The sequence below is a fragment of the Lolium rigidum genome, chromosome 5 (genome assembly GCF_022539505.1).
Source record: "Lolium rigidum isolate FL_2022 chromosome 5, APGP_CSIRO_Lrig_0.1, whole genome shotgun sequence".
Lineage (NCBI taxonomy): Eukaryota > Viridiplantae > Streptophyta > Magnoliopsida > Poales > Poaceae > Lolium > Lolium rigidum.
The window spans coordinates 59,950,235-60,022,323 of NC_061512.1; the positions used below are offsets into that span (position 1 = coordinate 59,950,235).

General features: G+C 43.7%; 3 protein-coding genes and 1 non-coding gene across 4 annotated transcripts; 1 reads left to right on the forward strand and 3 right to left on the reverse strand.

Moving 5' to 3' along the window:
- Positions 1–10,531: 10,531 nt before the first annotated feature.
- On the reverse strand, positions 10,532–13,618 carry LOC124656009 (disease resistance protein RGA5-like). Its single transcript, XM_047194824.1, has 2 exons — positions 12,735–13,618; positions 10,532–12,128 (listed from the first exon to the last, which is right to left on the reverse strand). The coding sequence occupies exons 1-2, from the start codon at positions 13,559–13,561 to the stop codon at positions 10,532–10,534; spliced, it is 2,424 nt and encodes an 807-aa protein (XP_047050780.1). The 5' UTR covers positions 13,562–13,618.
- Positions 13,619–23,733: 10,115 nt separating this feature from the next.
- LOC124658597 lies at positions 23,734–23,952 on the forward strand. The gene has a single exon (XR_006989310.1). It is a non-coding gene; the product is annotated as a small nucleolar RNA U3 (small nucleolar RNA).
- A 611-nt stretch (positions 23,953–24,563) lies between these two features.
- On the reverse strand, positions 24,564–28,730 carry LOC124653819 (ATP-citrate synthase alpha chain protein 3). Its single transcript, XM_047192885.1, has 11 exons — positions 28,576–28,730; positions 26,678–26,854; positions 26,339–26,581; positions 26,069–26,120; positions 25,869–25,983; positions 25,701–25,782; positions 25,436–25,531; positions 25,256–25,357; positions 25,058–25,174; positions 24,832–24,948; positions 24,564–24,635 (listed from the first exon to the last, which is right to left on the reverse strand). Exons 1-11 carry the CDS (start codon positions 28,672–28,674, stop codon positions 24,564–24,566), a joined length of 1,272 nt encoding a protein of 423 aa, XP_047048841.1. The 5' UTR covers positions 28,675–28,730.
- A 4,712-nt stretch (positions 28,731–33,442) lies between these two features.
- LOC124652115 (protein MODIFIER OF SNC1 1) lies at positions 33,443–41,334 on the reverse strand. Its single transcript, XM_047191139.1, has 8 exons — positions 41,218–41,334; positions 40,076–40,153; positions 39,954–39,998; positions 39,464–39,827; positions 39,288–39,378; positions 38,980–39,060; positions 37,316–38,883; positions 33,443–36,309 (listed from the first exon to the last, which is right to left on the reverse strand). The coding sequence occupies exons 1-8, from the start codon at positions 41,247–41,249 to the stop codon at positions 34,033–34,035; spliced, it is 4,536 nt and encodes a 1,511-aa protein (XP_047047095.1). The 5' UTR covers positions 41,250–41,334; the 3' UTR covers positions 33,443–34,032.
- Positions 41,335–72,089: the final 30,755 nt, after the last annotated feature.

Here is a 72,089-nt window from a genome sequence, read left to right on the forward strand (position 1 = left end):
CTAGAAAGGCCATACCTTTGCCTTGCGCATCCCGCTTGATCTTGATGACAACGCTTCAAGCTTCACTCAAGCCGGAACGCCTCACTTGATGGTTGTTGCTTCGTGAAGACTCACAAATGCCCCCTATACACCATGATGGGATAGCATCATCGAGGCACATCTTCACATGTCCATTATCACCAAATGGACCGCAAGCTTCAAGCATGATATCTTCGATATGCTCATCTTGAACTTGCCCTTCTCAACCTTGATGACATCTATACTTGATGCCATCCTCACATGGGCTATATGAGATCATACTCTTGATGCATGCCCATGGAAAAATACCTAACCCACATAGACAACACAAATGCACATATATAGTGGGTTAGCTCATGAAGCATAACTGACAAGGCTTACCATACCACAAGATCACATGATCAAAAAATGGTACACTCTTTATGCTTCATGTGTTGACTAACTTGAATTCAATTCTTCACTCTTAGTCTTGGTCAACATTGTATCTCTTCATGCTCTTCATTTCTTCTTCTTGATCATATCGTATTCTTCTCTTCAAATTGATGATCTTAATGCCAATACCAAAGGTATATCATTATATTCATGGCATCCACACTTGAATCCAGCACATGGAATACAATCAAGACCTATGGAACATTCCTTCATATAAACAACAATGAAAATATTAGTCCATAGTGGATTACCATTAATTACCAAAAACACACTTAGGACCAATGTGCCCTTACAGGGGTACAATTTTTCATCATTTCAAAAATGGCCAGACATACCAGTGGCGCGCGCCACTACTATCTCACATAGCAATGTCGCACCAAAAAGTGGTGCACCACTGGTAAGCCTGGGGAGGGGGTGGACCAAGTAGAAAGTTAGTAGTAGCACACTACTAGATAGATACGTAAATACTAACATGCGTACCAGTGGAGCACCACTTTTTGGTGCGTCACTGCTAGCAATCCCACGGCTAGGCCTTTTTATAGTAGTGGGTGGGCGGATACTTGGAACTTCCACCCCCCATCTATGAGGTTGCCACTTCCCTGGTGTGTGTGGGCAGGGGGATAGAAATACCATCCGGGGAATTTTACATCCGCCCCACCATCTACAAGTCTGACATCTCCCTAGAGAAGGTCCGGATGGAAATACCATCCGGGGGATGAAAGGAACATCCACCCCTATTTCTCTGTGCATGTGTCAGCTCCTTGGCGCGTCCCTATGGCGTAGGATAAGGGTGACCGGATGGTCCAACCAATGCTGGGCCGAATGATCCCCCCGTTGTAATGTACCAGCCTTTTCCTTTTGATCTCTTATTTCTTCATATCTCCTCAACTTGTTGCATCCCACCATAAACAAAGGCCAAACATCTAGTGCTAGAACCAGATGGTGAACTTTGGAAAATGGTGGGTCATCAACCATAGTGCTAGACTTAAATCCTACGTACTTAAGTAAACATGGTAAAACTTTATCCATGTGTTGTTATCAAACACATAAAACATAGAGGGAAAGATTTTTCTCTTTCACCTACTGTCGCATCTGTCATTACATGCCAAAGAACGGGATGAGGAAGACGATGGAGGCGCGAAGGTTCTAGAAGGAGGAAATCACATATGTACTGTACATGCTAGGGTTCAAAGAGATTCCCGCAGTGTTGTAGGATGGCAGAGGTGGAGGAGGAGGAGGAAATGGACAAAAATAACCTAAAGGCAAAAGGAATTCCAAAAGTAAACTTTTGGCAAAACAAGTTCACAAATCTAACCCTTTTTAGTCGCGCCTGTCACTAGAACGTCGCATCCCGCCTTGTCACGCCATGGTGCAAGGCGCCGCACACGCTGCCAGCATGGACGAGTGGCTCCTACCGGCGCAAGTGTGGCACCCTTCATTAGGGCGCTGCATTGTGATGTGTCACGCCCTTGTGAAGGGCGCAACACATTTACAATGATTTGGTCGCGCGTCCAGCCTAGCCCTAACCAGCCATCCATTTCCCCAAGTAAAGAACAGAGGTTCTAGAAGGAGGTAGACGCATATGTGTCGTAAATGCTAGGGTTCAGCGAGATTCCCGCGTTGAGGCGGGGCGGCAGAGGTGGAGGAGAAGGGCAAAATGGACAAAAATAACCCAAAGGCAAAAGGAATTCGGAAAATAAACTTTCGGCGAAACAAATTCACAAATCTAACACTTTTTATCTGCCCGTCACTAGAGTGCCGCACCCCACCTTGTCACGCCATGGTGCAAGGCGCCGCACACGCTGCCAGCATGGACGAGTGGCTCCTAGCTACGCAAGTGTGGCGCCCTTCATTAGGACGCTGCATTATGATGTGTCACGCCCTTGTGAAGGGCGCAACACATTTACATTGATTTGGCCGTGCGTTGAGCCTAGCCCTAACCAACCATTCATTCCCCCAAGTAAAGAAGAACAGAGGTTCGAGGCCCTTTCCCGAATTCCTCAAATCCAAAGCTTTTCTCCATGGAGTTCGACCATCTCAAGTTCCTAGAGATACTATCCCTCATTTCCCTTCTTTTTGACCCATTAAACAAAGTGGTGATAGTTCTAGTTATGGGTTCTAGCCCCTATTATCCAGCTTCTAAAAATATATAAGAAAAGAAGATCCATACTTCTAGGTATTTTCAGTATCACACAAACAAAAGCGAGTACTCCATCTGTGCCCAAACTTACAATCTTTGACCGCTGATGTACACAAAGTACTTCAGATTTGACACATGTAAATACAACTATAGTAGCTTTGCTATCAGAAGTACAGCAAAGCCATTGTATATTCGTAACTAGTACTGAAGACTAATGGTCAGTTGTGCATACTGAAGACTATTAATCAGTTATTGTCATATTGATGGCAAATGTCTTGGCAGATCTAATGATGATGGAAATAAAATATTATCCTCATCTCAAGTGTTAATTTAAGGCCCAACAAAAATCAGAGATATTAATGGACAGAAAAGGGTGTGGCAAGTCATGAGTGTTATTAAGTTCTTTCGATGCCAAGCCTTGTCTAAGCAGTGACTAGAATATTATTACATAAGACTTCAACAAAAACAGGCCAAGTGAGGTTGAAATGTACCACTCGTGGACCTCGAACCGTTGTTTTTTACCTTGAGGAAATTGATGGCTGGCTAGGGTTGGGACGGACGCGCGGCCAAATCAATGTAAATATGCCACATCCTTGTGAAGGGTGTGGCACATCACAGTGCAACACCCCAGTGAAGGGTGCCACACTTGCGCAATTGGAACCCACTCGTCCACGCAGTGACAAGGCTGGGTGCGGCGCCCTAGTGATAGGTGCGGCTGAAAGGGTTAGATTTGTGAATTTGTTTCTCCAAAAGTTCTTTTTTTTCAAATTTTTCTTTCGCTTTTGAAATATTGTTATCTATTCTGCTGAGGAGGAGGAGTGGGTGATGGCTCTCTCTCTTCTTACGAACTTACAAGGGCTACAACAACACCCTTATAAACCATTTTACATCTCCTCAACTAGCAACGTGAGACTAAATTTTAGTCCCACACCATGCCATACATGAATGAACCAAAAAGAATTTCAGAATTTGTATTGGCCATGTGCCTAGGGCCCAACACCAAATTCCAACAATGCACACCATGGTATAATCAAACTGCCCACGACAGATTAGTACGGTACTCTGCTCATTTCTTCTTCTTTCTTCTTTCTACTAGAACATTGTTGTGAATTTAGTTTATGATAGCCTGCAAGTGAAAAGATAACAATCTTTGCACTGAATCACAAGTGAAGTCAGTGGCATCACCGGAACAGAAACTCCAGCGACGGTCATCTCATCCGCGCGTGCAGAGCCGAAGCACAATGTAAATTGGCATTTATCGAGTTGATCGATGAAATGGGATCTGTAAGATGTACTAGTAGTGCTACACTGACTGTAATTTGAGAAGAAGGCAACAGCGGTACCAGAAGTTTCTTCCACAGCGTCTCGCGCGCGGACGGCCGCTCTTTTGCCTTGCCGAGCGTGGAGAAGAGCATAGCCATAGGCCATAGCATACCAGATTACCAGGTCGGATGGTAGAACAGACGCTGGCCGACTTGGAGCGCTCCTTATGCTGGAAGTAGTCGATGAAGCCCTGGCGCTGGTAGATGACGTCCCTCTCCTACGTGCACGTGCACGCGCAGGACTCGAGCAACTAGCCTTGACGAAGTCGCAAACGGAACCGGAACCGGAATGGACAGTCTGTTGAAGTCTTGAAGACACTGAACTGTGAAAGGAAAAAAGACTGTTTAGCTTGGTGAATGGTGAAAGAAAAGGTAACTTCGTTATACCATTAATACAAGTTAAACTTGTTTTCCTATTTTGGAATGGATAATGGAGGTAGTACATGTTTGCATGTTGTACGAAGGACGAGCAGGAGTATGCATACCTTAATCTACACTACTTAAAAAGGAGGAATGTGTTCCCTATTCTGCCACTACAACCGTTTTCGTCGTACTCCTCTCCCCTCCCACGCGCGTCTAACTGGGCCAAGCCCAATTAAACTTTTTGGCGGTCGTAACTCCCTTTGGCTTTCTTCACCAGCGAGATCTCACCCGTACGGTCGTGGATTCCGTCCGCCAGCACATCCACCCGTCGGCGGTCGCCTCGCATGTAGCTCCGCCCGCCAGCCTACCGATCCCGTGCCGGCCTCCCGCCTCCCGCCTCCACCACTCCTGCCGGCGAGCCCCAACCTGCTCCTCCTAGGGTTTTGTACCGTCCTCCGCGCCCCGGTCCCGCCGCCCGCCGCCCGCCGCCCCGATCCCGCTGCCCACCGCCCCAATTTGCGTCGCCGTCATGTCGTTGCTGCTCGGATCTTCGCGGAGATTCTTCACCTGCACGAGCCGCCGCGACCAGCTCTGCTCGCCGTCCGATGGGTCGCCGCGACCAGCTCCACGTCCGTGCGGAGGGGCCGCCACGACCAGCTCCACCTTCGGCCGCCGCTCCACTCGCCGTCGCAGGGGCCGCCGAGACCAGCTCCACCTCCGGTGGAGGGGCCGCCTCTCCGCTCATCGTTGCAGGGGCCGCCGCGACCAGCTCCAGCTCCGGCCGCCGTCCGCCCCTCCGCTCGCCGTCGCGGGGGCCGCCCAGACCAGCTCCACCTTCGGCCGCAACTATGCTCGCCGTTGCGGGGGCCGCGGCTAGCAGTTCCACCTCCGGCCGACGCTCTTCTCGCTGTCAGTTCAACGACGGAGGTGACGCGCAGGAGATCGCTAGCATTCGCGAACACACGCAGGGGCTCCGTGCCTTGTGCTCACCGTCGCTGCAACGATGAAGGCGACGCCCAGGAGCTCCGCCCCCGCCATCGTCTCCGGCTCACTGACGCAGGTCTGTATGATCTATTGCTCAAGTTCCCATTGTCTAGCAACCTGCAAATTTAAGATCAACAATGGGTATGGTGATATAAGGTCAATGCAATGTAAGATCAACAAGGCAATGCATGGTTACAAGGAAATCCATATGATCTTTATCAAATTTTCTATGTTGAGCATATGATTAATTTTCATGACTGCTGCCTCTTGACAAGGCTCTAAATACTTGTTGGTTGAGAGAAGTCACCTAAATTACTCCCAGGCATTAGCGAATTATTATGTAACATCATAAGAACATTGTTCGATCATTGCATTAGAGAATTATGGCATACCTCGACAAGATACTAAAGACGGGAGTCAGAGGCTACAAACAATGAGAATACACTTTGAACGAAATGTCTGTCCCAGGTTTGACAGTAGCTACATTACAGTCTAAAAAGTCAGTATTTCCATTTTTTGATAGGTTTGCCGCTTCATATTTGGGCTTAGGGCAGGGGCTCCGTGCCTTGTGCTCACCGTCGCTGCAACGACGAAGTATACCTCAACAAGATACTAAATAGGATTTAGTTCAAATATGGGAGTTAAAGGCTACAAACAATGACATAAGAACATTGTTCGAGCATTGTATTAGAGAATTATGGCATGCCTCGACAAGATACTAAATAGGATTTAGTTCAAAGACGGGAGGCTACAAACAATGAGAATACACTTTGAACGAAATGTATGTCCCAGGTTTGACAGTAGCTACATTACAGTCTAGAAAGTCAGTATTCCCGTTTTTTGATAGGTTTGCCGCTTCATATTTTGGTTTAGAGCAGGGACTCCGTGCCTTGTGCTCGCCGTCGCTGCAACAACGAAGGTATACCTCAACAAGATACTAAATAGGATTTAGTTCAAAGACGGGAGTTAGAGGCTACAAACAATGACATAAGAACATTGTTTGAGCATTGCATTAGAGAATTATGGCATGCCTCGACAAGATACAAAATAGGATTTAGTTCGAAGATGGAAGTCAGAGGCTACAAACAATGAGAATACACTTTGAATGAAATGTCTGTCCCAGGTTTGACAGTAGCTACATTACAGTCTAGAAAGTCAGTATTTCCCTTTTTGGATAGGTTTGCCGCTTCATATTTGGGTTTAGGGTAGGGGCTCCGTGCCTTGTGCTCGCCGTCGCTGCAACGACGAAGGTATACCTCAACAAGATACTAAATAAGATTTAGTTCAAAGACGGGAGTTAGAGGCTACAAACAATGACATAAGAACATTGTTTGAGCATTGCATTAGAGAATTTTTCATGCCTCGACAAGATACAAAATAGGATTTAGTTCGAAGATGGAAGTCAGAGGCTACAAACAATGAGAATACACTTTGAACGAAATGTCTGTCCCAGGTTTGACAGTAGCTACATTACAGTCTAGAAAGTCAGTATTTCCCTTTTTGGATAGGTTTGCCGCTTCATATTTGGGTTTAGGGCAGGGGCTCCGTGCCTTGTGCTCGCCGCCGCTGCAACGGCGAAGGTATACCTTGACAAGATACTAAATAGAATTTAGTGGACAGGAGTCAGAGGCTACAAAAAATGACATAAGAACAATGTTCGAGCATTGCATTAGAGAATTATGGCATACCTTGACAAGATACTAAATAGGATTTAGTTCAAAGACGGGAGTCAGAGGCTACAAACAATGAGAATACACTGCGAACAAAATCAAATACATTTTGAATGAAATGTCTGTCCCAGGTTTGACAGTAGCTACATTACAAGTCTAGAAAGTCATTATTTCCCTTTTTGGATAGGTTTTACCGCTTCATATTTGGGTTTAACACTACTCTAAAGATATGTGCCTATTTCAAAGAGAATATAAAATTACAGGAATCTTGTTCCTCGTGTGATCTATCATTCCTAACTACCTTTTCCAGGTCTTCTGGCAAACACAGAAATCTTTTTGGGTTACCCCTTAACTCCTGGGAATCATCTTAATATTCCTGATACCAAACTCCAACCTTAATTCAACTTGGTACTCCTAAGTTCTGAATGTTAATTTCCTTGTATGGTTGTCAACTGGGCAGTAATGTAGCAGGCATTAGAGAATTATGGAGTACACTTTGAACGAAATGTCTGTCCCAGGTTTGGAAGTCATGTGATATCCATGTTAACTTAACAATGCATTGAACATTCACAGTTCTAGAGGGGGAATAGAAGTGGGACTTGCTCAGTTGTATAACATTGCATACACTCAGAACAAACTTCGTTGTTAACACATAAGTGCTATTGAAGAATATAGAACATCATTATACCAGTGCTTCAGGTGTACATAGCCAGTTCATGGCTTCAGTAATCGTCGTTTTCTAACATTGTCTTACAACTTCCAACCTCTTGACATCTAGCCAGTACATCCCAACATGTTTGTATGTTGCAGTGGATGCCATCTTAATTAACAGGTCTTTTAATTTTCAAAAGTTTAACATTGCAACCAATGATGAGGTGACAATCTGGATTGCAGAAAATTTTAATTCGAGTAAATGGGCACCTGACTTGAAGGAGGCGGTCGAAGAGCTGCAGGGAGTAGACGCCCTCCTATAGGCGAGGTAGACGATGCCGTATGAATTTTTATGCATTTGTGTCTTCAAAGTAACAAATAAGCGGATATAGGTGAATCCTGCAGTTTTTTCCTTTCACACAGTCCAGTATGCAAATAAAAGCAATATGAATATGTTCAGTTAATTAATTTTCCATATATAAGTAGAACTGCCACTTTGGAGTAATAATCTTTTGAAACTTGAATATAGCTCTGTACAGATTTTCACTTCACGTGCTGGATTCAGCTGTTCATCTAAACCTGAATTTATGCGTGTCTGAAGTGACTCGTTCTCAATTCAGCCATGTCTTTCCCTATATTTATTCCTCACATCTTATTTGTTGTATATCTTTGATTGGTCCGAAGTACTTCCTAATCTGATCTGTTGTGTGATAGCTTATACAGAATTGCAAATGACTAACTCAGCTATAAGCCAAAACAAAACCCATCAAATAGAAAAGTCGCATTTCCTGAATTTATTATTTTCTCACTGAACTGTTGTATGTTTGGGTTCTCGTGGATACATTGTTGTTCTTCAATGATCTTTGCTTTATTTTTTTCATGTGCCTCTGGAATTTAGAGGTTAATTCTTGGATGATGTTTTTGCCGAATAGCAACGTTTCCCGACAAGAGCCTGAAGGCATACTGATAGTTTCCCTTTTGTTTTATAGGCTTAACTAATTTTCCTGGCATTTAGAGTGTCGAGGCTTGCTTTGGCCTGCCAAATTTCTGCGGCAGGTATGACATGGATTCTTGACATCGCCAACCTTAGTGTATGATATTGTCTCTGTCTTTGTCTGAAATTTCGGGTTTGTATTTTGCTCTCTCTTACCTGCAGGCTATCTTCATGCTGGAGCTTGCCGCGCCGAGTGGTTGTGGCTTGGATAGGGGTTTGCCTGTGCTATACGTAAGTTTGACCCCTCTGAATACAACTCGACATTTATGTTTCTGCTTGCATAGCCTTGTTTCTGTGGTTACTTTTGCTTCTTTGCCGGCTGACATTCTTATTAGTACAAGGGTATTATTTGTTGTGTAGCAAGGTACTGAGGTGATGTTTGCTTTGCGGTGCAAATGATAACTTGGTTGCTTAAAATGCAGATGTTGTTTCCTGTTTAGCTTCCTTGCTTGAAAATTAGAAGTTAACTGCAAGGTACTGAGGTGATGTTTGCTTTGCGGTGCAAATGCTTTGGAATGCACTTAGTTGTTTTACATATACTTAGTTATTTTACATATGTTTAATTTTTATTTGGTGGTTAGGGTCAATTTCAATTCATTGACTGAAACAATTACAAATGCTTTGGAAGGGAACTGGCATCCAGTTCATAAGCGATTACACTTCTAGCTATATTAGTCTTTCCAACAAGTTTTCTTCTATTTATTTCAGTTCTGAATAATGTTCTTTCTACATTCCTATATGTAAAACTAGAAGGCAACTATTCATTAACCTCTTGGAAAATAAAATTCATGTTATCTCACAAGTGAAGTGTTTCTCTTTCATATCATAGATTAAGCAGTCCATCTGCACGGGTGAACAATATCATCTCCGGGGATGAGGGTGGCCGGAGCTCTTTCTAAGGGGCCAGTCACCTCCTGGAGCCGATTGACATGGACCTCATGAAGACGGTCTACGACGCGATCGATGAGGAGAAGCCCGAGCCACCGGTGTGCCTGGTGCGAGGGCTGTCGGTGCAAGGTACATTCCTGGATGATCTTTTGCTCCGTGTTACGGGCATGAAGGCGAGTGCAGTGGTATGTGATGGCGGTGCTGAAGTCTTGGCTGAAGTGGCCAAAATTAGGTGCATGTGTTTGATCTCATGTCGATAATGATTTTTAATTAAACCGCAGCAGTATCTCGGTGTGAAGAGGGGTGCGACGGAGATAAAACAACATCCATTCTCCGAGGGCGTGAACTGGGATCTCATCCATTGCAGCACGCCTCCTGAGGTACCAAGGCCCGTGGAAGCAGAGCTGCCCATGAAGTACATGATGCCAGTAGCCATCGCCAACAACAGCAAGAGGGCGGTAGGGGCAGGAACACGAAGTTCCGGAGGGAAGTACCTTGACTTTTGAGTTCTTTTAGAGTTGTGCCTAGCGATAGAGCTATTGCTTGCATGCTGTTTGAGTTAGGTCAGTGTGGTGTTGTGATTTGATGCGATTTTGTTTGTGTCACCACTGTTACTTACAAACTTCTTGCATCTAAAGTGGCCAAAATTAGGTAGATGTGTTTGATCTCATGTTGATGATGATTGCCTTTCTTCAAAGAGGTTTGATTGTGTCAGTTGTGCCTTTGGATTTAGAAAGGAACATGCTAAATTTATCATCATTCGAGTTACAATGGTATCTTGTTATTACGTTCGGTATTATCATTCTTGGTATTATCATGTTGTAGTACATTATGATATCCCTGATTGTTGAATTTTCATAGTGAGTTGTAAATTATATATGTGCATTGAGAAATGAAATTTGAGGACCCGTGGCAACGCACGGGCATTTGTACTAGTTAGTATAAAATGCAGGATTGTTGGGATGGGCCACCATCAGTGCGTCGATCAACGCTACTCTCACCTCCTGCTCGTCCCTCGCGGTGGCATACTCCAAAGAAACATTGATTTTCTCAAGACATGGAAGGTTCTTTATGCTATCAAAGTCACCGTCAAATCTTTCCCAGACCACATACTCAAGATACTCGAGGCAGGGCATAGCTCCACGAATAAATGAACAAGGTGCGGGAAGTGTGAGGGATTCATCCACTCCGGCAGCCTAGAAAATTTGACCGGCAGATGCAGATCACGGAGGTGCCGAGAGAGCACATAGCCCCAGTCTTCGCAACTGTTGCCAGGAAAATCGCACCAAAACATAGTTACTTGTATGACCTGCAGCTTCTGCAGATTGCCCAGAGATACCATCAGATCAATGAAATTCTCATCGCTCGCTTCTGTACACTCAATCTTGAGCTCCCTCAGCTCTGTCAGCTTGCCTATCTCTTTCGCAAAGGTTGGGATGATACAATACAACCATAGATGTTCCAAGGAAGTTAGGTTCCCGATCCAATCCTCCAACCCTTCAAAATCCTTCCCAAGGCGCAGACACTTCAGCCTGCTTAGCAGACCAACACTCCGTGGCAATTCTTGTATGCCGGTCTCCCACAGGTCCAATATCTGCAAAAACCTTAACTTCCCAATATCTTTTGGAAGCTCAGTAATATGAGAGCTCAACCCCCCGAGGTACCTCAGCTTTTTCGAAAATGCGAGGTACCTCAGCTGAAGCAAGCTCCCAAGATTCTCAAGGTGAAAAGAAGAATCCTCCCTGAAGGTGCATCCTTCTATAGCTAGGACTCGTAAGACTTGAAACCTCGAGAGCGATGGTATTGCATTGATACGACAGCAGATTGTACTAAAAGACCTAACTTGATGCATTGGTATGCTAATTAGTGGGTCGTCATGCTCTACGGCTCTATATTGGATGGCTAACCGACGAGCATTGATTTGTGGAGGTTTCAATGACTCGTTACTTCCCAACAGGGTAACAAAATTCTCTTCCTTTGACACGGCATATATCATATCAAGGACTAAGTCATGGATACGGCATCCAGTCACAATGCCTTGATGCTCAACCTCTGTAGGTTGGATCATGTTTCTGTTAACAAGTTCGTTAAAGTATCTCTCACCTATCTCATATAACCCCGCACCTTGCTTATCATGTATAAAACCTTCGGCAACCCACTTCCATATCAATAGGTATTTCGAGATTTCATGGTCTTCAGGGTATATGCTTAGGTACAATAAACAAGTTCTCAGGTGACAAGGTAGATCATAATAGCTGTATAGCAATATCTTTCTTGTGTTATCTACCTGTATGTTATCTCCATCCCCAAAACCAATCGAGTTGTATACCTCAGACCAAGCCTCCCTTGGTTTATCAGCCAACAAGCTTGCCACAGTGATGATAGCTAATGGTACACCACCACATTTATGTAAAATCTTTTCAGATAGATCAATCGATTGAGCGCAGGTGTTTTTTCCTTTACCGATTGATAACCGTTTATAGAATAATTCCTTGGATCTATTAAAACCAAGTGGTTCTAGCTTGTAAGCATAACCGGCTGTGCTGGCGACTTCAAAAATACGAGTAGTTGCAATTATTATACTTCCACAACAATTATTCTTCAAAGCACAAGTGATTATTTCCCATGACCTTATATCCCATATATCATCAATAACAATGAAGTACCTGTTGACATAGTGGTGCAACACATGAATTAGTATTTCTAAGAGGTATGTAGATCTACGAGTAATAAAACCATGGGAACCACCACTATCAGTGTTCCAAAATTAAGATCATCAAATCTACCCCAATCTACAATAAGGCGATACACCAAACAACTGCCATATGAATGAATATATTAAAGCAGGAAAAAAGGATGAGCGTACAAGAATTTGTTTCATTTTATTTCTGTGATGAAATTTTACCGCCATAGGGTAACTTATTTTCAATAATTTTAGCAGCTTATGACATAGTGTGAGCATGCTTACCAATCGCTCATCTCACCAGTGATAGCAACGAGATAAAACTCTGAAAAAGCATATGATTAATGTAGTTGGCCACACTAAACTGAACCACACGTGTTCTGTGCACTAGGTAACAAGCTAGTTGACGAAAGACAGGAAAAAGATGGTACATACATACTGTACGTGGATTTAGCATCTATTATGAGTTTGACTCCGCACGCCGAATATTAGTATGATGTTGATGACGAAAGTGATAAGTCGTTAGAGCATATCTACATGAACTTCAGTATGTAACGGCATAGGGATTTATTGATCGAGTGATGTGTACCTCTTCTTCTGAAGCAATCTACTGATTTGCTTGATGAGTTGTGTTTCATCCAGTGTTGCCGCCTGAATAGCCCCATACTCATTCATGTCTATTTCATATATGATTTCCTTCAAGACTTTCTTCACGTTAGGAGCGCGACCAACCGAGACAAAAGCCCCCGAATGAAACTGCGGCCTAAGCACATCATACACGGCTTTGGCCAGAGTCGTCTTGCCAAGTCCTCCAAATCCACAGATGGAGAGTATCTTGAGCGGGTGCTCGGATGCAACATCGTCTCCATCCGTGAGCCTCTTGATGAGGTCTTCCCTTGGCCCCTCGATGCCAACGAGATCCCTCTGGTCTTTGAATAGAGCTAGCATACGAGGGTCAACTGCAGATGTAGTTTCTTGATTAGCAGCAACACTATCTACCTTGTACCTGTCACGCCGGGAAGCCACCTCTTGGACCTGATCTTTGATGTGTTTGACAGCGTCGGCGATCTTGTGGCGAGTCTTGCCTTTTTTCAGCAAGTTAGCCATCTTCTTCATTAGCCCCTTGAAGGTATCTTGATCTGCCGCGGGTGACTCGACGCGCACCAGGAAGCTATCGACGAGATCCTCCATCTCGTATGACAGCTCCCTGACATCGTTGGCCCAGATCTTGACCTGCTCGTCGAGCTGGTCACGGGGCACAATGGCCACTTTGCGGAGGGCGGCCTCCATGCTCTTCATCTCCCTCTGAAGAAACTCGACGTCCTTCTTCACGCGGGTCTGAATCCTGTACTCCTCCTTGAGAAGCTCCAGTAGCTTAGGGATGAGGGAGCCCATGGCCCCCGTTGCGGCGTCCATGGGGATCGACCTCACTCTCGCTCTCTTGCTTCACTTGTGTTGCTAGTTTGGTTTGACAAGCACTCCTGGTACCGGTACTAGCTGCTGGCCAGCTTATGGGGACGGGAGGCAGCTTCTTTATTTAATTTAGACCGGACAGACCTCAACCCACGTTACCCACGCATCGAGAGTAAGAGCATCTCCAGTCACGTCCCCCAAACCGTCCCCCAAAGCGCGCCGGATTGAGCGTTTGGGGGACGTGTTTTGTTCGTGCCGTGTTTGGGGGACGTCGCTCCCCAGCCGCGTCCCCCAAACGCCGCCCCCAAACATTCAAAATAATTTTTTTAACACATAAACCATTTATATCAAATGTAGCATATGAAAAAAAATGTTTTCGAGGATTGTTTTCAAATTAAATTACAACAAACAATAAAACAAGTAATCAAATATAATAAAAAGGGCTAGATGATACATCAAGGTGTCACGGTATTTCCTTTGATCCTCCACAAATGCTCAACGAGATCAGCTTGAAGTTGCTCATGCACATTGCTGTCACGGATCTCTGCGTGCATGACCACAAAATCAGCAAAATCTGCAGGCACCTCATGATCAACCTCCGCGAGAGGTCCTTGACACTCATAGGGACCAACATGTGACCTAACATGATTCTTGCGGTCATCCTCGATGATCATGTTGTGCATGATCACACAAGCCTGCATCACCTCCCACATTTGGTCGTGAGACCAGCTTAGAGCAGGGTACCGGACAATGGCAAATTGTGCTTGAAGCACACCAAATGCCCGCTCGACATCCTTCCCGTAAGCCTCCTGTCGTGTAGCAAAGTGAGAATTCTTCGGACCTGATGGATTCGAGATTGTTTTGACAAAAGTGGCCCATTTTGGATATATACCATCGGCTAGATAATAGCCTTTGGTATATTGGTGGCCATTGATCTCATAGTTGCATGGTGGAGCATGCCCTTCCACTAGTCTGCTGAACACCGGAGACCGCTGCAACACGTTGATGTCATTGTGTGATCCCGCCATGCCAAAGAAAGAATGCCAAATCCACAGGTCATAATCTGCCACAGCTTCAAGCACCACACTGCAATATCCATGACACCCTTTGTATATACCTTGCCAAGAAAACGGGCAGTTCTTCCATGCCCAGTGCATGCAATCGATGCTTCCAAGCATTCCAGGAAATCCTCTGGCAGCATTTTGTGCCATGATCCTTGCAGTCTCTTCCTCAGTTGGCCCTCTCAAGTAGTATTTGCCAAACTTTCCCACCACAGCTCGGCAAAACTTGTACATGCACTCAATGGCAGTAGACTCACTCATGCGAAGGTAGTCGTCCCGTGTATCGGCAGGTGCTCCGTATGCAAGCATCCTCATGGCGGCGGTGCACTTCTGAATGGATGAGAACCCGAGAACGCCTACGGCGTCGAGCTTGAGCTTGAAGTAGGGGTCGAACTCTCGAACGCCGTGGAGGATATTCATGAACAGGCCCTTGCTCATCCTGTACCGGCGCCGAAAATTGTCGGCATGTGTTGCCCCGTCGGCGAAGTAGTCGTTGTGCAGCATGGCATGCCCCTCCATCCTCTGCCGGGGCTTCGACTTCCTTCTTCCCGGCCTTGATCCTCCGCGGCGCGGCCTCTTCCTCTTCTCCGCCTCGGCGTCAAGCATGTCCTGGAGGGACGCGATGATCAGCAAATGCTCCCGCAGGTCGTCGTCGAACGCTTGCTCGTCCTCCGGCAGCAGGGCAACCATCTCATCGTCGCTGTCCATGGCTAAAGCAAAATCAATGGTTAAAATTGCGCCGAGGCGGACGACGCAACAAACAGCGACCAATCGCGCCTACCCGGCAAGTCGTCGAGCACCTTCCGTGCGCGGAGGTGGGGCGGATTTGACGGCGCGTTCGGGAGGCGCCGGCGACGCGGCGGCGGCGGCACGACCGGCGGGAGCCCCGGCCGCGACAACGGTGCCGACTCGCAGCACGGATCGGACGCCCAAACGGCCGGGAAATCCAGCGGCGGCGGTGGGGTGGGAGGCGCGGGAAGGAAGGAGCGACGAGAAAAGAGGCGCGAACCAACGGTTTATGCAAATAGTCGCCGACATGTGGGAGCCCGCCTCGCTTTTCGTTGTGTCCGGCGTCCCCGGTGCGTCCCCGTGGGACGGGGACGGGCTCGGGGCGCCGGACACCGTATCGGGGCGCGCCGGACAAAAAAGGGCTTTGGGGGACGCGGCTGGAACGCTTTTTTTGTCCGGCGCGCCCCAAATCGCTTTGGGAGACGGTTTGGGGGACGCGACTGGAGATGCTCTAAAGCATCTTTAGAACGACCACCTGCTTTGCCGAATGTCGCGCACTCGCGCTCAAGGCATCTCCACTTGCCTCTGAACACTGTGCTTATCATCTCTGCATTTTGAGTTTATCTGGGACCATTCCAAATGAGCTCCGAGCATAGTTTTAAAAACCGAACCGGTTTGGTGGTTCCATCGGGAAATACCTGAATCGATTGCCTCACATGTTGCCTCTCTGCTTTGCAGGTTGACAGGTTGGAGAGGAAAACTCCTGTCCTCTGCTGCAAAAAGGAAACTAGTTAATAAGTTCTAGCTAGTATTCACATATACATATTGTCCTTTCTTAAATTCCCAAAATGAGCTGTGAAACTTATTGATACTCAACTAGCTAATTGTTTGTGGAATGATGAGGAGGGTAACCATAAGATACACCGGGCTAACTGGGGTTCTTTTTGTATGGAAAAGGAGTTTGGTGGAATGGGAATTCCTAATCTGCAACACCTCAATTTAATACTTTAAATTCCTATGAAGTTGCTTTTTTCATCATATTGTAGCTTTTTTTTTGAAATGGGGGGAATATCGTCCCAGCTTCTGCATCCAAAGGATGCACACGGCTTTTTTTATTAGAATATTCATAAAACCTTACAACAACAATACAAAAGATCAATCTCGAAGCCACCTCACTAAACCTACAGTGGGATAAAGAGGGTGACAATACACCAACTCACATCATCCAAAAAACCAAATGTCTTCCCAAACCATCCAATAGCAGGTGAGAAGCACATCCAGTCAAGCAGACTCTCAACGCACACCAACGCACACGCCACAGAAGTTGCTACCACCGTCTTCCTCGACTCCATCTTCAAGAGAGATCACCGCATTAACCTTGCAAGACCTGCCGTCGATGCCACCATGACGCCAGACGGCTACACCATCATGCACGCATACATCATCCCGCATCTGTCGACGATACCCTGCAGCACCATGCCACCGAGACTCAGCGCCAACAATGTGGTAGATGAATACCACTCCACCGACAACCGCCGACATCCGGCAGCTGCTCCAAAAACGATGCCCCAAGAGGTAGAATGACGCAGGGCGTGTCGCCATCGTCCGATCCGGGAGACCCAGATCTAGGGTTTCCCGCGGAGCAGCGCGAGAGTGTAGATGCATGTTGCGACAACGATGCCTTCAAGAAGGTTACGATGTGTGTCGCCGCCATCGCCCGCCAAGACCGGAGTCGGAGCACGGTTTTCACCGGCAGCCGCGCATCCCCAACTCGCCGAGCGTAGTGCCGAGGCAAGCAAGATGGCACCTCCTTGAGCCACCACCGCCGTTCCTCAGTTGCCGTCCACAGAGGACACCGTCGTGCCGCCGCCGGCAGATCCAGGCCCGGTAGCCTAGATCCAGCCCGCAGCGAGCCGCCGTCGGCCCCTCACGCAGCCGTCGTCGAGCGACCTTCCTCGCAGAAGTCGGCCGAGCAACCACCACCGCCCTTGCCGCCACTGCCCGCGCCGCCCGGAGACGCGCCGCCACCACCGTCATCCGTCGCATCGCCGCTGCAGGCCATGCCCACGCCGGCGCGCCATGGCCCCCGACGAAACGCCACACCCTATCCCGAAGGAGACTTCCTGCGCCCCTCGATTCGAGCAGAGGACGAGAGGACCTCGCCGCCGCCGACACCAACCGGGAGGAGAGAGGAGGGGGGAGGGGGCCTGGCGGTGGCACGATCTAGGGTTCCCCCTGGTCGCCGCGCGGGGGCGACGCAGGAGGGAGTTACTCAGCTCTGGAAAATCCCAACTCTTCTTCTTAGCTTGGTGTGTCCTTGGAGAAGACTTTGCATTGCACACTTTCCAATAGACACATGTGATAATTGTTTCATTGTAGGCACTTGAACTTGCTTTACATGTAGTTGCACTAGATGTGTATAGCATCTTGTTTCCCATCAATTCGTACAATCTCATTTGTCATGTTGCTTTCGAGGATTAATGCTATCCAAGGATGGCATAATATTCAAACATCTCACGGACTACATGGTCACAAAAATTAGAGATACCAGTTGATTAGTTTCTTTCGTTCACAAAATTTCCATAAAGTTACAACAAGGAAAACATAAGCATTTTACATCTTGGAGTAATATTTATCGTCTGGTTGCAAACGGGAAGCTGGGATCTTTGTAAGACTAGTTGAATGCCCGTGCGTTGCTACGGTCTAAAAAATTTAGACTTCATATAATGAATCAAAATATCTATAATTCACAGTATATGCATCGAACACAACACTCTTTAAAAGTTTTCCTCTCTGCATATTTAAAAGTAATGCACTTGAAAATTGAATACTCATGCACCTGCTAGCAATTGTTGATAGCGAGGAGACAAGGCCATACCGCATGTTCCTTATGTTTTAGTACATCAATTAACTTCTGGGCCTTTTGCTTGTAAATGTGGATATAATACTGATATAGCTTAACGTCGGTGCTACGATGTCTAAATGATTGATTATTTGGGTTTCCTATTTAATGGATGACGTGCATGTGATGTTCAACAACATCAAAGCCTTTCTCTCCGGGTTTCTCTCTATGCGATAGAGAACATGCAGTCCTCCCCATGTTGGCTCTCATCTGACATTTCTCAAACATTTTCACCTTCCAAGATACTCTCTTCATTCTTCATTTTCTCCTCTTTGAATCTCCACTGTCAACTGCACTTTGCCTCAAAGTTGAAAGGCTTCCCGCTTATTTTTGGATAATAAACACTATATATATTTATAGTACCAAATAGCACATGGTAGAGAACCAGCGATTATAAAATAAAATATAAAAGAAACAAGCAAATAGTACATGGTAGAGACTTCGAAGATTTGAAAGTGTCCTTGCTTAATATGAATGTGAAAGGATGGCAGGCTACATTGATGATTTTCGGACTCCGGAGTAGGACCCAAATGGTACCAGCAAATTGCTTCTTCAATAAATAAATTTCTAGCATTATCACTAAGAAATATTTGTTCAATGATACTCCAAAATCTTTTCTGTTTGAAAACAATAGCACCATATCCAGTATAACAACGGAAATTTCTTTCATCGTGCAAGATGACTCTTACTAAATCACTTGACAAAAATCCACCATCGTCCCTAAGGATTCTAACTTCTATACCTCTTACACTGCTCCATATACTGTACTAACCAATCCAATGTTTCCTGGCAAATTTTACTTCCCAACAAGTTGTTAATAGGTAGTTGACAATCAACATTTGCTATATCATAGTACATTGGAATGCATAACACCATAGCGGAATCGCTACAAATCAAAAAAAAAATATGGAAAATAAACATTCATTTAATTATGCACATTAAAATATGGATAGGAAAATTGCGAGCAACTTTGACCAGTGATATTATTATTTTCGTAAGGGTAAGGATAATTTTTTTATCTAACACACCTGAATAGTTTATTCTTTAATAAATCGGTTGCACGCTTTCTAGGTCGTCGTTTATTTTTGTCTGGAGGTATTGATTACAACTAATTAGATAATGATCACATTGAAAATTTTAAATATATACCGTGAGATAGTGCAGCTAAGTCGTAGTTAAGCAGGGTGGGCAGTAATGGAGCAGCAACAAAAGAATTATCGAGTTACCTACCATGATGCAAACCAATTAATGACTCGATTAAATATATTGAGATACTAAGCCAAAAAACAAAAAATGAGAAAAAATGGATACTTGTATATCGTCGTCCCTTCCAATGTGAAAGGATGACAGGAACATATCCAATGTTGCAACTCTGAAATCATGTACATCGTCGTCCCTTCCATTGGCACACTGCATGGAAACGAACCATTAGCAGAGTTCAAGCGGCCACATATGAAAATACTGCATGCAAGAACCTTGTTTTAATTCATTAGGTAATTATAATATGAGAAAGTTTTGACCTTCTATATTCATCTGAATTTCAATTCAATACACATTCAGGGTTAAGGTGGACACTCTAACTAAGAAACTGAAAGTTCTACCACTCAGTATGTTACTCCTCTGTTTTTTTCAACAACATAATTGAGAGAATATCCCGTCTTTGTTTCCTGCATGCCTTTTCACCTGCAGCCATAACTTAATTAATAGATTCATACTATTGGACCTGACAGAAAGTCAAGAAGACAACATGTTGACTCATACATTCTAAGCGCGACCTAAACAACAAAAAGCCCAATTCATCCACCATGCAACCAGTGTGCTCAAGTGTTGTAAGTATCAATCAGAGAGCGTACCTAAGACCCACCTTCCATCCTCAGTAGAATGACCAGCGATACTTTCATGCTTGCGGTCAACCTGGGCACACCTTGCCATGGATGGACACAACTATCATAGAAAGAGTGATATCCTGAAAATGGATATCCTGAAAATGCCACCTCTTCAAGATATGATTCAGATTATTACTGTTAAGAAACAACAGACCTGCACATATATTATGCAAATCGTTGTTAGATCACATAGTTACATGCATTACACAAGTAAGTTGAGACATGGTCAATTAAATCTAAACTTTATACAGACCATCGGAAGAAAAAAAGTATCGCTCTTGGGTTCTCCTTAGTTGACATGTTGATTCATTTATATTCACTCTGATATAATGATCTGATAAATTCTTTGGCCATCAATTAGCCATGAAATCTCTCAGAGATTCTGTTGGTAAAGGGAATTTTTGTATGCTGCTGCTCACGCCATTGCTTGAGCTCTACCCATATCTACTATCATTAACCTAATGGAGAGCCACACCTGAGTGAAGATTGACTGAGCATCTCCTATATGCGCATCGGAGAACTACTATTTAATTTGTAATTTACTATGGCAGTTAATCGTACAAAATCGCAACCATTGTAGTCAAAGGAGCGATCTGAATAATTAATTAAAACATCCAGAGAAGTGTATCTAGCATCATTATTCGAATAAAAATTGTAGTCTTGTATATCTTTCAATTTTGTTGCTTAAATTGACAAGATCGATCTATATCTCATAGAAGCTAGCATAAAATTATTTACAAACACAGATATATGATAGACATACCAAGAGTGCTCGCGTCTTCTGTCTCATCAATTTTCCGCTTGCTGGTGAACAGATGGAGCCTGATTTGATTACCTAGTAGATGAAAGCATGACTTGTGAAAGGAAAACAAATACCTTAGAGTCTCATTGATAAAATTAAACTATGGAGCCTCAAAGGAGTGGGGCGTACTCTGCCATTGGTCAAGCTACAGATGCATAACAATGGAAGTTTAGAATACAGTGAGATGCTCCACAAAATCATTAATTGACATACATAGTATATGCAGAACAAAAACATACATGTGCTTTCTAAATATCATCCTCGCCACATAAGCTTGAATCAGATGCAGCACGTACATTGTAATGAAGAATTGTGTAATAAATCCGTGTACAGTATCATCATAGATTCATTAAACATTTGGAGAACATGTTTCGCAAAAATAAAACATTTGGAAAACACGCACACATTTATAAACAGAGTCGTTGCCTGATGTATAAATACCTCCATACAGATTAAATGCCCTACGCTGATCTGAGTGGCAGGGGCGGGAGCTCCCGTGAGGAGGAGGAATATCGAAGAGCGCCCCTTGCTTCGGGGAGCAGGACATCGGGGAGCGCCCCTTGCTTGTGGCGCAGTGGCAGGGTGAGCTAGCGCTATCATGGAGGCACCGCCAGGGGATGTGGCGACAGGGCATCAACGACCAGAGGACTGCGGTGGCGGGAGGGTTAGGCAGGCGATGGTGATGGATATGTTGTTGCAGATAAATCGCTAGGGGGGAGAAGAAATGATTACGGCTCACGTGATTTGTAGCAAGATCAAGGCTAACAAGAGAAGGATAGGAAAGATTTGGTAGCAAAGATCAGAGCCAACAAGGAAGGGGAGCAATGATTTTGTAGCAATATTAGAGGAAAAGTATCGTGGGGAGAGAGGATAGCACGGACCAGAGAGAGAGGATTCCTTTTTTAATTATTTTGTACTGATTACCGGGATTGATGATTGATAGGTTACCATGATTAGCGAACACCGGAAGGAGGGGACTTACTGCGAAAATAGACCAGACCATTGTATGTTGAGTGGAGCCTGTTAGATTAGATCGAACGGTTCGGATGCTTTCAATCTCCTTCACCAAACGCGTTGTATGACGTACGACCAACTACAATATAATAGTAAAGATTATGTATATGCTATAGTAGTCACAAAAATAAAGAAAATTTTCTATGAGATTGGACATCATGATTTTTTTCTTCTGCATTTCATGAAGTAGATCAAAGGAAAAAAAACACATTGCTTCTAAGCATAGAAACGAAAAACATATAGAGAAAATTCAAAAAACAATAGTGCCCTTTTTTTGGGGAATTTTATGAAACACAAGAATAGTTAAATAAAACAAAGAGAACACTGTTTGACTCCCGAGCTCCGGCGAGCACTTATTTTAATGAAAATGAAGGTCGTGTTTAAATTTTAAAAAAAATCAGAAATAAATCTTACTTTATTTAATGATGTACCCTACAAGTATGCAAAATTGCAACGGTAAATTATTTTGTACTTTGAGGTCAACAAAAATAAAAAAGAACTCATATATGTTGTGTGTTGGTTGTGCCATGCGTTTCATTTCATTAGAGAAAAAGATACCATGTTGTTTTCAGAATTAGAAAAGGATACCATGTTAGTTTGGCCTTGTGCTTCGAGAGGCAAAGCTCAAAGAAATGATTCGTGAAAGGAAATCCAGTCTTAAAAGATCGAAAACTCTAAAAAAAAGACCGGTCTTCACGAATGTCTAAAATTCTTTTCGCACGTGACACGTGGCGCGTAGTGGTGCCAAAATTTTGTTGGGAAGTGATCTCTCTGCTCCCCAAGTGGCGTAAGGGGAAGTAAGGTGTGGGCTAGGAGAGGAGAGAGAATGACAGGCGAACCGTAAGTCTAAATTACGAACCGTTTTCATTTTTGAGATCCTCGCGTCAAGATTTTTAAAACTAGATCCCATGTTGATAGGTTTCGAGATACTTTTTTTCGTACTTCTAATACTAGTGTGATTATACTCGTGGTGTGTACCTAACTGTACTCGTGCTTCAACTGATAAGTACTTTTGTGTTTAGTGTATTTGATGCAGTTTTTTCCTTTACTCAGCTGTACTTACTCGTGTGCGCGACTGTACCTGTACTCGCTCGTGTACGCGACTATACTTACTCGTGTGCGTGATTATACCTGTCCTGTCTGCGCAACGGTACCTATACTCACTGGTGTACACGACTGTATTTACTCGTGTGCGCGAATGTACGTGTCTCATCTATGCAACTGTACCTGTACTCGCACGTTTCAAAAGGGAGTGATTCTGATGAAGTACTAATTAACGAAAATAGCAAGGGTCTTTTGGTTTGTTCACGAGCATGCATTGCTAGCTTAAGATTCACGTAAACCATGCGGTTCCAGGCTTTGAGATGTACCTACGAATCGTACGCGCAGGACGCGGACAGCCTCATTGCGTACGCGGGAGGCGGCCGGGCGGGGACGCTGTACTCGTTGCGTATGGGGAAGGGCGGCCAGGTGCCGAGGTGCGGACGCTACGTACGGACGCGGTACTTGTTGCCACGTGTCGCTCGCTGGCTAGTCTACTTACCTTTGAAGAGGTCGGTCTTTTTATAGTGGTACACTGGTACCCCTTGAAAGATAGGTCAGGAGAAAGAAAAGATTGGGCTTCATATTCAGCGTGAAGGGGGCCGGCCCAATACAAGGCCGTAGCTCTTGAACCAGAGAGCAGCGCTAGCGGGACTCGCTAATCAGCGAAAGATAGTACCACCTCGGAAGATTAGAGACAACACGACCAGCTTAAATAGGAGAATCCACAGCAGCCCATCACGACCTTACTTGAACAGGATCTGTTCTATAGGATCGTACCGCTGTATCCTTGACTAATAAGGAGGCAAGCACTTAAACCTGGTTGATGAAGTCTGACCTGTGGGCCAGAGCGTGATTAATGGTTCAGATTACACCGGTTGGTGCTGATCTATGGCTGTAGATGATCGTTCCTGCTCAGCTATGCTGACCAGGGTGGCTCACAGGTTGTCTGACAGGCAACAAATTCCTTTTTGCCCTTTTCAATATACCAGCTGTAGAAACGCAGGAGTACGTCTCATTTTTGTTCACTTTGGTTCGGTCAGATGTCATTTCGGTCACATAGAATTCAAAATACCATGAAATTGCACTATACTGTATTTTCTAGTACGTCTCATGTTGGTTCACTTTGGTTCGGTCAGATATCATTTCAGTCACATAGAATTCAAAATACCATGAAATTGCACTATACTGTGTTTTCTAATACACTCGTTTTTTTTTACAGTACGTATCAAAGACGTCCGTGAGATAAGTAGCTACATCACGGAGAGATGACAAATACATGTAAAGCTGCAATTTGTGCAAATGGTTTGTATGCATGTCATGACACGACGCTTCAACAGCATGTTGGGCACACAGCAGAATCAGAAACACTTTAGAAGGTTACCGCAGAATGCATTGTACCCCAGTACACAGGAATCAAAACTGCAAAGCAAGATACATATATTATTGTGTTGCGACAGTAGTTCCTTCCCCCCACAAAACCTATGCTTCTCCGTTTGTTTCACTCGAACAGTTCTTCATATTTATATGGAACAGAATGGACACAACAGCGGAACTATACAATCATGAATTATGCTTCAGCCATGACGTAATCAATGGCTTGCTTGCAGATTCCGGTCATCGTGGCCTCTGGTCCATAGACCTGCATTGAATTGTTGGCAAAATCAGCTCGTCTGTTCTGGGGATGTGAATGCCCAACAATCTACTTTAATATATACTTAATTCTTAGCTAACATACTCCAAAATCAAGTACGGAATAGAAGCTAAGATCATTCGGGTATTAATAAAGATAGAGATGGTTGATCTGTGTTCACAAACAAGAACTTATTGGATCATACCTCAATCGGAAGACCAAGCTCTGAACCTAGGGCACGCATTTTGGCGAGTCCAGTTTGGTAGTTCGGACCACCTCTCCGAACATAAATGTTCACCCTTGCTGCCTTCAACTTGGATTCCTGGTACCAGATTTGAAGGCAATGTGATAAGATGGGTGAGGATTTCAATGTAGACAGCTTAAGTTGGTTGGGGCATATAACAGCAATCCAACCAAATGGTACAGCTTACCTTCTCTCTTAAAGCCCGAATGATGCCACTAAATGTAGCAGCAACATCAGTGAAGTTTGCTATACCCCCTCCAATGAGAAGAGCTCTCTTCCGGCCATCAGGATCAGCGGTGACACACTACGCAGTATCAAACTGATATTCAGAAGGGAGAAAACGAATATGTAGAAACAGCGAGCTACAAGATTCCAGGTTTCTTACATCCAAAACCACTCTAGCATACTGCAAAACTTCTTCCTCTTTGGGAGCTCCACTGTACTCTGCATAATTTCCTAGCTCTGCAGCATACCCCAAGTCTCCAACCTGGAAATAAGATTATCTGTTATCATCTTGATTAACATTTAAAACCCATCTAAACATCTGGAACAAAGTTAAGTATACCGTGTCAGCGTATATGACACTCGCACCACCACCTGCAACCATTGTCCAAATGCGTCCTTTCGGGTTCAGAACAGTGAATTTCAGTGATGCGCTCGTCTGAAAGAATGAAAAATGTTACCTTACATTATCTACATCCAGTACTAAATCAAACAGCCATATTATGTTGGTATAATTTAACTTTTAGGCGAACTGTAGACTCTAAATATTTATATTTATAGGAAGAGAACTTGAGAGAAAAAATGAAACGAACGAAATATCAGTATACCTTCTCATCCAGTTCATGGATATAACTTTCTGAGGGGCTCATGACTCTTCCGAAAGGTAGAGGGAACTCAAGGTTACCCCACCTGTAAATTGAATACAATGGTCAGAATGATATGTTCAGAAAAAGTTGCACTACACCATAAGCTAGATTTGGAAGACTAAATCGTACTTCTTAAAGTTCTTGAAAGCAGCGGTGTCATCCAGTTCACCTCTCATGTCCAGAGGGTATGGTTCCCCGTTTACCAGAGTGAATGGATTCATCTCCATAAATGAGAAATCCAAGTCTGCCAAAAGAATTAATGGTTATAAGATGATTTTGAGGGCAACACGATAACTTCAGTTTTAAGTGCACTTGCAAGTGCCAGCTACCTTGGAAAACTGAAAATGACCCTCTAATAAAATCTCCTATTTTCGTGCGGACCTGAAATTTAGACAGAAATTGTGAATGATGGTTAATGGAGAACTAGGTAATTATTATCGGCAGCAGACAAGTACTTCCTAAATATAAGTAATTAGAACATTACAGATGGCATGAGTAGAATGCAAAAGCTTACTTCCAATGGAAGGGTGGCAATCAATGGAGCGCATGATAAGTAATTAGAACATTACAGATGTCATGAGTAGAATGCAAAAGCTTACTTCCAATGGAAGGGTGGCAATCAGTGGAGCGCATGCATCAAGTGTCATTGTCTTCTCTGTGGGAAGAGTGATCGTCTTAACCTTATCCCAGTTTTCCTCAATCTCGATACCTCCACACTCTGAGAAGCTAATGGTGCAACCAAGCCTGTCTGATACAATTGAGAGATAATACTCTTGCTCGTGCGGCACAAATGGCTCGACTATGAATGTTGTAATTGGAGCCTTACAGCCACCCATCTCGACCTAGAAATATAAGCATACCAAGATAGATTAGAAACAGTTCTCATTCCCAAGATTGATCAGGGAAGTATGACATGGTATTAGTTCAGTTCTAGGTACCTCAACTCCTAACCGCTCCTTGACAAATTGGCGGACTTGAGCAAGATCAAGGTTGAGTGCCACAAGGCCGCTCTTCCCACGCTTACCGAACAGCATGTCGGGTTTAACAACCAGCTTCATAGATGAGAGCCATGGCTCCTGGTTCGCAAGCTCCGTGAAATCCGTCGATTCTGTAACCTGACAAAAAGCGAGTTGCAAATTCAGAAACTAACCATCGAACATAACAGCAAACATTGGGATTATTTTACTAAACAAACAAACAGAAGACCCCAATTTTTTTTTTGAATTATGAGCTTTGCAATTCAAACAATTTAGGAAACTAGTAAATAAGGTAATGTGACAGTGAACAAAGGCACGTATCTGTAGAACGAAAATCACTGTAAAACTGTTGCTACTCTCTGTTTAACTCAGACAAAAGAAAGTAGCTAATTCCTGAATGAAGAACTGATTTTTGTAGTGGACGACACCGCCGAATAAACATTCTTTTGAAATAAATATAGCAATATAGGTAGTTGGAAGCTAGATCCCACAAACGTTGCAGGCAGCACCCTAACACACATTCAGGATACGAAATGACCATACCTACCGACAGGGCCGGCTCTGGCCCAGGGCAAGAAGTGCGATGGCCCGGGGCCCAACCAAAACGGGGCCCATTATTTCTGGCACAGTGCATATAGGAAAAAGGTAGAAGAATAAAAATTAGGCCCATCTAGCCAGCACGCAACCTAAATTGGGCCCATTTATAGAATTCGCCCTGGGGCCCTCCAAATTCTAGAGCCGGCCCTGCCTACCGACCACATGCATAAAATTCCCAGCAGATTAACAGATCTGATAAGGGGTAGGGATGTAAACGGATCGGATCGGATCGGATATTGCTCTTACCATATCCTTTACCATTTTTTTGTAACGGATTCGGATCGGAGCGGATAATGGTCGGATGCGAATTCGGATGCGGATTATATCGGATTACGGATATGGAGCGGATTCGGACCGGACTCGGATCGGATGCGGATCATTAAGAAAATATACATATAAAAAAATAGAAGTATGTTTTTTATGTAAAATATGTTTGTAATTATATACTATAGCTAAATGTACACACTTGTTCGTACAACAAAGCAAATTACGTGCTATATGAATACATAGTTTGGCCGATGAACTAAATATATTATCTAAATATTTAGGGTTGGGCTAGTTTTTTCGGATTATCCTCTTTGTGGACCTCGGATAATCCGCAAAAAATGGCGGATAATCCGTATCCGTCGGATAGTATCAATACCATATCCTCTACCGTATCCGTCGGATATCCGCTTGATCACTATCCGCATCCGTATCCATATCCGGCAGATTTCTAAAAATACATACCATATCCTCAAAAACGGATACGGATACGGATTCGGAGCGGAAATTATCCGTACCATTTACATCCCTAATAAGGGGTGTCGCTTGCCTCGGCCTATGAAAGCTAGAGAGGTGGCATAGTTAGGCAACACCACCGGTGAAACCCGTAGGCCGCATCACAGATATAGCTAGCACTTGCATTTCTGCCTCGTGGGCAGCAAGTCAGCAGCTCATGTGAGTTGGTGTCTGATGCGTGATTGTTACTACAGAGCGGAGAGCCTGGGTCTCACTGACATGCTTTGGTCGAAGCCAATTATCATCTAAATTCAAGACACACTGACCATATCCTACGTTTCGGCAATCCCAAAGCACAACAGCAAGTAAGTACGGCAGGAATAGAAACACGCGTCATCCAAAATTCTCTAGCGCCACGGCCGTGCGGGCGGCGGGCTATGGGCGCCGAGATCCACCGGCCGCCCCGCGGGATCCAAGCCGGATCGGACACAGGCGCGCGAACGAGTTAGGGGGAGACGGAGAGGCGGGGGTCAGGCCATCACCTGGGCGGAGAGGATGTGGAGGTCGATGGCGGCGAGGCGCTTGAGGTGCTCCCGGAGGAGGCGCTTGGAGTCGAACTCCCGGATCTTCTTCCGCGCCATGGCCGAGGTGGGTGGTTAGGTGGAAGCTGCGGCAGCGCGCGGTGGTTTCAGCAGCTCGATCGGGGCGCGGGTCGGACCGAGGACGGGGTATATATGCCCGTGGTTTGGGTAGTGCCGAATTTGGTGCTGGGTAGATGGGATCTGGGACTCTGGGTAGCTGGCGATGGAAACCCACGGGACGGTACACAATGTTAGGTGCCTGCTGCTGTGAGACTCTGACTCGCTACTCATACGTGGTTCAAAACTTCAAATACAGGGTTCCGCAGCGTTATATATGCTGGAATTTGAATGGAAATCGTCTAGCGAGCTAGCTCGACGATGAAGGAGGAAGGGAATTTGTCTTGCCTGAAGAACATGTCTTTACAATTTCCTTTTCTGAATATACACTGCTACGGGTCTTAAGTCTTGACCACTAATGCCTTGGGCTTCACTCTTTGGGCTGGTCTTGGGCCGCCAGGTGGGCCTTGCGGATACGTTGTCTCCCTTCTTTTTTCGCCTTCAGCAGGCATGCATCGTGTTGTGATAATACCCCCTCCTCAGGTTCCAGCTTGTCCCCATGTGCAGCCAGGGCCGGCTCGGCCGAGCAGCGAAAGTGCGACGGCCGGCGGCCCAGCCAAAGCGGGCATTATTTTTGTCACAGTACATATAGGAAAAGGTAGAAGAAAAAAATTTAAACCCATCTAGCATGCACGCAGCTTAAAAGGGGTCCATTTATAAAATTTGCCCTAGGGCCCTCCAAATCGTAGAGCCGGCCCTGTGTGCAGCAAGTACTATATGGCAATCATTTCCATTGTAACAGCAGATGTGGCACCATCTTGCTTCCACGTCGGGTCACCCTCGACCCGCACATCTTGAGTGCTCGTCTTGTCCGTTGGCTTCAATCCTTTTTTCATTTGGACTGTGCACACTGAGTTATGTGAGTAGTTGTTTGGTTTTTTTGCTAGTCAGATGATCTTCCGTGACAATGTCATCAGCCATGTTGGAGGAGCCCTTTTCTATTGTATCTTATATTGCCAGCCCATCAACTTAAAAACTGCTTTCTTTTGGATCAATGTATTGAACTTGTGATCGCTCCGCATCAAGAGTTCGGGGGAGGAGATCCCTCCGTATCAAGAATTCGAGGGAGGAGATCCGACAAGGATGGACATGTGGCGGAGGATTGGGCGAGGACGGAGTGCAGAGACCAAGGGCAACGATGGAGGTGCTGCAGTCATAAGAGCATCTCTAGCAGAGCCCGTAAAAATGTAAACTGAAAAACTCGAGTTCAGTCTTCCGAAAACATGTTTACGGGTCGCAAAACGGCTGGCGCAGAACAGACCTGTAAACTAAAACCGAAAAGGGGAATATTCGAAAATCATCATCTTCCTCACAAGATCTGTTATCATCTTCTTCACAAGAACCATCCGTGCCGCGCCGCGCGATCCATGGCTGGAGACGAGGCTGAGCGATTCCTTGACAGATATTGGTGATTATTTCCCAGCTAGCCACCCGCTCTTCATATGCTAGCCATCCGCCCTTCAGATGCTAGCAATCCGCCCTGCATAAGCTAGACAAGGCTAAGCAATTCCTTCATATACGCACGCACGCGTACGCAGCGCACAACGCAGATTTTGATTCCCGCCTCACTTCACGCAAGAGAGGAAATAAGAGCGGCCGACCGCACACGCGTCCGCGATGCTGCTGCTTGCCTGCACTGCGTCGCTCGCCGGAATTAGTTTGTATCGAGAAGATTCGCCGAAAATTGATATAGACATGATTGGAATTGGAGCAGGCTATCAAGATGTTTAACCGGCGGTTCACGATTTTAGGAAACCAGCGAGAAATCGGCGGCTGGAGGCGGTCGTACGGACGGCGCTAGAGGAGTAGTGAAAAATACGTTCAGTTTTGGACCTGTAACCCGTCTTTCAGTCTGTATTAATAGGGGCCGAGTCTGAAACTTTTCAGGCTCCTGAAAAAGTTTTTCGGGCCGAACAGCGAGTTCGGTCTCTGTTCTGCGCCACTTTCAACCCGAATCCGTAAATCGGCCGGAAAAATACGATTCCGGCGTATTTTACGGGCTCTGTTAGAGATGCTCTAAGAAGGAGGAGATCGGGCATACGCTGCCAGAAGAGAGAGGGGTGGGGAAGGGAACTTGGGATAATTAGGGAGCGTGACAATCGACAGGTGGGGGTTTGCGGAATTAGGGCACCATCCACACTGGGCTCAGTCTGTTGGGATGAATCTGGTAAAGTGGGGGCAGAGATGTAGATAGAGAAGTGGAGGTCGGGCTAGGCCGAGCAAAATTTCAGTCCAAAACTGAATCCCTAGCCCGGCCCGAGATGCTCTTTGAGCTAAATTTCAAGGCCTAGGCCCATCCCGGTGGTCAGGCATTGTTGGGCCTAACCCGGCATTTTTGGGCCGGGTTGGGCTTTCCATGGCTAGATATGCATGTAAGTAACACTGTGGGACAATGATATTGGAAAGACCCTAATTTGAATATAGTGAAACACATTGTCAATACAAGTTATCGGTAGTTCATCAAAGATAATGTATTACCGTTTCTAAGATCGTTAGACCACGACAATGTTATGAGCTATCATATGATATGGATGTGATAGGATCGTCAAACGTGACTTCGTAACCGGGAGATTACAAAGATGATCTTCGTTATTCCGGATAATATGACATCACAAGAACATCGATCATGTGTGATGAGCAAAGAGAACATGCCGGGTAACGAGGATAACCTAAATGTTTCACCTCGGGCTTTGTAAAGTATCATAAATCAATGCGACGTGTATAGAATAGTAATACGAAAGGTTCCACGACAAAAGAACTTCATGTTATATGTAGGGATCGTTGCGGTTATCAAGCGCTCAACATCAATCATTGTAGCGGAAGGACATTCTAGACATGTCTACATATATCTGAACCCATATGGTCACACACTTAAGGTTTATCGACATTTAGAACGTGAATGATTATACACTCGATATGGAAAAGCACCTAGAATTACACCTACGAGCATCTCCACTCGTCCTCTCCAAAAGCTAGAAAAGCTAAAATGGGAGACGTCGGCGAAAAAAAAAGACGCACAGTCGGTCCCCTATAGCATCCCCAATAACAAATTTTAGCCGGCGGTCCCAATCAAAACCCAACCCATAGAGGTTGATGCGGCACCGGCGCGCATGCGGCGTACATGCAAATGATATTTTATTCTCTATCCCACATGGTTGGTGCAACGACTGAACGGTGGCATCAATTTTTAGCCTCCTAAAGATTAAATAGCCCTCCAAAAGCCGGATGTGAAATGGGAGGGATCGAGCGGAGATGCTCTACCACTAGACTTAGAGCATCTCTAGCAGAGCCCGTAAACTGGGCAAAACTGAAAAATAACCGCCAGTTTACGGGTTTGGTTCGAAAATCGGCGCAGATCTGTTACTGTAAACGGGACGAAACCTAAAAAAATTTACAGGCCGAGACTGAAAACCAAACTATGGCCCCTATTTGTAGGGGTCGGAAGGTTGAACTGAACGCTGAACTATACTCCTAATGGTGTTTTGGCGGGCTGAAACTTCAGCTCGAAACAGTGCACTTCCGCCGGAGGACTACCGGAATAGGACCAAATTCGACAAAATCCGGCCGAATGTCAACCAAATTTCGGCGGAGCCATGCGTTGTGAGCTCGGGGAAGGGAGAGTGGGTAGCCGGCTGGCTACGAATTCGCCGGGCGCGAGCGGGGCGGCCCTGGAGGCGTCTGTAACATGGCGGGGTGGAGTCGAGCTCGTTGGGCGGCGCGGGGCTGGGGCAGCTTGTGGCGGAGCGAGGCAAGGTCGGGCCGGCGCGGGGCGGCGCGGCGCAGGACGGGGCGGGGCGAGGTCGGGGCGGCGTGCGGCGGCTCGTGGCTGGACGTCGTCGGGGAGGCGCGGGGCGGCGCGGGCGTCTCGTGGCGGGACGACGCCGGGCGGCGGGCGAGGCCGGGCGGCCGCCGGGCTAGACGGGGCGGCGCCGGGCGGGACGGGGGCGGGGCGAGGCCGGGAGGGGCGGCGCGGGGCGAGCGTGACAGAGGAAGAAGAAAAATTGGGCCAGGAAAAAAACCTGTGTCATATTAAAGGAATATTCTCTTTTACAGTTTTATTTTAGGGGCTCTAATCTGCGCCGCCACTTTTTTGACCCGTAAAACGAGTTTAGTGGCCTAAACTCGGTTTTTACAGTTCGCATGTTTACAAGCTCTGTTAGAGATGCTTTTATCTATACAAGGAGGACGGCCGCCCCTTCCCTACCCACTCTAGCTGGCGAGGCCAATGGAGGAGAGGAGCCCCTTGTTTGGTACTAGTGTTTCAGTGGGGATTAGTGGGGATAATACTCTAGAATATTTGGTGAATCATTGCTGTCACCCAATCCTCACAAAACCTCATCTTCAATCCACTAGGTAGGGATAGAGTATTGGGGATTGAAAAAAATACACTAAAATTTGAAAAAAAGTGGGGATAAGTGGGGATTAAACTCGCTAGCACCAAACATGCATTGGGGATAAGTGTGGATTTAAAATTTGGAGCGGATTATCCCCGCTAATTCCCAGAGAAAGGGGACGGGAAAAGTGAGCCGGCTAAACTCTGGGTTGTTAACTTGTCACCATCTTCTACGGTGAGTCGATGATCATGCGAGGTCAGATGGGATGTTGCGTCGGAACAGTTCGTCACATATAAACAAGCAAGGACTGCCCACTCTATCAATTAAAAGATTGAGCGCGCCCTGCACAAGACACTATTTTTTACTGATGCAGGGAATTGTCAACTGCGTGATCATCAAGATCATCAGGGTTCGCTCCATAAAATCAGGAGCTCAGATTTGATTAAAAATAAGTACTAGTAATATATATTGTACAAGGGCTTCATACCCATAGGATACCGAGCATGTAACCCACAAAAAAAGTGAATTATTCCTGGCAAACCTAAGATCGCTGTCACCGCAAATACAACATGACACTAACTTTCATCTTCAGTAAGACACCACAAACAACAAAAGCAAAATACTTCCGTTGCCATTAGCACATACTACTACTAGCGTTTAATCCAAGTACGTAATCAACTCCGTTAGTACAAATTCCAGCATCACATCTCACCGAAGCAAGGGATGTTCTTCGCAACAATTAACAATCACACGTGATGGCCCAACGGCCCTGGTAACCAAAAACAACCTACTACTGACCTCCAACCGACCATCTTGCCAATCACATTCGACCTGTAAGCCTCTCAACATGTTGGGCACGAGGGAATCAGATCACAGATGCTCCCTGTGCAGGTAGTAGACTTGAGTGCAGACATATTTCATTCAGAGCGAGTTCCTCGAGCTCAAAGAACGTGGGGTTACATGAAGATCATTCATCTTGGTAAGAATTAGGAGCTGGGGCTGATGGAGGGTTCCGCTTGACAAAGTGACCACCAGGGCGGTGGCTCTTGCTGTGGCCGCGCTCCCTGTACACCGGCCCAGGGGCTGGATGTCCCGTGTTCTGTTCATCGACACTTGGGTTCTGCTGGAAGTCTGCAGGTTTACTGTGGGAACCGACTGGCTGGTATTCCAGATGAGTGCCACCCCTCCGCCTTTCTGCATTCACGTTGTGGCTTGGCTGCCCAGCATCATAACCCCTTCCCCTCTGATACCTCCCGTTGTGATGTCCCTGGCGACGGGCTGCATGATTAAGCTGCTGCTGTTCTGCATTTTCCTGGCTCTCGCTCTTCTGGTTATCATCTACATGCACCGCGTTGCCATTACCTTGATTTTGTTCATCCTTCTCACCATTTCTGGAACTGTTCCCAGCAAGATTTTGATTGCTGCTGTCTTGCAGGGTAGTGCTATCCACTTGACCTTCCACATTATTATTACCCTGTGAGTTGTTCTGGGACTGTGAGGATTTTGGTTTCCAGTGTGCTCTGGCGTGTGTAACTGCTGCGCTGCTCTTCACCTCAGATTTCGACAAATTCCTATGTTCAGAAGAGTTCAAATCGATTCCCCGTGTTGACATGTGATTCACATCTTTCCTGCCTTGCCTATCTCTGTTCTCATTTGAATGGTTACTTGCCTCGTTTTTGGGGGCCTTGACATGCTGCCTCCTTTGCCTGTTAGCTGCAGTGTGTTCCTTAGGGGCACTGACAGGTAACTCAACTATTTGAGTTGGAGCCAAACTGTTCCCAGCAGTATGATCTGCTTGCTTGTCATGTTCAAGCTGCTGATGCTTGTCAGAAGGCCTCTGAACTTGGTGTGATTCTTGACAGCTGTCTAGTCGCTCAGAAGGATCTGGTACCACCAAAGCTGATTCATCTGTATTCCTCTTGCGCCAAGAAGGATGAGACTTCCCATTCCCATGCCCTCTACTAGTTTTCTTGTCCTCCCATTTCTTGTGCTCAGTTGCAGCATCCGATTTATCATTACTCTTGTTCTCCACAGAGGATTTGTCTGAAGGTAAATTTTGTTCTGTATTCTGCTGTTGAAGCTCTTTGGACAGTGGCTTTGGCACATACCTTTCCATTTCAGCTCTCTTGGTTCTTGTAACATTGTCCCCGTCGTTCACACACTTACCAATTGGTTTAGGCCGCGCTGCTACAGCCACCTCGGCTTCCTCAGATACTTCATTCCACCCTGATGGCTTAACTGGTGCCCACACAACACCCTCATTCCCATGTGGCTTCTCAACAGGTCGGACAGCATGATTAGTTTTTCTTGATCCTTTTGCTTGCTGAGGTCTTGGGCGGCTGTTTGTAGTATTTTGAACTTCCTCTGGTGATTTCAGGCGCTCCTGGTTGAAAGATCCAAATGAAATACCACCCACAGTTATACTTCCCACAGTGAGCACAGTATTTGCAGTAGGAAGTATAGAACTACTGATAATAACACCAGCTGTTTTTGGTTTTGGCTCACTGGATAAGCTCGGTATATTCTGCTGATTAAGCACCTCGGGTAGATTTTTAGAAGTAGCTGGAGCATCATCTAGTTTTTTCTTATTTCTCGAGTTCCTGGCACTCTTCTTGTTGTGGGCTGGGGGATCATCATATGATCTAACAACAGCAGTTGATGTGTCCAAGGAAGCTTCAGCAGTTTTCTTCAGATTTTCAGTGCTTACTACCAAACTAGACTTCTCACCAGCAGTTTTATCCTCTGGAACAGCGTGCCTTTTTCTGTAGCCCTGCTTAGACTTGGGAACACCAGCATCATGTGACTGCGACACACTTTTATGAGCTACATGCTCCACCATGCTGCTCTGTGCGGTCCTGCCTGAGGATGATGTGTTACGAACAGCAAGATCTTTCGCTATACCTGCAGTATGTGGTAGAGTAGACATGGTCTGTGCAGGAACCGCAGTATCCTTGGGATCAATTGGTGGCTGAAGAATACTAACATTACCCATTGCAGTAACATTACGCGATTCAGTAGTTGAAACCGCAGGTTCAGCAGTCCCATCAAGTCCAGCGTTTTGCTTATTCTGCACATCTGCATTTTCTGGTTGTGGATCACTGGAGTTCTTCTGATGTACTGATGAACGCTTGTTCAGTTCCTCCAATTTTGCAAGAGCTTTTGCCTTTTGTCGCTTTGTCCGTTCTTCTTCCTCAGCTTGCAGCTGTTTGGCACGTTGCACAGCCAACTCCTTCATTTTTACACGCTGAATAGAAAATGCAACAAAAAAAACTAGTTAGTGACCAACATGCTTTTGTATACCTGGGAATCAAGCAGCAGATGTACTGCCTTATAATAGAAGAATTAGACAGGTGATTAAGAAAAGTAACTAGATACAGTAAAGCTGCTTGATCTGTTCTGGTATAATTAAGGTAAACATGATGTGCCTATCTAACAGCATAAGACTAGTGAGCAGACAACATATGACGCAACCTAATGTCGGACTAAAGAACTTTAGGGCATAAAAGGGTGGGAACCTACAATAGAAAATCATGTGACAGGCACAACAGCAACAGTATATGGTACAAAACTTTGTGTTGTTGCAATATTTACACTTGCAAGGTTTGAAACTTTGGATTAAACATGGGTTCAGAACAATATTGAAAATACAGACCAGCATGTTATGTGGTAACAAACAGCACTAACCCTGACCTAACAACTATTTTACAGAAAAAATTGTGAAGTGAAATGGAGTCCAAACAATACCCATGATACAAATATACATAATAGGACAATCTATCATATACACTAACAATGCCAGCATGACCAATTACAGCCTCTGGGAAATGCACTTGATAAATGTGTAAATGATTCATTCAGGATATTAATGACATGTTTGGTTGACAACCACTAGTGCGTTGCAAATTGCAACCTTGCAAGTTTTCACAAAAGCACAAGTTCCACATGGGCTGCACGGCCCAACTGGTGTCAATTAACGGATATGTGAAGAGAAATTGCTGCAAGAGCTCACAGATTTGAACCCCTCTTAAGCATAGGTTTGCCGTGGGACAATTGCAGTCAAACTTTTCAAGTAATGACCATCTATATGCATAAAGTTCTAGCAGAAAATACTTTCCTAGCATGCATAGTTGGTTCCCTTTGTTAGTATTAGTATATCCCAAAATACATAACCGAAGTATTGCAATGCAAGTGGCACTATGTTTACTACATGAAACATAAAGTATTATCAGAAGAAATCTGCAAACACATACCTGAAATTCATAATCGGGTGAAGCTGGCATATCATCAGTGATTGTCACAGGTGGCAGCTGTGAAGCATGCTCAGGAGGCTGGTCATGCTGAATATTCCTCAATTGAACTACTGATGAAGATTCAGTTGTAGAATTTTCTCCCCGCCCATGTACTGCAGAGTTGTTGGTTGGCATGTCTTTAGCAGGACCATGGTGGCTGTTTCTTGAAGAATCACCCCTCCTACGTGTGCGATCATGAGTTGATCCAACCAGCTTTCCAGCTTTGCTTGCTTCAGCAACATGCGAGTGTAGCGGCCCAACAACCGCACCATCACTGGGCTCTGTCGACAATTTCTGTACCACAGGAGAAATAGGAGAAACACACGCTGCCTGGCTAGATGCAGAAGCAAAACCAGTGATGACAGGAGTAGATGAAACACCTTTTACCACCTGATCTGCTTTTGAATCAGCACTTTTTAGCTGCTTCTCTTTAATGTCCTTATTACTTGGAAATGGATCTACAACATTGTGTGCATCAAGATTTCTAGCTTTGTTGTTCAAACTCCCTATTTTCTCTATCAAAGCTGCATTCTTCTTTATGATAGGTTGCTGATCAAGCGGAAGATTATCATCCTTGATCTTTTTACGGAGGGCAACATCATCAGTTCCCCTGGGATGGGAATGTGCATTTTCCGAAACAGATGAATGACTTAAACGATCTGGGCCTCTCTCTCTCTGGTCATGCACTGACTTCATAAGCACCATGTTCCTTTCACTAGAGGTACTCCTTGTATCCGCCCTCAAGTTCACATCATTCCGATTTCCATCTGGATGTGGAAGAAGTGGTGGTACAGGTTGAATCTTCCTTTCAACTTCACCGGGACCTACTCTATCAGGATTATCATGCAAAATCCTAGTCTGTCCTCGAGGAACCAAATGTACTCTATCAGATTCCATGAGCTCCTTGGAAACTGCTTCATGTTTTACTGGTCTGCTCTGAGAATTTCCAGGCTGGAACTTGTCGTTGTGATTTGGGAATTGATTCAATATTCCTGGTAGATGAGAGCCTCCAATGAATGGCACATCTCTTACATTGGCATTATTGAAATTTGCTCGTGGAGGGCCATAATATCCATCGTAAGGCATTGGGCCCTGGTAAACTGGTCTGACTGGAATAACAGGTTGATTCATAACATAAGAATTAGGGCGCATAGAATGATATGCATCTCCATTTTTAGAGTGATATCCACCATGTCCTGTGCCCTGCCTTGCAGCAGCTTCTGAGTTGGGTGGGAACTGACCATAGTAAGTGAATGGTTCAACAGGGAAACTGCTCGGGGGTCCTACTTGTCTGTATGGGCCACCTGGTCCTCTATGCCACATTCCCTCAGGGGGGTGACCAGGAGGCGCACGCCATGAATCAAACTGCGGAGGGGGCATACCATAGTTAGGAGGGTATGGCTGTGGCTGCTGAGCTTCGTTTGGTGGAGCAGTGGCAGGAAAGGGAGCACCTCCATCATGTGCATGCTGATCTGTCTTCAAGATATCCGCAGGTTGATTATTAGGTGATCGAATTACCTCGCCAGGTCCTAACACACAGAAACAGCATCCCATTACATGGTAAGGAAATAGCAAAGGGAGTAGAGGCAAATAGCAACTACAAAACGATGTGGAATTAGTAATACCAGCAGTTGGGCTCTTCCCCTGATCATTTTGGGCTCCATCTTTACCAGAGCTAGAAGTTGGGCGCCCTTTTGAACTGTGGCCTAGAATAAAAGGCTGAACTGTCAGATGAATCATCTTGTACAAGAACTGATCATGTATCATTCGAATTTGTAGCATCAGAGCAGTCTGAACAAAGAACTGAGGTTTGCCAAAATAGGTTTAACAGTTATAACATGGATCCGCATTTGCAGTTAAGAATTCCAAATGTTAAGTTAGAATTCGTGCCCATATAACAAAAATCATAAAGTAAATTTTATTTGCACATTACCTCGTTGACTGTTAGAGTCAGAGGTTTTCTCAGCACCAAGTGTTGGGAAATCACCGGTACTTAGAGTAAACCCATGCCCATGTGAAGATCCCTACATAGTTAAGACCAATCATATTAATAAGTAGGCTCCAATTGATGAACCACAAAGCCATCTAAAATCTGGTGTGGTGCATTACCGGTTTCTCGAAGGTCCTTATTGATACATTCATATGCTCTGAAGGATTATCTGCAAACCGAGAAAGTTGTGAGCTTCCTGGTCTTGTCTCTGCACTTCGAGGACGATTTGTGACCACTGGTAAATGTTGTGACGGTAATGTGCCAGATGATGAAGACGGTCGAGAATTAGGACCCCAAGCATTGGGAGAGTCAAGGGATTCACTTCCAGCTGTCGAGGGTCTTGAACCTCCCCCAGAAGAGGGACGACCATTGAATTGGCTCGGAGCACCAATACTTCCGTCCTTCTTGGGAGATAGAAGTGAAGATGAATTCCATGCATTTGGTGTCGTGGGTCCCGGTTTGCTGCCCCATGTGTGGGTACCCCTAAAATCCAAATCATAAACCTTGGTCACGTCGCAATTATTGAAAATATTGAGAACTCTGAATGAGTAGCATCATGCATAAATAGAACACTGAACAAAAAAATTGTGCATGAGAGTAGGGGCTCACTTTGGAACAATTTCCACGTTGGGGTCAAGACCTTGATTTTCCAACCTTCATGACAAAGAATAAATCAATTTACAGACATAGTAAAGTTTGTCTTCATATAAATATAGTAAGAGAAGTGTTACCTTTGACTTGGCAAATTAATGGGCTTTGGGATTTTCCCAAGAACAGTCATGCCAGATTTCCTTGTAGGAGCAGCCCATCTGCACAAAGCGGTAGAGAACAATAAAGTAGACACACGATGCATCATCAAAAGCGTCGTCGGGGATATACACGACAAATGTCTATATACGTTATTTATGACACAGAATGTTGTTGTTTAGCAATGCTATAGATACTGTTTAAAAAAAGCAATGCCATAGCTATGTAACAATTATTAACTTGACAGTGTTTGTTGAAATACCAGTGGGCAATGCAAAAAGGGCTCACAGAGAGAAAAGTGAAAACAAAAAGGCTGGACTTTGAAACACCTCCGACACTAGTATCGAACATGATACCAAACGGAGCTTGCATCTTGATAAAACACCGTTTTGATAACAGGTATTACATACTACTGAATATGATTAACTAGGGTCCAGTGAGTGAAACAACACAGACCCGAGCAGAGCAGCCTGCCCTTGGACAAAAAAGGCAACTCTTTTTTATTACATACCAGGTAACTGACATTGTAACCTTGAGAAACAGATAAATACTACGCAGTGGGTGGAAGATGCAGTTGAGCTATAATTAAAACAACCCAACAGGATGCAGTTGCTGTGTGCTACACTAGAAACAGGGCACTAACGCTTTTGATGCCTGAAGCTCCTCATTCAGAAACCGCAAATAAACACATAGTATTATTCACTTGGTTGATCAAACAAACAGCATAGGTTAATTTTGCAAGCATCGCAGAAATACTATTACCACGCAACTGGATATCCTGCTACCCGTGGAACAAGACAGAATTGAACCAAGCACACCCCGATAGGCTAGAGAGATACAGGCGGCTTGGCTCATACTTCCGATCCGGAAACTAGCGATCGAACGAGACCAAAGCTAAATACGCCATCGATGGCAAAAACAAGAAAAAAAAGTGGTGGTTTTTTTTTCGAAACAAAGAATCAGGGCCAGGCGTCACCGTAATCAGCGCACGGGGCAATGCACGGGCTCTACTACGCATCCGGTCGAGAATCACGAACGGAATTGAAAACGACGAGGGGGAGGAACCCGCATCGCGCGAGCGAGCGCAGGCGAGGGGGAGGGAGGGGGTATAGGCGTTGTGTCGAACCTCTTGTCCGTGGTGAGCAGGCTGGAGGCCATGGCCCCCCTCCTCCCCGGCGTGCCGAATCGGGCGTCGCCGATCGACGGGGCGGGGTGCTGGCGGGGTAGATCGAGATCTCTAGGGCGGCCTCGGAGGGGGCCGAAGGCGGGGGAAACCCTAGAGACGGACGGACGGACGGACGAGGACGCGATCGGCCCGGGGGACCAGCCGGCCCGGATCGGCGGCGGCGGCGACGGAGGGCGATGCGGGGAGTCTGCGGGGACCCTGGCGCGCGGCCGGGTCCTGCCGTCCGGCGAGCGGCGGCGGCGAGGGAGTCGGAGGCTGGCAGGTGGGCCCGGCGCGTCAGACGGGAGGACGGGAGGGGAGAGAGAAGAGAGAGAAGGCTGGAGAGGCGTTCGTGAGAGCGATATAAAGGGAAGGTGGCGGGGACGCGTGGCGGTGCTGGGATTGGTGGGCTCGTGAGGGACGCGTGGCGGCGTGCCAGTGGTGGGTTGCTGCGTGTGTCCGTCTGCCGCAGAGGATCCGGTCTGCCTAGGTCGTGGTTGCGTGCTTGGATTTGGGTCGCCAGTCGCCACGTTGGGGCGTTTCGTGGGAGCCAAGATTGCCACAACTGACGGTTTCGTGAGGTGGACATGTCCCGCACCTATCCGCTCTTGGCAACCCTGGTGTAGAGATTGATTCTGTGTAGGAGAATAAACTTGAATGGTGTTAAGAGGGCAGTGGTATCTTAGTTAGTACCATAGTTCAACCCTAAGATTGAGACTTGGTATCTTATAAAGCTGAAAATAATTTTGAGTGGCAGGCGACGTTTTTATCGATAGCGAGACGCAAACGTTCGCTTATGTACCATGTTTCGCAAACAAAAGTTGTGTTTCTCACACAAAAAAAAAGACTAGCTCCACTAATGTCGGTTTTCACGGTTGCACGGTGTGGGATTTTGCACATCCCTACTAGCTAGCTAACATCCGGTTCGTTTGTCTTAGCTGTAACAATATACCTATGCCTTCTCTACTATCTTGAAAAATCGAGCGGGTTACGTGTTTCACTTGTCGACAAAGGACTTTGTCATGCAATGTGGTGTTTTGTATTTTAGTCCCTCGAAACATCTCCTTCGATCCTCTCCCCGCACTATTCTCTCTCATGTTGTCTCATGCATCATCGACTCCACACCACCCTCGGCTCCTCCTCCATGAAAGTCGCAACCGCCTTCATCTTGGCCTCCATCCCTGGTCACCGACGACATGGTTGTCTGTGTGAAGTGGCAAGCGATGATGTCAGCCGGCACCTGCCACAAATCTGATTTACGTTTCCACTTATGTGCGCTGACAACTACACTGACATACAACTTGAGATTCATCTATATCTATACCAACAGAAAAAGAGCAAAGGACGGCGTTTTCATATAATCCTAGCCATGAAATTATAATCCAACACTTCAAAGACCACCCGTCATTTCGACAATCCAATCGCTAATCAAACCCCTTCTTTTTCCAAATCTCATAGCCTCACAAGATGAACCTAGCGCCACCGCCGACTCAGCCACCCATCCCCGTCCCCAACATCGTTGCAGCCTATCCGCAACTCGGCCGCCCGTCACCAACGTCGCCGACCTGCCTCAAATGCTGCCGCATTTCCTCCACAATGCCATGTTAAACGGGGCCTCCACCCTACATCCAACGCCACCGCCCGTGCCCAATGCTGCCACCCTGCCTCCAAGTCGACGCCATCTTCCAAGACGATGTCACCTTCCAGGACGTGGCCACCATGTCTGTCACGAGGGCGTTGCCACCATGAAAATGTCGTCCGGCGACAGATCCACAACACCCGTCCGTCCCCTGCACCGAGGTCGACGGCATATTTCTCCTCCAAGGCGGCGGGATCCTTGACAATAGGGCCCCGCATCCATGCACGCGGATTCGACACAGAAATTTGAAGGTATGATCATGACACGATGTTTTCTTACCAAATCGGTTCATGCTCCTCCATGGCGTGGTTTTATTAAATCGTTTTTCAATGAAACATTTGCGACCACGGAACCAATGATCATGACATGATGTCTACCAAATCGGTTTTACTACAACTTATTTTATGTGTAGGAATTGAGTCACGGAAGAAAGCGAGATATAAACTCATATGTGATTCCTCAAAAAGAAAAAGAAACTGTTTCCGGAAGGAATTGGTAGTAGTACAATTATTGAAAAGGCTGCAATAACTTTATTTTACTTTCCTTTTATTGTATGACCAATAGTGTTGTGCGATGCTTTTTAATCTCATTGCTTCATATACTCCCTCCGATTCATATTAATTGATGTTAATATAGATGTATCTAGACACATTTTAGTTGTAGATATATCTATTTTAGCATCAAATAATATGGATCGAAGGGAGTACATAAATTTGTGCTTCTGTTGTTCAAGTGGGTTCATGATGTAAACTTCTGGATCCAGCAAACTATCGTTTTAAGGTGTATTATCAACACAATGTGCTCTTTTGCTTCGTGTCCAGTTTTTTCTGCTCGGAGATTGTTTAATTGGCTTTGCAGAAGAATGCTTTATATTCTTCCAAAAAAGAACGCTTTCTTTCAAACTCCAAGTTGCATGTCTAATTAAGTTGAGTATTCCTCTTGGTTTATGCTGCAGACCAAACATATCTTTCTATTCTTAATAGGTGATCACATTTCTCTTCACATGCAACCTATCCACCTCATCCTTGACAAATCGTCCACCTCAGCAAGTCTGCCACCTCAACAAATTATATTGCATTCAGTTTTTATTTTTATTTTGAAAGCAAATAATCGTCCCACATACTTATATGTCAGAGTCCATGCAGCGGGTCGTCTTCTCTTTTATCTCCTCCACTATTTACTTCTGCATTGTCTCCTCCCCTTCGCCTTCTCCACCCAAACCCATTTGAAAGCAAATAATCTTCACATGCAACCTATCCACCTCATCCTTGACATTCAAATCGTCCACCTCAGCAAGTCTGCCACCTCAACAAATTATATTGCATTCAGTTTTTATTTTTTATTTTGAAAGCAAATAATCGTCCCACATACTTATATGTCAGAGTCCATGCAGCAGGTCATCTTCTCTTTTATCTCCTCCACTATTTACTTCCGCATTGTCTCCTCCCCTTCGCGCCTTCTCCACCCAAACCCATTTGAAAGCAAATAATTGTCGCACATTAAATTTCAGAATTAACTGGGAGTCTTCTCTTTTATCTCTTCCACTATTTAACTCCTCCTCATCTTCTTCCCCCCTTCATTTTCTCCACCGGATCTCATTCTCCCCTTGAGACGGCTGCTTTCACCATGATCCTTCACTTCGCTATGACCTGGAGCATCTGTCGATCCCCTACTGACGTGTGCTTCTGCTGATGCCCCTCCCCTAGCAGGTGCCATTCTCTTTGGTTGCCGCTACGAGGACCACCAAGCTTCTTCCTTGCAGTCTCCTCCACGTACTCAGATGCATCCATAATCCATTGACCTCTTATTGGTTGAAACAAAAGAAGCCTGCAGGTTGTTCTCTTAAATCCAATTATTCCCTACCAATTTCTGTTGTTCGTTGCTCAATCTATGGATTTTAAGTGCAGCTATGTTGCTCGTTTTAGCCTGATATTTGTCTCACAAGCAACCTGAACATTTCCAGGTACGATTGTCTTTGCTACTCACATTGTATTAGAGCCTGAAGCCAGTTAACTTGCTTGGTTTTAGTAAGGTACTAAGGTAGCCTCTTGCTCTCACGTTTAATGTTCTCTTTGGAATAACTTTCTTTTTGCAGGATCACATACATCGGTGAGGTATGTTATTGTCTTGGTTGCCATTTCATAGATACCTCAATTTGAGATGAAGCGCTTCAAGTCAACAGTAATAATCTTTCATTTATAAAAGTTTCTTTTGTGCATGGATGTACAATTAATAGTCTGGATATTGTAAATATTTAATATGTAATTTTTTTGAATTCCTCTAGCTCAATATTTCTCTATAAATTTGTTGCTCTTGCTGTCGATTTGCTTCTAAGCAGGAGTATTTCTCAAAGTTCAGGTCCAGGGAACATTATCTAAGTAGCTGCATCAAGCAGATGAAGTTCTTTTGAGCTTATTTCTTTCCACTAATTTGTCCCGAGGTTAATTCCTCCATATAGTTTTTTGATTGATCCTTATGTTCTACATGTATGGGCAGGATTCTAATAATGTTTGATCTAACAATTTCCCTTTATTTTAATTTGTTCGTAAAGCTTTTTGTGACTGATCATTGTATTGTACACATATTGACACATTTCTAATATCTTGAATTGTTATCTATACTGAATGAAGGTTGCAATTCAGTAGGATTTTGTGTACAAACTGTACTCTCCAGAACCTGATTGTTGTCTTCGCTGATTAGAACAAGTCTATGAAAAAAGCTATTGTCAATGGTAAGGCAAACAGCATGTCACCCATTTTGCTCCTAATTATTTTTCTATTAGCATTTTCTCTTAGAACTATTCACAATTAGCATATCAGGTCGTCTTGCCTTCTTTTTTCATTGGTGACAAGACCTCCATGTATGGCGGTACCGAAGTAGGTTGTTGGACTCGCTGTAATCGTCTAAAAAATGGCTCAAAGATCCTTGCATAGAGGCAAGATAGAGTTGGAGGTTGCATATTTTACATCCTTTTTTGTACAAATAGAAATTCCTAATGACTAACCACCATCTGTTTTGGACTTCGCCACCTCTGTACAAACATAAAGTCAGCATATATTGCTTCGTTTTGGTGATCTTCAGATCTGATATGAGCAACCAGAGATATATGAACATGAATTTATATGTAATGTTTACTTAATGTAAGTTGGTGTAAGTGATGACCTTTTCTTATGCTGTTCTAAGGTACATTCGAGGTAAAAATTATGTGGAGCAGTGATAATGATGGAAAGTTTTACTAATTCTACCAGTTCTTTACATTATCTTCTCTTTCTTGTCTGATCGATCCTGCATTTTCTATCTGTGTTTCGATCAAATTATTAAACAATGAACAAGAAAGCTTCCGCCCAAACGATTTCCAAGATTGAATATGTGGTAATCGCTAGATGGAATAAATTCTATCTTCTTTTATCCTTTTTTTCTCATTCCATAAGTAGTGTGCATCTCTCATCTAATCTGATTGTCACACTAATATCTCGTAGCAACGCGCGGGGTATCATCTAGTTTTAATTAGTGTTGCATGACCCCGTGCGTTCTAAATTCAGTAGTGATACATCAAATAAATTTAAAGTTCTTGCACTTATATATTCAAGGTGATATTGCTACATTAGTTGGTGTATCGTTGATGCTTTCACCCCAACAGTTGCGTCAAGTATATTTGTAAATTTCCCAAGAGTCACGAGATAGTTTTCCTAATTGAGTGAATGTACTATTTGCTTGGCGTTTGTTGATTTCACTGAATAATAATCAGTTGCACGACCGGCCTTCTCCCTAAGACGAGGTTTTGATGTGGTGAGTCCAAATGGCAAGCATTTTGCTTTTGGATCTTGCAGCATATAGCATGTAATATGTATATACTTATTTAGTGTGAAATTCACAGTGTATCTCTTTGGCCGACACCCTTTTTATGTAAACACTGGTTTCTAATAATAAATTTCAGGAACTAGCTTTTCTTAATTGTTTAGTAGCTCCCTCATGTAAGTGTGTAGACAAAGATATTGCTATTTACATCGTGTGCAGTGGTGCTCTTGATGATCTGAAAAGATGAGGGAAATGACTGTGGATGAAGAGGAATGAAGTGGCTAGCTGCACAAATTTGACCAAAACATTCTTTAGCAATTTTGGTTATGTATTTGTACTAATATTTTATGACAACTTTTTAAGAAATCTAATGAATGGCAAAGGAAGAGGAATCATATGTCATTAACTGCATATGAAATTGTGCTTCCTGTTGCAGAGAGCAGTCCTGTCGATATTTTGAATGTCTGCACATCATTTTATTTATCTTCTTCTCTTTGCTAGCTCCACCTGGTTTTATGGCATCTAGATTGATATTTTGATTGCCTACTAATAGGTTTGATATTTTTCGATGAAATTCCAGGAGCGATCATGGTTTGGGGAAGCATATGATTCCTAAGTTTGAGCTGAATCGATGCTTGCAGAACAAAATGTATTGACCAATGACCATCGTGATAGTATATGTAGTAATTTACACTCAGAAGATTATAAAGACGTATGCAGCTAATCGAAGAGCTAAATCAGTGGTCGATTAGGAGAAGTCAACAAAGAAGAATCCTCTCTATTTGTGGACTGTTTTAGTTATTTTTTCTAACGATTCATACATGTATCTGGCGTCTGCTATTATGCTTCTCTGGTTTAACACCTATCTGTTCATGCCTTTGTCCTCGCCAAACTAAGCACCTATGCGATGTCTTGATCAGATTTCTCTTAATGGCAAAATGTGCTCTATTGTTTGCTTCACTGTCGTTTATGGAAGTTGTGCTGCCATTTTTTTTGTATATCCTGCTTCTGAGCCTTATAGCGCACACATATATTTAGGTGGAAATAGTTATACCAAACCATTCATTTGTACATCGGTGGTGCAGATCATAGTGTTTCTTCGATTGTTGCATATGTCCCTAATTTACCACAAGTGGGTACCATGTAGACATTGGTTAGTTCGCCCTAGATTTTCTCATCTGTGGAAATCAATGTTTTTGTGTCATAATTTTTCTAATCTTTACTATTAAGAGCAAACTGGTGAATGTTCGGTGTCACATTTTTATTTAAAAATAAAAATGCCCTCCCACGTCCTGATCTTAACTAACAAAAAAATCAGAATTCTGTTGATAAGTGTTCCCCGCGTCGCGAGAATGCAGGAACAGTAGGAGAGAAAAAAAAAGCGGAGATAACAACTATCGTGACTCACGCACACTCATCCATTGACGCCCACGAGTCTCATTGGTACACCGACCCCAGAAAATTAACGAGTTCAGTGTGTGGCCTCTACGTGTAATGGAAGTTCAGTTTAGATAGATAGTGTGTGAAGTTCAGATACAAACATTGTTGCCGCTAATTTACGATTTCTGTACCCCTAAGGATAGCTAGAAAGGAAACTGCCAACAACAGTCCAAATGAGTGTTGCAGAATGATGTTGTTTCTCTGAGGAAAGCATGGCACGAGAAAGGTCAAAGTCGTACAAAGATGAAACCATTGAGGTATGCAACTATTTCTTAATCTTACTCAATTTGTGTGGGGCATGTAGCTAGGCATTATACCTTTTGTCATGCTAGCAAAGAAAGTGGATGTTTTTTTTCGAAATGGGAGCACTGCCCAGCCTCTGAAATTTATGTGGAGACTAGAAAGATGAAGCGAGAGGTTACTGTCATGGATAGAGAAGTTGCAGTGCTAAGCCCCTATGCGTGTTCGTAAGGACCAGGCGGCTTGGCAATTAAATACTCGAAAGTAGTCAAAGACTGGTATCTTGAAGCATTTGACTATTATTTACATGACATTAGTAGTAATTTCTGTTAATTTTTTCATTACCGGTTTAGTTTTATTATGGTGCAGCTCATCAACTGTTGCCTGGCAGCAGGCCTTTTCTGAGTTCTGTATCCACTGGAGAGGGGGATGTCATTCGTGCTGGTTCTGGCAGGGGTGAGCTCGCCGTGCCGCTGAAGACAACCAATAGCTTGTCCTTCCATTTTATAGATGACTGGAAGGTCGTCACCCAGCTGTCGAAGAGAGGATGCTCGCTGCGCGGCAGCTCGTCTATCAAGCTCTGTTTTTTTCTTTCGAGAATCTGTAGGGATGTGGTGTGTTATGAATTATACTGTTGGATACGAGGAGATGAGTGGGAGACGATATGCAATTGTGTTGTTGGAAGTTTTATTTATGTAGATTTTTGTGAAAGACCTATTTTATTTATTTATTGTAATTAGGTTCTTATGAGTCACGTACCATAGCAAGAGAAAGATCAATATTGTTGTATGATTCTTTGATTTAGCATGCTCTTCTGATCCATATGGATATACTTAAGATGAACCTAATTCAGCTATTTGGCTTGCCAAAATTATAAGCGTGACCACTAGGTGATGAAGAGAAAGGGATGTAGTCAGTAGTTTGGAGAGATTATGCATACTGTGAACACACATTTAACTTTATTTTCTGTTTTTTAATTCTTTACTTTTTTTATTTGTGTGGCGAGTTAGTCATAGTTTTGGGATGTATACTTTTAGGAAAGAATAACTCCATATATATTTGTATCTTTTGTGATGTGTATTTGTTTCTATTGTAAGGGCATGTACAATGGTGATATCTTAGCAGTGCTACGTAGGATAAACGCTGATGTGGAGGAAAGAGAAAGATGAAAAAAGACTTTGTCTTCTCTTAGCTAAGAGATGATCTCTTAGCATAATCTCTCTCACCACAGATTTAGGATGTCTCGTTACTAAATAAGACTAAAAAATAACCGATTATACATCATATTTTATTGTTATATCTAGATTACGTGACAGGGTTAAGATATGACAACCTTATCAACTATTGCACATGCCCCAAGGAGTTCCTTCCACAATACATATGACCCTACACGTTTTGTAATGGTCTATATCCAGAACTATTTGTTGTGAACTGATTCGGAAGTATAATATTGTAATACAGTCTGTAATTTACATTCATTCATATGAGGACGTGGGCATAGCCCAGTGGTTGTGGTCGCAGTGGCGCACCCCAACGACCAGAGTTCGAATCCTGTCAGGAACGAATTTCTGGAATTCTCACGCCGAGATCCCGCTTCTACTATATCATTTAGTGTCTAATTCCTCCTAGCACTAATTCATTTAAAGCCTAGTTTCAAAAAAATTTACATTCATATAGTGTCACTTAAGAAAGTTTCTTTTTGGTTTGACGAGTGTCACTTAAGACAGACTATAATGTACATTCATATAAGAAATATTTATGTACAAAGAAAAATCTACATAATATTTAAAATATTTATTAATTTACTTCACATAATTCACTGTGTGAATTGTTTATACATATAACAAGTGACACTAGAAATAAGATAGTGAGCCGTGGCGAAGCACGGGCATTCCACTAGTAATAATAATACCACAAATTAAGTTATGGCATTATTAATTTTAACGTTAAACAATATTTAGCTTATTTATGAAAAAATTGTGTTCAACACGTGCATCGCACGTGCACAATTACTAGTTTTGTGAAGGAGAATAAGATTGAATGGTTAAGAGGACAGTGACACCTAGTCCACAAGAGTTTAAATTCTAAGAATGAGAATTTGGTGTCTCATAAAGACGAAATATTCTTCGGTTGGAGGCGACGTTTTCGTTGATAGCAAGGCGTACGGGTGCGTTTATAGGGGTAAGTGTATGTACATAATTATGAACGTCTACTTCTGTACCATATTTCACAAAAAAAAATTATATTTTGCAAAAAAAAAGCTCCACTTCAACCGGTTTCACGGTTTGTACGGTTTGGGATTTTGCACACCCCTAGCTAGCTGACATCCATTTGTTTGTACAAAAATCGAGTAGATTGTGTTTCACTCGTCGACAAAGGACTTCATCATGCAATGTGGTGTTCGGTATTTTAGTCCCTCGCAACATCTCCCCGCTCTGCTCGCACTTTTCTCTCACATGTTGTCTCGTGCATCGTTGCACTCTCAACTCCTCCATGAAAGTCGCAATCACCTTCATCCTGGCCTCCATGAAAGAGTTGCATCCATCACTGGTCACCGACGAGATCGGTTGCCTGTGTCAAGTTGCAAGCGACGATATCAACTGCACCTGCCACAAATCTGATTTACTTTTCCACTGATTTGCTTAGCTATCACCCTCGTCAGGGGCAAAGCCAGGATTTGAACATGGGGTGAGGGGGAGGTGATTATGATCGCCGGTAAAGTATAGTATATCAAGGTAGCAATTCTAAAGTAAAATAACATCATATTTTCCCCAAAAAATTAGCCGCCCCGTCTATCCTCCCACCTCCCGTGATAGAAACAGAGGCGGCGGAAACGGTGGAATAACAAGTGACTTGATCCCAATCTAGCACTAGGAAAGAATCGAGATTGACTTAATTTGACGTGAGATAACAATATGCTACTAGTACTTCTTTTCATTTGACAATATATTACTAAGGATGTCCAATTAATTTAACAAAGAGAAGTTAGATCAGAATCAAATTGGTAGGGTGTAAGTTGTATCCTGGCGGTATTGGACGGGGCGGAGGTGTTGATGTGCGGCACGCCGACAACGACGATTAGGGGCGGACATAGCATTTCTTCTTGTGAAACGTAGTATAGATACGTAGATGATTATAAAAATATATGTACATATACTTGCCCCAATAAACATACACATGCATACTCTATCCTACGAGCCGTTTTGAGAGACTGGGTTCAAGACACATATCCGGCCGATCTTCAGATTGACAAAATCACCACACATACCTCACTGTCGATGGTAACGTTGCCTCTGAAAAATATTCTACCTTTATGAGACATCAAAATATCAACATGTGGTTAATCCTTTGCCGCTAATGCATAATCATCTGCTTGTACAAGCTGCCAATCAAATCCATACGTGGCGGTTTGCGAATTGCGAGCGAGGATGTCAGGTGGCGCAGACATCCTAGTCACAAGACCGACTAGTCGGTAGTCCAAACCTAATTGAGAGGCAAAGACCATATGATCAGGCAATGCAAACAGGCTTCCACGATCAATTCCATACTGCTTTTTTTTTTCAATCAATACCATATATATATTTATAATAATAATTAGTACATGGTCGAGATACACAGGCTGATTTCAACGAATAAAATCTAAAAGAAACGAGCAAATCTTTAAGGTTTTCAAACCTATCCTTCTTACATGACACAATCTTGTACTTCGCTAGAAATCATCCGAACATAGATACAAACACGATAAACCTATAGATACCAACGAAGGTATTCTGATAATTTTAATTTGAGTCTCAATGCCATGGCTACATGCACACGAGTTACCATTGAAATAGTCAATCAACATTGGCAACAATATCAACATTAGTATGTCAGGGCAAAATAACCAAATAGCTTGATCAACATTACCGGAGAGCCGAGAGTACAAATCACCATTGTCGAGGACATAGTAGCCGAGACAAACACTGCAAGGACAATCCTCCTAGGGGCAACCATGAAAAAAAAACATCCAAAACCGATCCGGCGAAGCAAGATCTGAAAACTCATACCTAGAGAATTGTAATCTTCCAACATCAGCGTTGACGTCAAGAAGGATATATTGTAATCGAACGAAGAGCCAAAGATCAATTAGCGTAGACGGTATCATCTCTATTGAGGCTGAGACCAAGAAGAAGACATATACAAAAACCCTAACATAATCTATACAATACTAATTTATTTAAAAATCTGTATGCATAGATCGGGTTCCCCCTCCTGACACTGGCGAGGCCGGCCGGAGGAGGTGGAACCGATCTAAGGAAGAGATGGAACAGATCTAAATATTTTGGGTCCTCGTTTGGCGACGCGGTTGGAAATGGACATCCTCCAAAAGCGGCAGTATCTTGTGGCGTTCCCCAAACGCTCGATCCGACGTTTTTTTTCAGATGCCGTTTGGAGGACCCGACTGGAGATGCTCTAATATACTTAGAAAAAGTAGAAACTTGCACTAAACTGGATTATGCTTTCTACTACCAGTGGGAGAAACCAAGAGGATTTTAGTGAAAAGGGAGGCTAAAAATTGGATATTGGACATTGAAACTATGTACTTGGACAATGTCTCGAAAGTGTGCGAGGAGGCATGGATTTGACAATGCCACCGCAATGTTGATGGCACGGAACAAACAAATATATATCTTGCTATATTTATTAATGAAATATAAGAACAGTGTATTCAGCATCGTAGTTTACCTGAGAATTGCATTTGTCCCACAGTACATAATAGCATGTGATCTGAGTAAAGCGGGCTTGTGGCTCTCGGGTGCAACGCACCCCCATAGACCAAAAAAATTATAGTAATTTGATTTTTTTTAAAAAAAAAATTGAATTTTCCTTGAAACCAAGGATGATCAAGTTTGAAGTGGTAGAAAAATGTTGGGACACGAAATGATTTCCATGGACTCCAGGGCAAAAAAGACAAAATTATGAAAAATATAAAGTGAATAGTACCTGGCCATGTGGCGTTTCGAGTTTATTTTTTTTACCCAGGATATAATAAAAGTAATTTCCTAGGAAAATATTTTGTTTCAAGTACAATACCTGATCATCTTTGATAAAAAAATTGATTTTTTTAAAAACTTTTTTAACATATTTTTTATTTTTTCAAGTATAGGAGTGTGTGGCACCCGAGGGCTCCTTTGTATTTCCCGTGATTTGAGCAAAGATAAAGGATGTACATGCCAAGTACTTCAGTGCCAACAGATAGAGGATAGAGAATGCTAATTAATGGACCAATTGAACCTATCTAGCCAAACTTCAGTCTATATAAATACCCCGTTGTTGTCAACAATGTCCATATTCAGAAACTTAGTGATCCCATTCTTGGTTAGAGGTCGACATATCTACTGATTTGGGGTGCCTCATTCTCTATCCGGTGTATCGGTATACACGACCAGACTGAACTCACCTTGCAAGCTATAAGCTGTCAGAAGTCACAACACTAGTCAATCTAGGAATAAGTGTTAAAACCCCTAGATCGTCTAGGGTAGATCTTAGTCGGGAAAGAGAGATATAGTGAGCATTTACCTTCTCCCTCGAGGAGGATGAACCCCTCGACGTTGACATGGTGACGGCGGTGATGGGTGAGGGAGTGGTGGCGGTGGAGCTTCTCGTCGGCACTGTGCTAACCCTAATCGGTGGGTCCTCTTGGTGGGGCGTGTGGCAGCTCCGGGCAACCTTGTACCGAGTGCCACCAGCCCCCACCACTCTATATAGCACAAGCGACAGGGGCCCACCAACCAGTGAATGGTTGGGCGCCCCCGATCAGGGCGCAGTCAAAGGGCACGTCGATCCGATGGGCTCGTACGTGGTGGAGATCAACCTAGCACTCCCCCCTTTGATCTCAACTTTAATTTTAACTTTATACTTTCATTTTATTTTGGATCAGTCCAGAGGGCATGTTTCATTGTCACAGCTCTATTGCCGATAGAATCAGACAGCCACAATACACTTCTCTGTTTTGAAACAAATTCTTTTACTTTTGGACCTCTTATGATCTAGGATAAGTAAGACTTTCCCTTAAACCCATGCTGGCTACGTGTTCCTTGAACACCTTGGGTGGTAAGCCTTTCGTTAGAGGATCCGCAAGCATATATTTTGTCCTTATATGCTCGAGACTTATAGTTTGATTCCGGACCTTGTGTTTTACAACATAATACCTTAATCGGTTTCGTAGCAGTACTCGACTTGTTGTTCTGAGCATAAAATACTGCGGGCTGATTGTCGTAGTACATCTTTAGTGGTTTGTCAATACAATCTACCACTTTCAAGTCGGGTATAATTTTTTTTAACCATAATGCCTGCCCTGAGGCTTCATAACATGCTATAAATTCTGCATACATCGTGTATGATGCAACTATTGTCTGTTTGGAGCTTCTCCACGAAATAGCTCCCCCTACGAGAGTGAACACATATCCAGATGTGGATTTCCTATCATCTTTATCTCCCGCAAAATCTGCATCTGAATACCCTCTTATTTATAGGGAATCAGATCTTCTGTGTGTTAGCACGTAGTTATTTATGCCTTTCACATAATGCAATGCCTTCTTTTCTATTTTTCAGTGTTCTATACCTGAATTTTGTTGATATCTACCGAGTACTCCGGTGATAAAGGCTAAGTCAGGGCGTGTGCACACTTGTGCATACTGTAGGCTTCCAATGGCCGAATCATATGGAACTGCTTTCATTTGATCGAGCTCGTATAGATTCTGGGGACTTTGAAATTTCCTAAAACTTTTACCCTTGACTATAGGGGTAGGTGTGGCATTGCTCTTATGCATATTATACTTAGTTAGAATATTTTCTAAATAAACCTTTTGCAATAGTCCTAGTACTCCATTTCCTATCTCGATGAATTTCTATGCCTAAAACATATATATGATGATTCACCAAGATCTTTCATATCAAAATTTGAGGACAAGAACTTCTTTGTCTCTTTCAGTAGACTAACATCACTGCTGGCAAGCAGAATATCATCCACATACAAGATTAGGAAAATATATTTACCACGTTTAAACTTTACATAAACGCAGTTATCCTTAATATTCTTTAAATCCAAATCTCGTAATTATCTAATTAAACTCTAGATACCAGGCTTTCTTTAATCCATAAATAGATTTCTTTAGGCGGCATCCCATGTCTTCCTTGCCCTCCATGATAAAACCCTTGGGTTGTTTCATGTAGATATTTTCTTTTAAATCCCCGTTTAGAAATGACGTCTTTACATCCATTTGATGCAGCTCTAAAACAAAATGTGCAACCAGTGCCATTATGATTCTGAAGGAATCCTTACATGAGACTGGAGAAAATGTCTCATTGTAATCTATCCCCTCTCTTTGTGTACATCATTTTTCCACAAGTCGTGCTTTGCAATTTTCTACATTCCCATTGGAGTCATATTTTATTTTATAGACCCACTTGCAGCCCACTGTTTTGGCTCATTTAGGAATATTTTCTAAGTCCCAAACATTGTTGGCACTCATCGATCTCATTTCATCTTTCATGATCTCCACCCGTTTTGATGAATCTGGGCTTCTCATGGCTTCTTCATATAAAGTGGGATCACCTTCCATATAATTTTTTTATATGTTGTAAACTTTGTAATCAGTCGAAATGGCTGATTTTTTTAAGCTCTTGTAGACCTTCTAGGGACCTCATTCTCTGGAGGATTCTGTTCCTCAACTTCTGGCTCAGCTTCTGGAGGTGGCTCTTTTTGCTCCCTTTCATGCTCAACAAATGGTTCATTCGGCTCCTAACGGATAGGTTCTGAATTTTCACTCATCGTTGTCATGGAGTGGAGTCACAACTGGCTCTTGCACCACAATCGCAGGGATTATCGGTGCATGTGCACATGGTAGCGCAAAAATGGCTCCTGAGTCATCGCATTAGGTGCATGCACTCTCTTCTTCTTAAGATCAATTTTTCGAGCTACCATGCCCCCCCCCCCTCATCATTTCGTTCTCTAAGAAGACAACATGTCTCGTTTCCACAAACTTTGTGTATTTATCTGGACAGTAGAAACGATAACCTTTTGACTTTTTAGGATACCCAATAAAATGACAGCTGACTGTTTTGGTATCTAACTTTGCGATATTTGGATTAAATAATTTGGCCTTAGCAGGGCTCCCCCACACTTTCAGGTGGTTTAGAGAAGGCACTCTCCCTATCCATAGCTCATACGGTGTTTTGGGCACCGATTTGCTTGGTACTCTGTTTAGAATGTGAATAGCGGGTTTTAACGCCTCAATCCACAATCCCAATGGTAGGGTGGAATAACTCATCATACTGCGCACCATATCCATAAGGGTACGGTTACGTCTTTCAGCTACCCCATTCTGCTGAGGTTCGCCCGGCATAGAATACTGAGCAACTATTCCAGTCTCCTGTAAAAACCTTGCAAAAGGTCTAAGGACTTGGCCATATGGAGTATGTCGAACGTAGTACTCCCCTCCACGATCATATCTCACTATCTTTATTCTTTTATCATGTTGATTTTCAACTTCAGCTTTAAATATTTTAAATTTATCCAACGCTTATGTTCTTTCTTTGATTGGATAAATATAACCATATCAGGAGTAATCATCCGTGAATGTTACGAACGAATCATAGGCATCCACAATTTTTACAGGAAATGGTCCACATATATCTGTGTGAATTATTTCTAGTGTTGCGGTGCTTCGATTTGCACCCCTTTTAATTTGCTTTACGAATTTTCCTTTAATGCAATCGATGCATTGTTCTATGTCTGAGAATTATAATGGAGGAAGAATATCGTTTTTAACCAGTCTTTTTACTCCAAATATGGCCTAAGCTACAATATCATAATTTCGATGATTCATCGGTTCTTTTTCTTTTATTTTGTTCTTTTTCCGAGACGGATACTTGCTCATTCACTTTACACACAGATAATACTTTTCCACGCAAAGATAATAAATAAATCTCATTGTGATTTAAAGCAACACCCACATAAGCATTATTACACCATATGATACACTTGTCATGTCCTTCCTGTCCATGTGTACTTTTCTGTCACCAATTGCTCCAGCAGCTGGGTAGCATATATCTTTGAAGAACAAGTGAACTGACTCTTTATCCTTTCAAGATACTCACGTATGGAAGCACACTCTACAATTGAGCCTACAATGACGTTCTCAATTGTATTCTTTATAAATAACATGCACTTTTATTGGCAGTTAGCCACTTTTAATTCTTTAGGGTGGAATCCATCTCCACTGGAGCATGGTCTCTTTTCTTTTTTACCCATGCATCATCATCATCTTTGTCATCTCTGACGAGATCTTTTGGTCTGACCGATTGTGGAGTGTCCACAACCCAGTCCACCTCAGCACAAAACAAAAAAGGCCAAATCGACCTTCTTTATCCATTCACTATAGTTGTCACTTCTGAGGGGTTGAAACATCCTTGATGCACCTAAACAAGTAGTACCCTCCTTCAAACCATAATAAAGTGAGATCATAACAATAATTGCATGCAATAATTTAAACATACAACTGTTTGTGCAATTAAATATATATACCACCGTAGGAAAAAAAATAGAGATAGATGCACACCTTATTGCAACAAAACATGATCATGTCATTAATAACGTTGGTCGAAATATAACAGAACCATAATTGTCACAATAGTCACTTTAATCATTTCTTTAAAATTTTAATTATCACTTTTGCATTTTTTAAATTAAAATACATCTTTAACTATTTGGCGGAAACTATGAATAAACAATAAGCAGTTGAGATAAACTATTGGAAAAATAATAGTACTAAGAGGACACAGTTACCCGCAAGAAAAGGGCATAGTTACTATGAAGTTCCATGTGGAGTAGCTGACAGCAAGATGCCACGCGGTCTGTTTCTGCCCATATAGGCATATACTGATGCATCCATGATAGCATGACATGACGTCTTGGTTCAGCACATGTTCATGATTCCTCTATTGCTGAATGTCTCTATTCCTTATTATCCCTCTATCTTTTCTTGCTACTTCAGCGTGAGATTATTCTGCAAGATTGCTGATTCCCTTCTCCAGGAAATCTTGCAGCCTCCTCTCACCTATCGGAGATCTTGATGGAGTGGATATGAACACAAATATTCATCATAACTATGAAGCTCACCTCATCTATAGAACGATGACTAAAGCCTCAGGTTGGACGTGTGAAGTGGCGACTCCTAGCTAGCATCCAGCTCTCATGTAAGGTCACCCTATTACTGGTACATGTCTATTATATATTTCTTCGTTCTGTAGTACTGAAGGCACTGCAAATGTTTAAGTGGACCTTGATTAATTTGATGCGAGGCATTTTTTCTGAAGATATTTGATGTGAGACATGCATCTATATACACACTCTAATTCTGATAATGGATGCCATGGCAACAACGATTATATTTATGTGTATTTCATCTTGTTTTTCCTGTCATGTGTGTTAAATAAAAAAGGGAAGTCGTATGTTGGATACTCCATGGTCGTTTGTGTTTATCCATAATATTTGATAACACGAAGTGGAATGTTGAAATTAGTTATACGCTCTGAAATACTTATTTGTCCCATGAAAGTGATATAGTCTAATCATATGTATTTCAAGTGCTCAGCGTGATTAGAGAACATGCTATTGGATTATCATTTTTTAGGTAGTTTGGCAAGTTTACTGAAGTAGTGTTGGTCAGATGATATTTCCAAGCTAAGCCATAGGTGCACCCTGACTCAGCATGTGGAAATGAACATGTATCCTGCTCAATGTAGGTAATTGACATACTGTAGATGTTTCCCTTGCAGTTTTCTTTCAAAATAACATAGGCAATTGCTCTGTTTCCTGAATTAAAATGAATCAAGCTATTCACCTTATATACCGATCCTGCTTTGGTTTCAGTATACCACCCCATGGTGCCTTAATTGTGTTATCATGCCTCATGATGCAACAATATGGGGATTTAGCAAATCTCAGAGTTTAAGTTTCTAGACCAAATTTACAACATGAACTAACCTGGCACTCTTTGATATGGTATATATATGTTTCTGTAACTAACAAGCTACTTAGGTGAGCATTGCATATCTGAAATGATTGTATGATAGTGACCAAAAGGGCTCAGTTTGTAAGGCTGAGACAGAATCTGCAGCCGATATTGCGGAGAAAAACCAGCCATCTGAGAGATACGCGTCAGCTCATCGCGGACCCACCATTCAACCCGGAGATGCATGGGAGAGAAGCTTTAGGGTCCCGTGGTGCATAGGCGCATAGCTAATCCACCGGTCAGATGCAGCCCGCCACACAGGCAAACTACAACGCGAGCTGACAATGTAGTAATACACAGAGGATCCAATCGCTGTGGGGCTGAAAATCGGATGCTATGGAATTTAGTATATAGTATATTGTTCTATGTGAACTACTACTTTATTACATTTGCTTGTAATTGATGTGTATTCTCAATACTTATTTTACACTTTGGGTAGCGATGATCATTAAGAATATGAAACTAATGTTAAGAAATTCTAAAGTCCATGTCTTTGTCACCTTTATGCTGGAGGACAAACATATGCTTAGCTTCGGGATGTTGATAAAATGTATCCATGAACTTTGTTGTTTAATACATGATGTTGCATGATATGGGATGTTCCCTACTTATTTTAAATTGATTTATAACTATTTGCAACAAAGTGCTCTTTCATTTGTTTCTAACTCACCTAAATAGGAACCTCTATTTTGCGTATTATTGAGGTTCCGTTCCGTGGGGCCTACCTTGGCCCCTCTAACCTCCCTTTCCTCAGTTTCGATGCATACTCCTCTGTCTTGAACTAAACTCGACCATATATAGTTTTTATATCATGAAGTCCCACAGGGAGGCCACACGGATCCGGTGTGGCACCATAAATGCTGGCGCAGAAGCCGAAGGGAAGTGACCCCTGACACTGGCGCGTCAGACACAGTGCGCATGTCACTGACAGGCACTGTACCCGAGAAATTCTCGACTTCGCCGAGGAGAGAGTTAATGACAAAGATGCCGGGGAATAAGATACCGGAGGCACCTTGAAAAGAGAGAAAGAAGTAAGTCCGGCAAAGATGCCGGAAGATCTAAGCTCACCACCGGAAAGACTAAATCGGTACCTTAAAATATGAGAACCTGGCATGGTCCGTCGGATAGGATCCACCGGACTATACCAGCTTCGGGGACTAATGTTGGGGGGATGACCCCCGGTATGCCAAAGGCATGCCAAAACCGGATGGTTTAGGCCATCAAGATACCGGTTTAATGTTTATACCGGAGCACGAAGTTAAGAGTTTGGATAAGTGAAGCTAAGCCGGTATCCCCAGGAGGGGTATACTGGAACCGGATAGAGAAGACACCGGGCTACCGGTAAGAAGTACACTGTAGCACATCGGTAGGACTGGTCAAAGATTCTCTCCAGAGCTAGAAGACAAAGATGAGCTAAGCAAAGTAGCTTTAAACGAAGCCCTGACGATAAAGAAGAGGATGACGCTAAAAGAAGCCGGAGGACATCAGCCTCCCTGATTAAAGAAGACCCCGGTGTCATCTATGATTAAAGTAACTTTGTAAAGTAGTTTGTCTAGTCAAAGATGCCATTAGGGTTTCTTCCTCTGTAAGCCACCCTCTCCCCTATATAAAGAGAGGGGGCACACCCGTACACGGGTAAGACAAGATACGAGCGAGCTAGGAAAGACCTTGTACTGAGAAACTTGTATCCTGTTGAAATCAATGAAGAAAAAGATCTAGAGCGAGTTCTTCCTTGTGTCTTTCTTCTTCTACCTCTAGCCTTGGCTAAGTTCTTGAGGAAAGCATCCGGAAGTTCATCCCATCTAATCACAAACCCTCCCCCGAATCCTCTAGCGTCCATTCGTCCCCAACTTAAGCCATCCTATGGCATCTGTCTGTTCCCCACGACGACAGTCCTCAATGTGTACCGCCCATCCGCGGAACGTCCACGGGCCTTGATGAACTACCTTCTTCCAGTCGCCGAGACAATGCATCTGGAAGATGAACAAGTTCTCTCCAGCCTCTCTGCAGTTTGGTTCTCTAGATAGATTCCAGATGGCCTTCATCTTGCCAAACAAAGCATCCGCGCTGAACGATCTCGTCGTGTGCACTTTTGCAATTGTCATCCACCGCGCCTCTTTCTTGAATTCCTTAACCTGCTCAGCCGCAATCATCACGTCCTCCTTCTCATCATCGCGAAGGACTAAGTGCTTCAGGAGATCATCCAGAGCACTCCCCTTCGAAGAAGAGGCTGCCTCCACCGCCATATCTCCAAGCCCTGACTGAACCAGCCAACAGCCGCCCGAGAGTATCCGCGTCGCCCGCTGCCAGGAGATGGGGGAGACGATCCTGCTTCGGATGCACCGATCCGAACGAGGAATCCAAGGCCAGATCGAAACCAGGAACAAACCAATCTCACGGGGCTGAACGGCGCCGGAGCTCTAAAACCCTAAACAGAGAATTACACGAGATGGAGAAGCTGCTGCGAACATTGGGAGGGAAAATGCCACCGGAGTCTCCCCCGGCTTCACCTCTACCTCCATCAACACCATCACTGCCGCCACCATGATGAAGAGGGAGTGTTCCACCTTTGGGATATATGTTTGTGTAAGAAGCTTGAATCATCTCTTCCTATATACTTCATAAATTAGTCACATTATCTACCTACATGTTTATGACCATATTTGCATCACTTTGATGGTGGATCTTTTGTTATGAGAAGAGTTACGAAATACAATTGATATTTTTCTACTGATGTATTGATAGATGCGTTTGTTACCCCGTTCATGTATGCTATGTTCTTATCAAACTTGTATGCAAGAACCTGTGAGGGGGATGTGCGTTAGTTGGAGTAACATGGTAGTATGCATGTGAAAGTGACAATAATCTATGTTCTATTAAGGTTTTTACCTTTTCATTGGTTAGCTCACTAGGATAAACGATTTCTTATACTATTATTCATCTAGTAACAATCTACGCGGCCTTGTTTTTTAAGATGGTATAGTTTATAATCAACATAATTACAATGCTCTTAAGGCAATACTTTGTTTATCTTAAACTTGATTGAAGGAGTTTTCACTTCCAATGGAGTATTAGTGAGATGTGATCCATCTCTATGCTACGATGTGATGTCCATTTGAATGTGTAGTAATCAATTTATATTAATTTGTTATCACTCATTAACTTGTTATTAAAAGGTATATTCATGTTACCATATTTATGAGAAAGAGGTGAAGAAACCATGAACCCGGTCCATTTTTAACCATAAGAAACACCTTTTAATTTGCATAACTTGTTCTTTTAAATTCAGCCTTAATTAATATCGAAAATACAAAAATACTTTACACTTCATAATTGGTTTTTTTTGTATTACTCTTACATAGGGGTGCCTGCAACACGCTCCACGTAGGATTGACCAGGCAAAACCCCCTTGAGAGCGACACCTGCCCGAGCCAATTATTCCACTTTATGACTGGTGTGGCCTCCGGAGTCTCGATGGTTTCCTAGGCGCGAGCCGTCACACGTCGCCGCCAGTTCCCGTCGCATGACAACTCGCCTCGTTAATGGCATCACGACTTCTTTAGTTACCTCTCCTGACCATGTATGAAAGGGGCCATGACGCCAACTCTGTCGTACAACCCCTCCACATTCTTCTGGGCCCTCCCTCTCGCCCCGCCTCCAGATGGCCCGCAACAACGATGAAGGTGGTGGCTACGGCAGCGGAGGAAACCACCCGTGCAACCTAAGCATCGGGGAGGCGCTCGTCCTCCACGAGAATCAGCTCCATGAGAATATCCCTTGAAGGCTGGAAGAATTTTGTGGGTGGCTAGGCCGTGTCGCCCGTCCCTGAGGGCAACGATCACTGGTCGTACTCGAGCATCGTTAGGGGGGAGTGGGGGAGCTCACGCCATAGGTGCAGGCGGACCCTAACTGGGGCGCCGAAAGCATGCTCTAGCAGCCTCTATTCGTGGCGGAGAGCGAGGCGGTGCTCTCGGCCACCTACCACCCCTATGGCGGGCTCTATAACCCCGCCGACCGACACACTTTACAGTGTGGCGTCCTCACACACTATGGCTGCAGACCCCCGCCATGCGCTCCTCCATGGGAGGCACACACTATGGCGTCCTCACACACTATGGCCGATACCGAAGAAGGAGAAACCGCTTCACGGAGTAACTCCGCCACCAGGGGGCTTCACGACCCCGATGACGTGGGCTACTCGTCGGGGCTCATCAAGGCGACGTGAAGTCCGCCAACAACAACCAGCTGATGGACATTGAATTCACCAAGTGGTGGTCGGCGACGCACTGTCATCGAGGTCAACAGCAGCGAGTCCAGTGGCTTCTCGTCCGGGATGATGACGCCGACGGCTGCGACAGCGACACCGGCGGCCTGGACTAGAGCGAGTTCAACTGCCGCGACTAGACTAGTTTAGTGAAATTTCGTTCAAACCATAGTAAAAGCCCCTAATGTTTAAATACATATATTATGTTATTTTGATTTTTTTTTTTGTAGACACTGGGATTTAACGAAGGGCCCGGGAGCCGAGGAGGAAGGGGAGGGGCGGACGCCGCTGCGCTGCCGCCCGTTACGACGATGGGCTCACCTTTGCTTAAAGAATTTCAGGGGCATCCCGAGGAAGCTGTGTGCGCTCGTTCCTTGGTTTCCTTCTCTTCTCTAGTTTCTTCTCTTGGATGATCTTCAAGCCCAGACGTTCTACGGACAGAGAGCAGCGTAACTTTTCTTTTTAAAAATGGGCATTTTATTACTTAACGCAATAGATCTGATTTCTGCATATCTAAGATGTACACAGCCGCACAAATATCTGTTACAAAATCTTACTGATGTTCGAAAACGACAACAAAGTTCAAGGAAGATAAAAGACTAGGTAGGTGGATCCAGTCGAAGATCACGCTACCACCTATGTTGGGAAAAAATATCCCTCGCCATGTCCTCCAACCGTGAAGATACCTCCGTAAAGAGGTGTCGATACTCCACCCGCTGCAATGGCACCCACGAGCGGAGTGTAGCTGTGCACCGATAAATGACCATCATAATTGACAAACTGATACAGTGATACCGTATTGAGAGTAATTGGGATACCGTGTTGAGAGTAATCGGGATGTAATGAAATCTGAAGGACCGGATGAATTTCGTTGGAACTTACAAACCAACGAAAAGTTCACAGTAAGTTCAATGAATAATGCAATTATCCAACCTGAAATGTTGGTTGATAAAAACAAGAAGATTTGGACACGATGAAAATTCCGCCAGAAATCAAGATTTTGACTGGTATTTACGACGATGAGTAATCCTAACGAAAGATAATCTCGTGAGACGCAATTGTTATGGGAGCACACGGTGTGTTTTCTGTCATCACACTGAGACGATTAAACACTTGTTCTTCTAGTGCTGCTTTGCCAGATCTATATGGTCATGCATCCAAGTAGCTTCTGATCTGTATCCCCCGACTAGTGTGGCCAATATCTTTGGTAATTGGCTTTATGGTATTGATCACATGTTTAGAACGCTTATTAGGGTGAGAGCGCTTGCCGTTATATGGTCGCTATGACTATACAAAAATAACAAAGTTTTTAGTGATAAGAACTGTTCTCTCTTGCAGGTTATTTACAGATGTACCGCTACTCTCCGTTCGTGGTCTGCGCTATAAAGGATGGAGAACCGTGATCTCTTTATGGAGGTCTGTACACGGTTGGAGGATACAGCGAGGGATACTTTTTTCCTACATGGGCGGCAGCATAATCTACGGATTGTTCCACCACCATCATCCTAGGCGTCCTACAATTGCTCAATGATTGATATGTAATTCACATTTTTTAGTTTTCATTCGGATGTTTAAAACTTTTAAACGGCTGTGTGTATCTTAGCTATGCAGAGGCCAGGTGTAATTGCTTGTCAAAGTAACGCCTATTATATATAAAAAATCTATTGAGGATGAACAGTTAGTGATAGTATACAGGAGACGCGTCTCTTCAGGGAGACGCAGCGAACCCTGCTGTAGTTCAAAAATCTGCTTTACAACTGCTAATGTGAGACCATGTCACTTGCAGCAACCCCATGAATGGTTCATGTGTGCAAACAAGAGACCATGTCACTCTGACTCTAGTCACAAAGCTCACAGCACAATTTTGCCACTTTAACCTTTTTGCGTTAGCAGTTTCCAAAAGATGGTATGGGAAGAGGTGTTCAATTCGAAGATGATTTCTCCCGGGTTTATTGCTGAGAAGGTCAAGGATCATTACCGTGAGCGGAAGTTGGTAGGCAACGGTTTTAGAGAGTTAGGGTGATTTACCATCTGGTCTGGTAGGCGATATGCTTTACAGATTGCATCTATGAAACTGTCAAGAGATAATGGAAACACGGTTGGATACATGACTGCGGAGGGGCCTGATTCGGCTCAATTGGTCGCAGGCATGGGTGGAGAAGAGCTTCGGGGTACAAAGCCCACTAGTAGGAAATAAAACCCTTCGTGGAGTGCAGCTGGCACGTCTTCGGTATATCGTCGATGGTGTATGTTAGCGGTGGCGTGTCAGCCACCACGACATGCCATCCGCCACGCCACTAGTAGTTTATGTATACTCACGGCATGCCACTTACACTAGTGGAAAATAGGCTAACTGTGACGAACCAATTTGGATTCTGTGGCGCATATACACGTTGCCATAGTTGTCACACGACTAGCCGACTAGGAGGTGCGCCATAGAAGTTAGGAATTCTGTGACGCATTTTGTGGCGCATATGCGGACATGCGCCACAGAATTTTGCACCAGATTCTGTGGCGCATATCTGTGGATGCGCCACATAATGTTTACCATATTTTATGGCGCATTACCCTTATATGCGCCATAGAATTGTTTTTTTTTTGGATTTTTTAAAAATTTCCATTTCTGCAGTATATATTGGTATTACATAGAAAATATACAGGTATATACGGGTATATACAGAAAATACATAGCACTATCCAGAAATAACATGAATACTCACAAATGACACACAAATAGCATGATACACACAAATCTTCATCATAACATCATTTAGATCCAAATTATTACACGAGTAGAAATGTTCATCGTCGCATACACATGCATGTCTTAGTCACCGGCCACCTAGACTAAAGTAAAGTAGAGTACAATCGCGGTGGCGGTGAGTAAGAGGGGGACCAAAAATTTCAGCCGGTTCTTCTTCTTCCCCACGTGTACGTGCCCTCCACTGTGCTACCGCCCCCTCTCTAGTCGCGTATCCCTTGTAGTTGTTCCCGCTGAACTTATGCACCTGTTCGAGACAGTCCTGCCACTCCTCGTAGACACCTGAAACCCGACCCTTGTACACACGTACGTCGGCATCTCTATTGACAAGGCATATTAGTATATCATATTAGTACATCATGCATATATGTTGATAAACTTTCTGTGCAGTGGTGGACCCTGCGTGAGCCCCACAAACTTTCTTTGGCGCATCAGTGCACATGCGCCACAGAATGACCACTTTCTGTGGCGCATATGCTACAAGTGCGCCACAGAATTCATTATTCTGCATGCGCCACACAAATAATTTTGTGGAGCATGCATGTTTTAATGCGCCACAGATGTTATTTCTACCTATAATGGTTTTCCTACTAGTGTTAGTACCACTAGTGTTAGTACCATGCCTGGTGCAAATATGACAACCAAAAATTATAAGCACATCACAATAATTATCTGACACTTGTCCTCCTAACTCCAAAGGAGAAACACATCATTTCTTCTCATGTAAGACGGTTCCGCGTAAGGAGCCGGTTTCACCAGGCACCTTCCAAACGAGTCTGTTTGAATTTACTGGACATCAGTGTTGTATGTCTGCTCATGTACGTGTAATGACACACTATCTTCTGTAAGCTAAATCAACATGCAGCCTTATGTTGCATGGGATTGTCTACATGCACATAAAACACATATTACACAAATAATGGATATGCACTAGAAAATGGTACACTTGTACGAAAAAAACTAGTTTGTTGTGTACCAGTGAATTCTCAAAATGGCCAGGTTTCATACGTAGACTAAATTCGGAGCCCGGCATAAGAGGGCCGTGATGGTCTTGATCATTGATGCAAACTCGGCACGGTGTCATATCCGGTGTATAAGAAAACATAAATTTCTAATCCGCTACACAAACTCGCTGGACATCACAAGCCGTAGTCACGCGCAAAAGGTTTTTTGTCTGGCGGATGGGAATTTTCGACGGCTAACAGGGGGAGGGGGCGGATAGATATACGCCTTGATAGATTCTATGCCAGAAGATATATGTGCCATGGTAGGTGGCCGGCAAGGCCGACACATTTTAATGCCATGGTAGAGGCATATAAAAGTGTATCGTGCATTGTACGCGACATTTCAAGCACCTTGCGTTGACTGGTTAGTCGCGTCTCACTGATTAGTATGACCCATTGTGTCGCCGAGCCCTTTGTTTCTCCATTATTATTTTGCACACAATGTGTCTCTCATTACTACACTTATCGCTCCCAACCCTTCACCACAACTCTCACTACCACAACAACATGCACCGTAGAAGCGGCAACGAACGACAATAGAAGCAGAAGGTGCCAAGTGCAGCGATGCCAGCGAGATGCAGGATCGTGGACGTGTTGAATGGGGCGGCGGCAACATACATCATCCTTATGTATCTGTCGGCATTTTACCTCCATATCTGAAAAACTAATTTGGTGTTCTCTTTCTCAACCAAGGCACCGGGTCGAGGTGGATCGATTTGAAAGTAGATGAGTGGACCGGCATTTTAAAATTAAACTCTGACCTACTTTGCAAGTGTAGCCTACGGCCACATTGCGCCCTCGGACTTGAGGACGTGAACAACCGACGCATGCGAATAAAGAGCACTCGCCGATGTTTCAATGTGTGCTGGCGGAAATTTGGAAGGGCTCCGGCGACGACTTGTAAAAATTGTACGACTCCAACAATGAGGACATTGTGAAACAAGTAAAGAAGGAATCCGAAAAAGAGTTTGCTCCTGGAGTAAGCGCGATTAAGTCAAGTCACTTGCAAAAACCTCACCTTCCTTGTGAGTAAGGGATTTTTAGTTGAGGCATCAATATGCCCATTATGTATTTCGTCACCCCCTGCCCCCGATGTATGGTTATTTATGCACTAATTTAAGCACTATGTATTCTGATGAGTATTTTAGTCATTGATGATCTTTTTTTAAATCATGAATCTGGTTATCTTATTAATTCTAGTTTAGTTCACACGATTATTTCTCGTTCACACAGTAACCGGTGTGACCCACATAAAAAACCGCCGGATTAGCCAACTATGGATCCACCCAGAGCAATCACTGATGCCCTAGAAGTGATCCAAGCTTGTAATGGAGAAGTTGATATTAACAGTCCCTATGCTGCAATTCTTGCTGAATGTTTTCAAAAGGCTAGTGAGATGGAAGAAATCGTCTTTCTGCATTGTCACAGGAAGCTAATCAAGTGGCACATGAATTGGCAAAATTTGCTTATACCACTAGAGAGAACAGGGTTTGGGAGGGTGATCCACCTGATTTTATTTTGCCCTTTGTAACGAATGATGTGACTCAGTTCATAGCCCTGTAATTGTACTATTGTTTCTCGGGCGACAAGTACCAGACACACTCTTTTCCTTCCAGGGTACTTAAGGGGGCTAGAAGGTTTTAATGAGGCGGCTTGGTGACCTTAATATATATGTTATGATTTCAAAAAAAAGTTCTATTGCAGGGGGCCCATAAAAACCTTTACCCCCGCTCCCAATCCCAGTTTCGATACAAGGGTAATCCTTACCCCACAATCAAGAAGTGAGTCACTTCTCCAAAAAAAATAAAAAAAATCAAGAAGTGAGTCTAGCTTTTTATGCGAATCAGAAGTGAGCTTAGAAGTGAGCTTAGCTGATGGTTAGGAAAGTGCACGTATAATCCACTCACCCAGCTTCAAGTCCTCATTACCGCAATTATCTCTACTGTATTTCTTTTTTATTTTAAATAAACACCATCATACGAGCCAAAAATAAAATCAATTTTACTTGATTAGTGTTAATGGTCTTACATATTGGTAAAATGTATTTCTAATAGTGGCTTTACATATAAAACCGGTGAGAGTAAGTACAAATTTTAATCAACTAAAATATTTTCTAATCACACTCCACATTTACTAATTCAAATAGGCACAAATTCTAATTGAAATAATATATTTTCTAATGTACCCATTTTCTAACACATTTACACTAATATATAGTTTTTATCTAAATAAATCAACAACAAATTTGGAGAGGTGGCCGGTGACCGAGGCAATGCAGCGCGGTGGCGGCAATGAAGCGGACGGCGCGTATGTGGGGCTACGACAAGGCGGATGGCGCATATGCAGGCTACAGTGCAAAGTCCAGGCGGCGCGCCGACGTGGTTCGGTTTGGAGCATGCGAGTGTGGGTTTGTGTGCGATTTGAGAGTGAGGAGGGACAATCGCTCGCGTCAGTTGGGCTGGGCCACGCAAAACTTGTGGCGTGGACCACTGCGCTATTTTGTTGGTTCGAGAAATACCAGCGGTGTAGAGAAGTAGGCCACACCCCAAGTTTTGGGCAGGCGAGACCACTCGTGCCCACAAAATCGATAGCACACCACTTATTTCACATGCCATATTTTGGTGCGCCACCGCTATTTTTAACAAATACCAGCAGAGTGGAATTTTGCTAGTACGCCACTAGTAATGCGTGGGATATTATGGCGCACCACCCGTATTTTACTTAAGTTATTTTCTACTAGTGGCCTTCGGTGCTAATCACAGTTCATTTCTCTCATCACTACTAGGATTAGGAACCCCACGTGTGTCCGCCAGTCCACCGATCGTGCTGGACTCGCCAATCCGCCCTTTTCTCACCGGTTGTCAGCTTCAGGCAATGCAAAAATAACACATGAAGTAAAAGTACTAAATATATCATAAAAAGTGCAAAAAAATAATAATTCTGAAACAAGAGTCACGCGCAAGATTTTCTCTTGCAGGAACAACCAGGGTTTTGGCTACGGGTAACCGGGTTTCCCAAGCACCCCCGGTAAATTTTCATGCCGAGCAAAAACGACGATTGTTTTTGAAATTTTGAATTTTAATTCTGAGAAGGCAATCTTTTTTTCCACCATCACCGCGCTCCAAGTCTTCTGCAAAAATACAATTAAAACAAGGGATTTGCTAGTTTTCATAGCTGAGAACTAAGTCAATTCTTAGTTAGTTTTTTTTTTTTGAAAAGGGGAGCTACCCCAGCCTCTGCATCATGATGATGCACACGGTCTTTATTAATAGATTCAGAACCAATAAAAGTAGTTGATACAAAATTCACGGATCATGCATGGTGGATACATAAATCAACCATCGAAACATCAAAATTCTAAAACTAGACCAACTAAGCATCCTGTAGTCGACTACTGTGAGACCATCCAGCCTGGGACAAGATATCCAGAGCGATCGTCTGGAGATGGTTGCATCCAGTATCCATAAACGCCCGTTGTTCCTGAGGGAGAAGTAAAGCCCACTGTTGCACCCAGTGGACGATCATATGAACAACATGCATGATATTAAAAGTAGTTGAATTGTTAAACAAAATATTATTTCGACATCTCCATATTGATCAGCATAAAGCAGACACACCAATGCGTATTCTATCCTTTGCTTTTTTGTCAACACCATTCAACCAATTACCAAACATATTGGTGATATTAGCAAGAGGTGGGAGATCAAAAGCGAAAAATACCATGCGCCAACGTAATTTTGAAAAAGGACAAACTATAAAAAGATGTTCAATAGTTTCATGCGCACCACAACATTTTGTACACCCTTTTCAATTTCTTTTGCAAGATTACCCTTGGTTAACAACACTTTATTACGAAGGAACCACATAAAATTTTTAATCTTCAACAATTTTTTTAGCTTCCATAAATATTTCCGGAAAAAAGGAGTATGGTCATTCATCAAGTCTTCATACATAGATTTAACAGTAAATAATCCTGAGGTTGTAAGGTTCCAAACAAAAGTATCCGGTTCATTTTCAAGACTAACATTCATCAAACGTCTACATAAGTGCAACCAAGCCGTCCATTTGTTCCCATGTAACACTCTCCTAAATGTAATATTCAGCGGTACCTGAGCTAATACATCCGCAACCAAGACATTTCTATGTTCCACAATGTGATACAAGGATGGATACTGCTGAGCTAAAGATTTATCCCCCATCCAAACATCCTCCCAAAATCTAACAGTTGACCCATCCCCTAATTTAAAGTGACCTCGTGCAAAAAAATCATCTTTCACATGCATAAGTCCTTTCCAAAAAGGGGAATCAGATGGTTTAATCTGACAAAGTTTTCTGAGAGAGATATTTATTATGTAATAACTCCTGCCACACCCCCTCTTCATTCAACAGTTTAAAAAGCCATTTACTTAGAAGGCATCTATTTTTTAGTTCTAGAACCTCAATACGAAGACCACCTTGATCTTTTGGCCTACAAATAATATTACATCGTGTTAATCTATATTTCCTCTTTTCCCCATCTCCTTGACAAAAAAAATCTAGATCTATAAAAATCTAGACGTTTCAGAACTCCCTTCGGAATCTCGAGGAAAGATAACATAAACATCGGTAAACTTGTCAACACAGAATTGAT

Bases quoted from the DNA above. Each gene is read 5' to 3' on its own strand.
- LOC124656009 (XM_047194824.1), bottom strand. From the start codon at position 13,561: ATGGACGCCGCAACGGGGGCCATGGGCTCCCTCATCCCTAAGCTACTG. The intron at 12,129-12,734 runs GTACACATCACT...CTATGTCAACAG, and splicing joins AGATTGCTTCAGAAGAAGAG to GTACTTCATTGTTATTGATG.
- LOC124653819 (XM_047192885.1), bottom strand. From the start codon at position 28,674: ATGGCGCGGAAGAAGATCCGGGAGTTCGACTCCAAGCGCCTCCTCCGG. The intron at 25,984-26,068 runs GTAGCTGGCACT...TTCTTTTGGCAG, and splicing joins GTCATTTTCAGTTTTCCAAG to ACTTGGATTTCTCATTTATG. The intron at 25,175-25,255 runs GTAAGAAACCTG...GATACTGCGTAG, and splicing joins ATGCTAGAGTGGTTTTGGAT to TGTGTCACCGCTGATCCTGA.
- LOC124652115 (XM_047191139.1), bottom strand. From the start codon at position 41,249: ATGGCCTCCAGCCTGCTCACCACGGACAAGAG. The intron at 39,999-40,075 runs GTAACACTTCTC...TTTGTCATGAAG, and splicing joins ATTAATTTGCCAAGTCAAAG to GTTGGAAAATCAAGGTCTTG. The intron at 38,884-38,979 runs GTATTACTAATT...TCTGTGTGTTAG, and splicing joins GGGGAAGAGCCCAACTGCTG to GACCTGGCGAGGTAATTCGA.